At 39.8% G+C, this 72089-nt stretch overlaps 1 protein-coding gene across 2 annotated transcripts; it reads right to left on the bottom strand.

Annotated features, from left to right (window-relative positions):
* Window positions 1–17485: 17485 nt before the first annotated feature.
* Window positions 17486–25680, bottom strand: YBX1 (Y-box binding protein 1). Of its 2 annotated transcripts, none has more exons than XM_053690563.1 (8): window positions 25393–25680; window positions 24735–24798; window positions 23948–23981; window positions 22038–22127; window positions 21483–21788; window positions 19466–19551; window positions 18231–18496; window positions 17486–17840 (listed from the first exon to the last, which is right to left on the bottom strand). In XM_053690563.1, exons 1-7 carry the CDS (start codon window positions 25496–25498, stop codon window positions 18262–18264), a joined length of 921 nt encoding a protein of 306 aa, XP_053546538.1. In that variant the 5' UTR covers window positions 25499–25680; the 3' UTR covers window positions 17486–17840; window positions 18231–18261. The 2 variants fall into 2 exon arrangements, with proteins under 2 accessions (XP_053546538.1, XP_053546539.1); XM_053690564.1 differs by having other exon boundaries at window positions 19475–19551; window positions 25393–25677.
* Between the last annotated feature and the right edge of the window lie 46409 nt (window positions 25681–72089).

Raw genomic sequence — 72089 nt, 5'->3', positions numbered from 1 at the left:
AGTTCCCACTCCCCCGGATGTAATGTCTGACGACTCAGAAAATCTGCTTCCCAATTTTCCACTCCTGGGATGTGGATTGCAGACAGGTGGCAGGAGTGAGTCTCCGCCCATTGAATGATTTTGGTCACTTCTTCCATCGCCAGGGAACTCCTTGTTCCCCCCTGATGGTTGATGTACGCAACAGTCGTCATGTTGTCTGATTGAAACCGTATGAACTTGGCCTTTGCTAGCTGAGGCCAAGCCTTGAGAGCATTGAGTATCGCTCTCAGTTCCAGAATATTTATCGGTAGAAGAGATTCTTCCCGAGACCAAAGACCCTGAGCTTTCAGGGGTCCCCAGACCGCGCCCCAGCCCATCAGACTGGCATCGGTCGTGACAATGACCCACTCTGGCCTGCGGAAGTTCATCCCTTGTGACAGGTTGTCCAGGGACAGCCACCAACGGAGTGAATCTCTGGTCCTCTGATTTACTTGTATCGTCGGAGACAAGTCTGTATAGTCCCCATTCCACTGACTGAGCATGCACAGTTGTAATGGTCTTAGATGAATGCGCGCAAAAGGAACTATGTCCATTGCCGCTACCATCAAACCTATTACTTCCATGCACTGCGCTATGGAAGGAAGAGGAACGGAATGAAGTATTTGACAAGAGTTTAGAAGTTTTGTTTTTCTGGCCTCTGTCAGAAAAATCCTCATTTCTAAGGAGTCTATTATTGTTCCCAAGAAGGGAACCCTTGTTGACGGAGATAGAGAACTCTTTTCTACGTTCACTTTCCATCCGTGAGATCTGAGAAAGGCCAGGACTATGTCCGTGTGAGCCTTTGCTTGAGGAAGGGACGACGCTTGAATCAGAATGTCGTCCAAGTAAGGTACTACTGCAATGCCCCTTGGTCTTAGCACCGCTAGAAGGGACCCTAGTACCTTTGTGAAAATCCTTGGAGCAGTGGCTAATCCGAAAGGAAGTGCCACGAACTGGTAATGCTTGTCCAGGAATGCGAACCTTAGGAACCGATGATGTTCCTTGTGGATAGGAATATGTAGATACGCATCCTTTAAATCCACCGTGGTCATGAATTGACCTTCCTGGATGGAAGGAAGAATTGTTCGAATGGTTTCCATTTTGAACGATGGAACCTTGAGAAACTTGTTTAGGATCTTGAGATCTAAGATTGGTCTGAACGTTCCCTCTTTTTTGGGAACTACGAACAGATTGGAGTAGAACCCCATCCCTTGTTCCCCTAATGGAACAGGATGAATCACTCCCATTTTTAACAGGTCTTCTACACAATGTAAGAATGCCTGTTTTTTTATGTGGTCTGAAGACAATTGAGGCCTGTGGAACCTCCCCCTTGGGGGAAGCCCCTTGAATTCCAGAAGATAACCTTGGGAGACTATTTCTAGTGCCCAAGGATCCAGAACATCTCTTGCCCAAGCCTGAGCGAAGAGAGAGAGTCTGCCCCCCACCAGATCCGGTCCCGGATCGGGGGCCAACAGTTCATGCTGTCTTGGTAGCAGTGGCAGGTTTCTTGGCCTGCTTTCCCTTGTTCCAGCCTTGCATTGGTCTCCAGGCTGGCTTGGTTTGAGAAGTATTACCCTCTTGCTTAGAGGACGTAGCACTTGGGGCTGGTCCGTTTCTACGAAAGGGACGAAAATTAGGTTTATTTTTGGCCTTGAAAGACCTATCCTGAGGAAGGGCGTGGCCCTTGCCCCCAGTGATATCAGAGATAATCTCTTTCAAGTCAGGGCCAAACAGCGTTTTCCCCTTGAAAGGAATGTTAAGCAATTTGTTCTTGGAAGACGCATCCGCTGACCAAGATTTCAACCAAAGCGCTCTGCGCGCCACAATAGCAAACCCAGAATTTTTCGCCGCTAACCTAGCCAATTGCAAAGTGGCGTCTAGGGTGAAAGAATTAGCCAATTTGAGAGCACGGATTCTGTCCATAATCTCCTCATAAGGAGGAGAATCACTAGTGATCGCCTTTTCTAGCTCATCGAACCAGAAACACGCGGCTGTAGTGACAGGGACAATGCATGAAATTGGTTGTAGAAGGTAACCTTGCTGAACAAACATCTTTTTAAGCAAACCTTCTAATTTTTTATCCATAGGATCTTTGAAAGCACAACTATCTTCTATGGGTATAGTGGTGCGTTTGTTTAAAGTAGAAACCGCCCCCTCGACCTTGGGGACTGTCTGCCATAAGTCCTTTCTGGGGTCGACCATAGGAAACAATTTTTTAAATATGGGGGGAGGGACGAAAGGTATACCGGGCCTTTCCCATTCTTTATTTACAATGTCCGCCACCCGCTTGGGTATAGGAAAAGCTTCTGGGGGCCCCGGGACCTCTAGGAACTTGTCCATTTTACATAGTTAAACACTAAAAAACTCCGTGGAGATGTTGCCTGTACAACGGCAAAGAGAATGACTGGGGTAGGCGGAGCCTAGGAGGGATCATGTGACCAGCTTTGCTGGGCTCTTTGCCATTTCCTGTTGGGGAAGAGAATATCCCACAAGTAAGGATGACGCCGTGGACCGGACACACCTATGTTGGAGAAAAAAATGACTACCCAAAAGTTTGACAAAGACTAGTGGTTGAAATAGTGCATGGAAAGTGTTAAAATACCAGCATTTGAAATACCCTAGGGTGTCTACTTTTCAAAAATATATGGTTTGATGGGGGTAATTTACATTGCCCGGCTTCAGAAATGTCCCAAATAGGACATGGGTGCATGATGACAGATATGAAAATTCCAAGTTGAAAAACTGGAATGCGCCCCCTAAAAATAAGGCCTTTTAGCCCCCAGAGAACCCAACACACCTATACATGGGTGGTATCACTGTACTCAGGAGATGTTGTTGAATACATATTGAGGTTTTTTTTGGCAGTAACACATAACAGGGACTGAGAATATATGCCTAAAGTACAATGTGTGTGAAAAATAATGCAAAAAAATGACTACCTAAAAGTTTGACAAAGACTAGTGGTTGAATTAGTGCATGGAAAGTGTTAAAATACCAGCATTTGAAATACCCTAGGGTGTCTACTTTTCAAAAATATATGGTTTGATGGGGGTAATTTACATTGGCCGGCTTCAGAAATGTCCCAAATAGGACATGGGTGCATGATGACAGATGTGAAAATTCCAAGTTGAAAAACTGGAATGCGCCCCCTAAAATTAAGGCCTTTTAGCCCCCAGAGAACCCGACACACCTATACATGGGGGGTATCACTGTACTCAGGAGATGTTGTTGAATACATATTGAGGGTTTTTTTGGCAGTAACACATAACAGGGACTGAGAATATATGCCTAAAGTACAATGTGTGTGAAAAATAATGCAAAAAAATGACTACCTAAAAGTTTGACAAAGACTAGTGGTTGAATTAGTGCATGGAAAGTGTTAAAATACCAGCATTTGAAATACCCTAGGGTGTCTACTTTTCAAAAATATATGGTTTGATGGGGGTAATTTACATTGGCCGGCTTCAGAAATGTCCCAAATAGGACATGGGTGCATGATGACAGATGTGAAAATTCCAAGTTGAAAAACTGGAATGCCCCCCCTAAAATGAAGGCCTTTTAGCCCCCAGAGAACCCGACACACCTATACATGGGGGGTATCACTGTACTCAGGAGATGTTGTTGAATACATATTGAGGTTTTTTTTGGCAGTAACACATAACAGGGACTGAGAATATATGCCTAAAGTACAATGTGTGTGAAAAATAATGCAAAAAAATGACTACCTAAAAGTTTGACAAAGACTAGTGGTTGAATTAGTGCATGGAAAGTGTTAAAATACCAGCATTTGAAATACCCTAGGGTGTCTACTTTTCAAAAATATATGGTTTGATGGGGGTAATTTACATTGGCCGGCTTCAGAAATGTCCCAAATAGGACATGGGTGCATGATGACAGATATGAAAATTCCAAGTTGAAAAACTGGAATGCGCCCCCTAAAATTAAGGCCTTTTAGCCCCCAGAGAACCCGACACACCTATACATGGGGGGTATCACTGTACTCAGAAGTTGTTGTTGAACACATATTGAGGTGTTTTTGGTCAGTAACATATAACAGGAACTGAGAATCCATGCCTAAAGTACAATGCATGTAAAAAATAACACACCAAAATGACTACCCAAAAGTTTGACAAAGACTGGTGGTTGAATTAGTGCATGCAAAGTGTTAAAATACCAGCATTTGAAATACCCTAGGGTGTCTACTTTTCAAAAATATATGGTTTGATGGGGGTAATTTACATTGGCCGGCTTCAGAAATGTCCCAAATAGGACATGGGTGCATGATGACAGATGTGAAAATTCCAAGTTGAAAAACTGGAATGCCCCCCCTAAAATGAAGGCCTTTTAGCCCCCAGAGAACCCGACACACCTATACATGGGGGGTATCACTGTACTCAGGAGATGTTGTTGAATACATATTGAGGGTTTTTTTGGCAGTAACACATAACAGGGACTGAGAATATATGCCTAAAGTACAATGTGTGTGAAAAATAATGCAAAAAAATGACTACCTAAAAGTTTGACAAAGACTAGTGGTTGAATTAGTGCATGGAAAGTGTTAAAATACCAGCATTTGAAATACCCTAGGGTGTCTACTTTTCAAAAATATATGGTTTGATGGGGGTAATTTACATTGGCCGGCTTCAGAAATGTCCCAAATAGGACATGGGTGCATGATGACAGATATGAAAATTCCAAGTTGAAAAACTGGAATGCGCCCCCTAAAATTAAGGCCTTTTAGCCCCCAGAGAACCCGACACACCTATACATGGGGGGTATCACTGTACTCAGAAGTTGTTGTTGAACACATATTGAGGTGTTTTTGGTCAGTAACATATAACAGGAACTGAGAATCCATGCCTAAAGTACAATGCATGTAAAAAATAACACACCAAAATGACTACCCAAAAGTTTGACAAAGACTGGTGGTTGAATTAGTGCATGCAAAGTGTTAAAATACCAGCATTTGAAATACCCTAGGGTGTCTACTTTTTAAAAATATATGGTTTGATGGGGGTAATTTGCATTGTCCGGCTTCAGAAATGTCCCAAATAGGACATGGGTGCATGACGACAGATGTGAAAATTCCAAATTAAAAAACTGGAATGCGCCCCCTAAAAATAAGGCCTTTTAGCCCCCAGAGAACCCAACAGACCTATACATGGGTGGTATCACTGTACTCAGGAGATGCTGCTGAAGACATATTGGGGTGTTATTTGGCAGTAACCCTTAACGTTCTCAGTAAATGTATTCTTGAATTGCTATTTTGTCAAAAAATCACCACTTTTTTTTTTTTTTTTTTCAAACTTTGGCATAGATTGGTGGTAAAATAGTTGCATGGAAAGAGTCAAAATACCCCATGTTTAATACCTTAGGTTGTGTTCTTTTAAAAAATATATATATGTGAAGGGTTAATCAGGGATTCCTGACAGATATCAGTGTTCCAATGTAACTATCGCTAATTTTTTTAAAAAATTTTTGGAAATAGCAAAGTGCTACTTGTACTTATTGCCCTATAACTTGCAAAAAAAGCAAAGAACATGTAAACATTGAGTATTTCTAAACTCAGGACAAAATTTAGAAACTATTTAGCATGGGAGTTTTTTGGTAGTTGTTGAAGTGTAGGAGATTTTGAGGGTCAAAGTTAGAAAAAGTGTTTTTTTCAATTTTTTCCTCATATTTTTTTTTTTTTTTTTTTTTTAGTAAATTATAAGATATGATGAAAATAATGGTATCTTTAGAAAGTCCATTTAATGGCGAGAAAAACGGTATATAATATGTGTGGGTAAAGTAAATGAGTAAGAGGAAAATTACAGCTAAACACAAACACCGCAGAAATGTAAAAATAGCCTTGGTCCCAAACGGACAGAAAATGGAAAAGTGCTGCGGTCATTAAGGGGTTAAACCAATATCAATTCTATGGTAGACTGTCCCTTTAATAAAGGTTCAAGTTTTAAAAACTTTTTTGGCACTCATCCCCCAACACAGGAGTAAAATATATCTACTATTAAGATAAACATTCAGTGAACTCTCGAGTGCTATTAGGTGTATTTCTTGAAGGGGGCCTATAACCCTCTATATTATATATATATATATATATATATATATATATATATATATATATATATATATATATATATATATATATATATATATATATATTTTTTTTATTAGTAGGCAACCCAAAGTATTGATCTTTGGTATATTTCATGCCAGTTTCACTGCCAAATGCATTAAAGGGACAGTCTAGGCCAAAGTAAACTTTCATGATTCAGATAGAGCATGTAATTTTAAACAATTTTCCAATTTACTTTTATCCCCAATTTTGCTTTGTTCTCTTGGTATTCTTAGTTGAAAGCTTAACCTAGGAGGTTCATATGCTAATTTCTTAGACCTTGAAGGCCACCTCTTTTCAGAATGCATTTGAACAGTGTTACGGTTGCCTCCAGGCTGGCTGGAAGTTGGACCGTAGAAAAGGATGCTCCTAGCGCTCACCAAAGGAGCAGCAGCACCGTGGACACTATAACTACTGCGTAGCCACCATCAGTAATGCAGACTATATGAACCACCGCTGCTGGGCTGGTATCTCGCCGCCTGCTCTGCGCCCTGGACCTACGACCAGGCTCCAGTAGGCAAACCTCTTCCTTCTGTAGCAATCCCTGTAGCTAAGGGAGTATGAAAAACATAGCAATCCCTGTAGTGATTATCCCCTTAACGACCGAGGACGTGCAGGGTACGTCCTCAGAAAAAAGGCAGTTAATGCCTGAGAACGTACCCTGCACGTCCTCGGTTTGGAAAGCAGCTGGAAGCGATCCTGATCACTTCCAGCTGCTTTCCGGTTATTGCAGGATGCCTCGATATCGAGGCATCCTGCAATAACAATTTTTGCCCCTCCGGTGCAGAGAGAGCCACTCTGTGGCCCTCTCTGCACCGGACATCGATGGCCGCATTCGTTGGTGGGTGGGAGCGTAAATGGGAGGTGGGTGGGCGGCCATCGATGGCTTCTTAGTCAGAGAAGGTGGCGGGATCGCCGGGGGCGCGCACAGGCGCGCGCGTGCACAGGGGGCGGCGGGAGGGCGCGTGCACGGGGAGGGAGCGGGTGGGAACCGCCTACACTACAGAAACTTACACTACAGAAACACAAAATAATACAAAATAAATAATAAAAAAACGTAATGGAAGGGATCTGGGAGGGGGTGGGGGATTGATCTGGGGGGGGGGGGAGCTACACTACAGAAAAAACTAAAATAAATAAAAAAAAAACATTTTTATATGCAAACTGGGTACTGGCAGACACCTGCCAGTACCCAAGATGGCCCCCAATAAGGCAGTGTGGGGGGGGGGTAGAGAGCTGTTTTGGGGGGGATCAGAGAGGTTGGGGGCTAAGGGGGGATCCTACATAGCAGCATATGTAAATATGCTTAAAAAAAAAAAAAGTAAAAAAAAAAACCTTTTATTTTAGTACTGGCAGACTTTCTGCCAGTACTTAAGATGGCGGGGACAATTGTGGGGTGGGGGAGGGAAGAGAGCTCTATGGGAGGGATCAGGGGGTCTGATGTGTCAGGTGGGAAGCTGATCTCTACACTAAAGCTAAAATTAACCCTGCAAGCTACCTAATTAACCCCTTCACTGCTGGGCATAATTCCCGTTTTGTGCGCAGTGGCATTTAGCGGCCTTTTAATTACCAAAAAGCAACACCAAAGCCATATATGTCTGCTATTTCTGAACAAAGGGGATCCCAGAGAATCATTTACAACCATTTGTACCATAATTGCACAAGTTGTTTCTAAATAATTTCAGTGAGAAACCTAAAGTTTGTGAAAAAGTTGACTATTTTTTTTAATTTAATCGTATTTGGCGGTGAAATGGTGGCCTGAAATATACCAAAATGGGCCTAGATCAATACTTGGGGTTGTCTACTACACTACACTAAAGCTAAAATTAACCCTACAAGCTCCCTACAAGTTCCCTAATTAACCCCTGCACTGCTGAGCATAATACACTTGTGGTGTGCAGCAGCATTTAGCGGACTTCTAAGTACTTAAAAACAACGCCAAAGCGATATATGTCTGCTATTTCTGAACAAAGGGGATCCCAGAGAAGCATTTACAACCATTTGTGCCATAATTGCACAAAATGTTTGTTAATGATTTCAGTGAGAAACCTAAAATTTGCAAAAATTTTACTTTTTTTTTTATTTGATCGCATTTGGCGGTGATGGTGGCATGAAATATACCAAAATGGGCCTAGATCAATACTTTGGGATGTCTTCTAACAAAAAATATATACATGTCAAGGGATATTCAGGGATTCCTGAAAGATATCAGTGTTCCAATGTAACTAGCGCTAATTTTGAAAAAAAGTGGTTTGGAAATAGCAAAGTGCTACTTATATTTATGGCCCTATAACTTGCAAAAAAAGCAAAGAACATGTAAACATTGGGTATTTATAAACTCTGGACAAAATTTAGAAACTATTTAGCATGGGTGTTTTTTGGTGGTTGTAGATGTGTAACAGATTTTGGGGGTCAAAGTTAGAAAAAGTGTGTTTTTTTCCATTTTTTCCTCATATTTTATAATTTTTTTTATAGTAAATTATAAGATATGATGAAAATAATGGTATCTTTAGAAAGTCCATTTAATGGCGAAAAAAACGGTATATAATATGTGTGGGTACAGTAAATGAGTAAGAGGGAAATTACAGCTAAACACAAAGACCGCAAAAATGTAAAAATAGCCTTGGTCCCAAACGGACAGAAAATGGAAAAGTGCTGTGGTCATTAAGGGGTTATAAGCTGTCCCCTACAAACATGAGTCAAAGCTGCAAGTTAGAGGGTCAAAAATAGGTCTGATGTGCTGGAGCACACAGCCTCCTTTTTATTGAGGTTACATGCAAACAGGACACTCTCAGGGGGAGGCATAAAATCCCCCATCACACATTTGATATTAGATAGAGAGACACTCCCTTTGACAGGCCACAACATTTACTTCAGCAGATAACATTACACACAATAAAACAATGCAGTCCACCTTATCAATACTAGTCTGATTAGACAATGGGAAAGTTGATCACTAAACCTAATTAGAGCTAATCCCAGCAGACTTGTATTTAGAATAGGTTTCTTGAAGCTGAACAAAATTTAACTCTTAATGGCACACAATGAAACTGAACCAAGTGGGAGAAAGCCAGGGACAAGTCATTTCACAGGTCTGGGGACATAGTCTTAAAGGGGGCATTGTTCACCAAAGTCACAATATGTCCCCAGACGGTTCCCAAAGGGCCACACACACCCAACAAAAGTCAATATACTCTCAGGGGCACAATCTTCCAGGGGCCATAGTCATGTGGAAGGAGGCTGGCAAATAGGCTTCTCCAAAATCCAGGAAAGCAGGGCAATTTTCCATTTAAAGGGCCAGTTACAAACAGCAGTTTGTAACATATCTCCCCTTTTGGAGGGAGACTAACCAGGCACCTGACCTTCTGCCGATCAGTGCCTAAGTTAGTCTCGCAACCCACCCACAAATAATCGTTAGCAGCAAAGTAGCCCCCCCACAATACGTAGTACTGGCCTGTAAGTTCCAGGTTGTAGGATGAAAGTGTAGCATCCTCGGCCTTCCTGGCGCAGCTGGGCAAATAGCTGATGGTACTTGGGGGGCAGAGGCCAGCGGCACTCTGCCCTGGTGCCAGCGCTTCTGCTGGGGTGAGGGGTTTGCAGGCCAGTTCTGTAACAAGGACAAGGTCTGTAGGGCAGAGGCCAGCAGCGCTCTGTCCTGATGCCAGCTCTTCTGCTGGGGGAATTGGGGCATAGTCCTGCCCGGTGGCAAAGGGAACGTGGGGGTCAGTGGGGGTTAACATCTCCACTGTTAACCCTGGGCCCAAGTTAGGAGTTAGCTGGGGAGGGGGAGATTGGCTTACCTCCTCCTCCTGATACTCCGGCGGCCGTTGGGAAGGGAGGTCGATGCTCTCCGCTTCCTGTGGAACATGCTGCGGCTGGGGAGAGAGACCGGTTGTCTCCTCTCCCTGGAAGGCACACTCCAGCTGGGGAGGGAGGTCGATGCTCTCCCCTCCCTGTAGCTGGGTCTGTCGCTGGGGATCTGGGCCGCCTGCCCAGCATCCCTGTAGGGCCGGTAGAGAGACTGCGGTCCCATCTCCACCTGCCTGCTGGGGGTCCTCCCAGGACCAGTCTATGAGGCCTGCTGCCTCTGGTATCACTGGTTGGGGTTGGGGAAGGAGACCGGTTGTCTCTTCCCTCTGCACAGTATACTGCCGCTGGGGAGGGAGGTCGCTGCTCTCCTCTCCCTGTGGAACATGCTGCGGCTGGGGAGAGAGACCAGGTGTCCATACCCTCAAACTCCACAGTTGGCGCTCAAAGGCTCGTGCCACTTTGTTCTCCGTATCCAATTCCCGGATGATGCGACTGACTACCTCCTGCGCAGGGTCTGGACCATATCGGACTAGCCGCCTCTTTACCTCTGGAACGAAATCCGCGCCCTCATAGCGACGGATCCGGTTGAGGTGCTCTTCACATGGTTCTGACCAGTATCTTGTCAGCTCCATGCTGCTGTAGGTAGGGACGCTGCGCAGTGGCTAGCGTTGCCCTCAATTACTCTCCTACGATACCAGTGCTGTTGTGGTGCTGCTCCTTGCGCTAGGACGCCAATCCCACCGCTGCCGCCAAATGTTACGGTTGCCTCCAGGCTGGCTGGAAGTTGGACCGTAGAAAAGGATGCTCCTAGCGCTCACCAAAGGAGCAGCAGCACCGTGGACACTATAACTACTGCGTAGCCACCATCAGTAATGCAGACTATATGAACCACCGCTGCTGGGCTGGTATCTCGCCGTCTGCTCTGCGCCCTGGACCTACGACCAGGCTCCAGTAGGCAAACCTCTTCCTTCTGTAGCAATCCCTGTAGCTAAGGGAGTATGAAAAACATAGCAATCCCTGTAGTGATTATAAGCTGTCCCCTACAAACATGAGTCAAAGCTGCAAGTTAGAGGGTCAAAAATAGGTCTGATGTGCAGGAGCACACAGCCTCCTTTTTATTGAGGTTACATGCAAACAGGACACTCTCAGGGGGAGGCATAAAATCCCCCATCACACATTTGATATTAGATAGAGAGACACTCCCTTTGACAGGCCACAACATTTACTTCAGCAGATAACATTACACACAATAAAACAATGCAGTCCACCTTATCAATACTAGTCTGATTAGACAATGGGAAAGTTGATCACTAAACCTAATTAGAGCTAATCCCAGCAGACTTGTATTTAGAATAGGTTTCTTGAAGCTGAACAAAATTTAACTCTTAATGGCACACAATGAAACTGAACCAAGTGGGAGAAAGCCAGGGACAAGTCATTTCACAGGTCTGGGGACATAGTCTTAAAGGGGGCATTGTTCACCAAAGTCACAATATGTCCCCAGACGGTTCCCAAAGGGCCACACACACCCAACAAAAGTCAATATACTCTCAGGGGCACAATCTTCCAGGGGCCATAGTCATGTGGAAGGAGGCTGGCAAATAGGCTTCTCCAAAATACAGGGAAGCAGGGCAATTTTCCATTTAAAGGGCCAGTTACAAACAGCAGTTTGTAACAAACAGTTTTTCACCACTAGAGGGTGTTAGTTCACGTATTTCATATAGATAACACTGTGCTCGTGCACGTGAAGTTATCTGGGAGCAGGCAGTGATTGGCTAAACTGCAAGTCTGTCAAAAGAACTGAAATAAAGGGGCAGTTTGCAGAGGCTTATATACAAGATAATCAGAGGTTAAAAATTATTAGAACTGTGTTGGTTATGCAAAACTGGGGAATGGGTAATAAAGGGATTATCGATCTTTTAAAACAATAAAAATTCTGGTGTAGACTGTCCCTTTAATAAATAAAAATCCACTACTGCAGTCATAAGACAAATGGTTGTAAACGGTTCAGAGATAGCAGGCCACTAATTGCAGCTGTGCACCACACTTCTGAAATTCCCAGCAGTGAAGGGATTAGTTAGCAAACTGGTAAAGGTAATCGTATTTTAACCCCTTAATGACCGGACCATTTTTCAATTTTCTTACCCTTAATGACAATGGCTATTTTTACATTTCTGCAGTGTTTGTGTTTAGCTGTAATTTCCATCTTACTCATTTACTGTACCCACACATATTATATACCGTTTTTCTCGCCATTAAATGGACTTTCTAAAGATACCATTATTTTCATCATATCTTATAATTTACTAAAAAAAAAAAAAAAAAAAAAATATGAGGAAAAAATTGAAAAAAACACTTTTTCTAACTTTGACCCCCAAAATCTGTTTTTTCCAAAATTAGCGCTAGTTACATTGGAACCCTGATATCTGTCAGGAATACCCGAGTATCCCTTGATATGTATATTATTTTTTTTTAGAAGACAACCCAAAGTATTGATCTAGGCCCATTTTGGTATATTTCATGCCACCATTTCACCACCAAATGCGATAAAAAAAAAAAAAGTTCACTTTTTCACAAAATTTGTAACAAACTTTAGGTTTCCCACTGAAATTATTTACAAACAGCTTCTGCAATTATGGCACAAATGGTTGTAAATGCTTCTCTGGGATCCCCTTTTTTCAGAAATAGCAGACTTATATGGCTTTGGGGTTGCTTTTTGGTAATTAGAAGGCCGCTAAATGCCGTTGCGCACCACACGTGTTTTATGCCCAGCAGTGAAGGGGTTAATTAGGGAGCTTGTAGGGTTAATTTTAGCTGTAGTGTAGTAGACAACCCCAAGTATTGATCTAGGCCCATTTTGGTATATTTTATGCCACCATTTCACCGCCAAATGCGAGCAAATAAAAAAAAAAAACTTTACATTTTCCACAATTTTAGGTTTCTCACTGAAATTATTTACAAACAGCTTGTGCTATTATGGCAGAAATTGTTGTAAAAGCTTCTCTGTGATCCCCTTTGTTCAGAAATAGCAGACTTATATGGCTTTGGCGTTGCTTTTTGGTAATTAGAAATGCTGCTGCGCACCACACGTTAATTACGCCCAGCAGTGAAGGGGTTAAATTAGGTAGCTTGTAGGGAGCTTGCAGGGTTAATTTTAGAGATCAGCCTCCCACCTGAGACATCCCACCCCCTGATCCCTCCCAAACAGCTCTCTTCCCTCCCCCACCCCACAATTGTTCCCGCCATCTTAAGTACTGGCAGAAAGTCTGCCAGTACTAAATAAGAGTTTGTTTTTTTTAAATAAAAACTATAAAATATTTTAGCTGTCATGGACCCCTGCCTTAGCCGCAACCTCCCTGATCCCCCCCTCCAGCTCTCTAACCCTCTCCCCTACCTAATTACCGCCATCTTGGGTACTGGCAGCTGTCTGCCAGTACCCAGTTTGGCCCCCCAAAAAAAAAAAAAGTATTTTTATTTTATTTACTTAAAAACTATCTGTAGTGTAGCAGCCCCACCTCCTCCCCCTCCCAGATCCTTTTATATTTAAAAAAAAAAAAAAAAAATCCCTTTTTTTCCCTTTCTGCCCTCATTCATTGGTGTCAGTGTGGCTAATGGGTGCACGCTCACGTGCACCCTCATCCATCGTGCACGCACCCTCACAACCGGCGGACACTGGCACCATCGCTACCGGTGCAGAGAGGGCCACAGAGTGGCTCTCTGCATCGGAGGCTTGTAAAGTGGTATTGCAGGATGCCTCCATATCTAGGCATCACTGCAATACCCTCAGAGCTGCTGGAAGCATTTGTGATCGCTTCCAGCACTCTGTTAGACAACTGACGTACCAGGTACGTCCATTGTCATTAACTGTTAGTTTTTGAATGACGTACCTGGTACGTCAGTTGTCATTAAGGGGTTAATACAGGGATTACTCTTCCACATCCCCGATCCCTCCCAAACAGCACTCCCCCCACACTCCTAGCCAACATTTTAAGTACTGCCAGTAGAATCCCCCTTCTTGATCCCTCCCAAACAGCCCTCTAATCTCCCCCCCCCCCTTTCTCCTAATGGTGTCCATCATTTTAGGTACTGGCAACTGTCTGCCAGTAAATTAATAGAAGTCTCCAATAAAGGCAATATTTTTATGTTACATAGGAAAGATCCAAAGAAACAGGTTTGCGGGCAACACCCCTTAGACATGACTAAGGGGTGGTGCCCCGAAACGTGTTTCTGTGGATCTTTTCATAAGTAACTAAAACGGATTTTGCATTTATTGGATACCACTTATACCCCTTTTTTGTCAACTGCCGGGCATAAGCCAGTTTATACTTTTATATTTTTTTTTAGATGTATTTCTGTAGTGTAGGCGTCACCCCCCTCACCACACAATCACTAATAAGTAATTGCAAGATGAGTCAGATGTGCCCATGATCAGAAGAGGCAGAACACAAGTTGCCAACTATTGCATGGGACTGCAACTAGCGATTATTTTCATAATCGATTGGCCGATTATTTTTTGATTAATAGACTAATCTGATAAATTTTACTAAGTGTTATAAATATAAAACTTCAGATTAAAACTTTACATTAACACAACTGTTGGCAAATTTTTATAATTAAGCATAACAAAATCAAACTGTTTGAGAAGTAGAACTAGAAAGAAACTACCACTGTTTATAACATTCTGTTATTCAGTCTTTCAGAAACTTTGCATTGCAAAAAATGTCAACATGCTCCTGGCTGAGGCTGGCTCTCTTTTGCAGCTATTTTGCCTGCAGCAGAGAAGAGGCGCTCAGATGGTGTTGAGGTGCCCGAGTAGGGTTTTTGCAAATTTCACCAAGGTGGGCTATTTTGTTAGTTCTCCACCAATGCAAGGGGCCTCTTAAAATGAAAGCCTGGACTTCATTCTGACATAAAGGCGTCTGGGCGACATCAGGTATTATAATATAGCCAGCTCTGTGTAAAATTTACGCTGGGTTCAAACTGTGATGTCACTAAATAAATGCTTGATGTATAAATTGTAAATTTATAACTTGACTGCATTACTGGACTTTTCATGCAGCCACTATCACCAATTGAAGAGACAAGCTCAGAATTGATGGACTAATAAAATGCAACTAAGGACAAGAGTTAAAAAAAAAAAAAAAAAAAATTCTTTTTAGGCAGTTGCTGTGCTCAGAGAATCATCTCCGACATCCCAACCTCTAGCGATTGTGTAAAGTTATTACTATAAGAAAAGGTTGAGATTCAAACATGTATCAATCTAGGATTATATTGTCAGTTTTAACATGCTGTATCGCTCAATGATGTATAACCCTTGTCTTCAAATAAAGCTTGTTTGAAAACAAAAAAAAAAAAAAATATATAAAAAAGGCAAAAGGGCCAAAGACTATTTATCAGTAACATGACACAGCCTTACGCATTTATCTATAGAGTACATAAAATCAGCACACACAAAAAAAAAAAATGTGCAAACAGGTAACTGACATCAATTTATAAAACAAATGCCATCAATCTAGGGTTAGGTGTAAATAACAAGCTCAGAACTATATCATGCAAAGCATAGTCCCAAATCACCTGATTTAATAACAATCCAAATTAGGACTCCTATTTTATTTATAGGTTGCACATAAGACAGATGTTAACTTAAGAAACTCAGTGTCCTGAAAAAATGAAAAGTAAAATGTCTGTAGACATCTTTTAGGCTAAGGGCATAACCATAAAACAATACCATATGCAGGAGCTCATTGGAGTAAGGCAGTTGGTTCTGTGCACAGACCAAATTGCAAACCAACTAATAGATTATGAGATTCGTTGACAACTATTTTCATAATCCATTATCGATTATGCCAATCGATTGTTGCAGCTCTTCATTGATAACAATAGTGCAATAAAATGCTCTAACAAAATCACTTGTTATTTTAAGAAGCAGCCCTGTGGGGTGCTTTGATATCCTCTGGGTATATGACAAATAGCAGGCTACCTTTTTGAAGGCAGTACATGACACTGCTAATGTACATGCCTGTTTGAGTCAACTGCATGGAGTTTGAAAGCTAAAAAACAATGGCTCTAACATTTGATATGCACAGGACAGATATCTAAGATACCTATGAGAAATCAATAGTGATTAAATACTAAAAGGGAGAGTCAAACACAAGACATTTCTTTTTCCATCCTATAGAATACCAGCCAAGTCTAAACATTTAGAAAATAAAAATAACTGAAGCAGATAATCTACAGACAATGCTAATTATTAAAGTGACACTAAAGTAAAAATTAAAATTCTGATTGGAATGGTTTAAGAAAATGGAAGTAAATAGCACTTTAATGTTAAGTACAATAACCTTTTACCACGCACACCGGTACCAGCTGCTACTGAGTTCAGTGAATACATATGAGTCTAATTGGCTGATGGCTGTCAGATGATATAGCTTGGAAACACACAATTTGAAATCCAAAGTGCTATTGCATTGTTTTTATTGTGCACTTGTGGATTTTGAAATAAGACTAATGGTCTTTGTAGTATAATAAGAATGGTTCTGCAGCTTTTCTTTTAAAGCCAGTTGGGGAAAAGGAAATGTAATGTTAGCCTTGAGAAATTAAACATGTTTTATACAGCTCAGAATTCGAACGTCTAGTTTTCATATCTCAATTACATGTAAAAAAAGGGGCAAAAGAACAGTATATGGCAAAGTTGTTCTATTTGCATTACCAAAAGTTAGTAAAGTCTCAATGTGTTTACTACCCCCTTTAAAATAAAAAATATGGAATTCAGATAAAGAATGCATTATATCACAGTAACAAAGCTAAAATGGAAACTATTGTATATTTAAATATATCTCTCTATCTCTCTCTATATCTCTATATCTCTATATCTCTCTCTCTCTATATCTCTCTCTCTCTATATCTCTATATATCTATATATCACAAAATAAAAAAGGAATACCGGTATGAAACAAAATGAAGTGCTAGATAAGATTTATAAAAGGCTAAGAAACTAAAAAACACAAAAAAAAAAAAAAAAAAAAAAAAAAAACACTTCACTTATCGCTTAAAGGTAATGGGTGTTACCATGTTGAAACTTGATTGATTACTTATCAAATCTTCTGCCAATGCCCATTTGACACTGATGTATGAGCCACAACTACAAAACAATGCCTATGTGGAATACAGTCAGTAATACATTTCGCTGATAAACTTAAAGCTAAAAATAAAAGAACATCTTTCGCACCCATAAGTTTATAGAAATTGGAGTATGGAAAGCCTACAATTTAGGAAGTAACAAGTTTTCCACATTACATATTTAGGCAGAGTTAACAAAATGTTTTTCAGTTGGTATTTAAAGACTATTAATGAAAGTTATGTATTTGAATTAGCCTTGAGAACTCAGGGTGCTTTTCATGTCCTGAGGGGGGAAAACAAAAAAAACAAAAAATCATTTTGTAGAGCTACCACGGATGAAAAAGGGAGCAAAATAGAGAGATTGCACATTACCAAGTGCTGTATCTAGTAGCAGATTACAAGATGCAGAAATCACACAGGAAATACGTTTGAGACCTTTATTAATAGATGCTTGCAATTTGTTGACTTGAATAAAATCAGGTGTACATTTTTTTACAAATGAAAAAAATGAGGTTCTTAAAAATCTTAGCTTGACCAGATATATAGGAAACAATTTAAAAACCCTTTGAAGGTACATTGAGAAAAAAAAAAAATATGCTTTTAAAAAATTGTCATTCCCAAAAAGACTTAGGTAAAAAATAAAAACCATCTCTGCATACTCTATGCAGGATGAAGTTATCTGGTCAACAGCAAAAAGCAAGCACTTAAGGTCTTCAGTTCCAATTCTTTGTTCATTTCTTATTGCTGGAATTTCAATCTTGATTTTTTGATGACAAAACTGCAAGAAGAAGAAATATTAAAATTATAAACAAGCATTGGAGAATGGAGAGTTTACTCCCAACAGTGGAGCACCGATATACCAAGTTATGTTTCTCACTTGTCCCCTGGGATGTATAATAAAAAAAAAAAACACAAAAAAAAAAACACACCATAGTGTTCGCCACATGACATTTTTAGCGGATGTACCACCCAGCTGATTTTACTAGCCACCTGGCTGAAATTGTAGCCAATATTTAAGCAAAAAATAAATTCAGTTTTTATTGTGAAAGCCATTAAATATATTTATTAGAGATTACACCGCCCCACCCGGCTACTTCATGTCACCTGGCTGGCAAAATCTGATAGATTTACATTGCTGCAGTTAAGTTTGGAAAAGCAAGGCACTAACCCGGATGGTGGTAGAGTTGGTAAGCCGGTATTTACTCAGCCCCGCCCTGCTCAGCCTCGGGAGCGGACGTGTTCTCAGCTGGTGTTTCGGCTGCCTTGGTCTCTTTACCATCTTGTGGTTTAGGGTTCTGTGGGCGTCTGCGTCTGTAGTTAAAATTACGGTGGTACCGGCGTTGACTTGGCTGCTGACTCTGGGTTCCATCCCCCTGATTTTCTTTATCCTCTTCATTTCCTTCTTCTCTTGGTTGTCGCTGACGTGGTGGACCCCTTTTATAAAGCAGTTAACTCCCATTAGAGGATATATCTATCTCTCTATTCCAGCTATATACACTAAATGCATTAGGGCTGCAACAACTAGTCTATATAAAAGCGATAAAATAGTCAACAAATCTCATAATCAATGAGTTGGTCTGTGCATGGCACCAGCTACTTAACTCCAATGAGCGCCCTCACATGGTATTGTGTTTAATGGTTATGCCCTTGGCCTAAAGGACTTGTACTTTACAATTTTTCCCAGACAGTATACATTTTTATTTAATTTTACAACTACTCCTAGCCTATATGCAATACAGCACTAGTAATCATTTGGATGGTAAAAAAAAATAAAAAAAATAATCGGGCTATTTGGGACTATGCTTTACATTATACAGTGCCGAAATTGATATTTACACTTAGCCCTATATTGATGGGAGTTTTGAATTGATGTGCACTATTATCTGTTATTAGCGTATCACTTTCTATTGCCGATTATACAGTATGTACTGTATAAAGGTGTAAGGCTTTGTCTTGTTATCGATATAGTTCTTAGCGCTTTTTAATTTGTTTTTTTAAACTTAATTGTGAGATGTACCAAATTCAACCTCTAATGTATCTTACTTTAAGAGCAGGACTAGATTTTTTCTCCCTTCCCTTATAGCTGGTTATTTACCATTGCATATAGATATTAAAGATATTTTTTGTGTTAGAATTAAGTCCAGGCTAACTTTGTTAAGAGGCCCCTTACATTGGTGGAAAGTTAACATAAATATCCCAACCTTGGTTAAATTGGCAAAACCCTACTTATGCTACTTAAGCACTTCAATACCATCTGAGCGTCTCTTCTCTGCTGCAGGCAAAATAGCTTGGATTTTATTTTAAATAGTTTTCTTTTTTTTTATCCAATTAGTCCAAATATATCGGCTGATTAATAGATTACGAAAATAGTTAGTTGCAGCCCTATGTAATATAATAGCAAACCTGCGGAACCTTGGTCTGAAGCCTCTGTTGTACATATTCTGTCGCACTGGTCTGCCTTGCTCTCCTGCACCTTGGTTATCTGCACCCTAACAGGATGAGAGAAAATAAAAATTATTATTAGCTAGTAAAAACTAATTTAGAATGCTCTGTCTACTTAGACAATCAACTCCAGAATTTTTATTCTTTAAACAGACAGATCATCCCTTTTTTACCCATTCAACCAGTTTTGTATAGCCAACTTTTGTTAGTACACTTTTGACCTCTGATTACCTTGTATCTAAGCCTCTGCAGACTGCCCCCTTATTTCAGTTCTTTTGACAGACCTGCGCATGCTAGTCAATCCATGATCTCAAGTCCACAGGCATGAGCACGTTATCTATATGGCACACAAATTAATGCCCTCTAGCTGTGAGAAACTCAAGTTAACCCTTTGAGTGCTAATGATGGGCTCTGAGCCGTCAAATTCTCACTCTGGTGCTAATGACGGCTCAGAGTTGTCATGAGTACTCTCCCCCCTTGAGGAAGATCTGGGGGCTCCTTACTGCTCCTACTCTGGCGATCGTGCCTGTAGAGTGACAGGCATCGCCGGTGCTTCACGTGATGCGCCGGTGACGTCATCGCGCAACTTTATTTATACTTAACAATGTTAAGTATAGGAGGAGGGGGCATGCTGCTTAGAAGCCTGTATATCAGGCATCTAAGCAGCTACAGACCCCCACGACCCATTGTTGGAAAGGTAAAGCGCCTAACCTTTCCAACAGTGTAAGTCTTGGGGGGTCTAAAAAATAAGTTAAAAAAAAAAATATATTAGCACCCAGGTGGGAAATGGCTTAGCAGCCAAAGGGTTAATTAAGAGGTGGCCTTCAAGGGCTTAGAAATGAGCTTATGAGCATACCTAGAATAACTTTCAACTAATAGCAAGAGAAAGCAAATTTAAGTTGGAAAGTTGTGTCTTAATCATGAAAGTTTAATTTTGACTATGCTATCTCTAACTGAAACCATTTGGAGAAAAAAAAAAAAAAAAAACCCTTGAATGTCAAACAGTAACAGTTTTATAAAAAGACATTTGTTCAATTTCCCTGTCTACGTAATGACCAATAGCAAATTATGCCGCACGTATGCTACAAAGCTCTTGCACATGCTCAGTAGAAGCTGCTAAATATGCATTTAAAAACACTTTTTATTGCATGCTCTGACACTGAGAAATTCCCAGAAACATGCCTAAATACTACAAGAGCCTGTATCAAGCAATCCGAGAAAATGTAGACTATTAACTAAAAACCTTAAGGATCAGCCAAAAGGAATACAAAAAAATATTTACAAAATGCACATTAGTTTATTTAAAAAGCCCCTACCAAAAAAAAAAAAACATATATATATATGGATTAGTAACCTCTCCCCCGACTAGAAAGCTGTAGTGATATTTATATAATAGATACATTATACAATTACCCACAGTAATAAAGCTAATCATAAAGCATTGAGATGAATAGGATTTATATGCTTCTTGAATACAACAGGTTGTTTAAGCAAATCCTAAAATCCAGCGTGCAGAGGGTTAGCATACAATAGGCTAATTGTGCATGCGCAAAACCTGGTTATGAGTAGGATAGAAAAGTTAAACAAATCACAAGAACATGCTGAAGTCAATTATGACGAAAAGGGGAGGGGCTTAAAGGACATTTTGAAACTGCTGCGGCGCGAACAGTAAGTGATTTTACTGACAAACACTATATATTAGAAAACTGAGCTACATTGGTAAATGATCATCTATAGAAAGTTTATTTGTATAACTGAAAACTGTTTTTGGGTTGACTGTCCCTTTGAATTTCAAAATATTGGGAAAGATTTTGAAGATGCAGAAGTGTAAAGATGGTGACCACAAGTTATTTGTGGCTATTTACCCTTAAGAAATTTTATGACATACACTTTTTCCAAAAAAAGGTGCGTTTTTCGCTAGGGCTGGAATAAAAGCTTGCCGTTTATGCATACAAATATAGTTAGCCAACTTTCATACCTCTACAACTTCTCCTTGTACTGGATTATTTATATATTGTGGTCTGCGTCCATAAGGTCTCCGCAAGTAGAATGGAGGATATCTTCTCCTGCGGTATGGTCGTTGCTGGTTGGGACCCTCTCCCTCTGGTGCACTCTCAGTTTCTTCTGGTCTTTCTCCACCCTCGCTATTTTGGTAATTTTGCTGGTAATTACGTGGAGGACCCCTGCGACGTGGATAGCGCCTATAATGGTTACGGTCTGCTGCATATTTACTGCCTTGAACTGGAACACCACCAGGACCAGTTACGTTAGCTGCCTCTGCACCCTACAGAAGAGAAGAAAACTGAAAATAAATTGACGCTGTAATGTGTTAAAAATCCAGTACCATTCCAGCATTAGGATGCAATGTGAGCAAACCAGTGCATAAAAGCTCATTGTCCATTCCTTATATAGGAGCTGCCATGTTGCATATGAGCTTTAAGCTATGACTAACTTTGGTGGATATTAAACAGAAAAAAAAAAAGTCACAAAAGCATCTAGGTTTAACATTAGAATGTTAAAATATATAAAGTACCTTTTCTCCTTCCACTACATCAAACTCTACAGTTTCTCCATCTCCCACACTGCGAAGGTACTTTCTAGGGTTGTTCTTCTTAATGGCAGTCTGAGAATCAAATGGGGGAAAAAAAAAAAAAAGTTTTGTTAAACAGGAGTTCCGCTACATCGTTCTAAGTCATGCAGTACATAGCCCATCATACATCTATATAAGACTGACAGGAAGCTACAGTAGTCAAGTGACAGACACTTGCTCTCGCTGAGCCGCAGGCATCTGCCTTCATATGGTAAGAGCACAATCTGTGCGCCACTTCCAAAGAAATGCAGACTGCCTGATAGTTAGCAACACTGTCTCTTTCAGTGCCAGTGGGAGGGAGGCAGCAAAGAGGTAGAGGTGGTGAAGGGAGCAAGAGTGGCCCTACATTAAAAATATTTTGGGGGGGGGGGGGCACAACCACACTACAGAAAAAAAAAAATAAAGATTATCAAAGATAGCAATACATTAATGCATACAGTTGGAAGAGGCCTCCTTTTAAATAAAAAAAATAAAACACCACCAAAAACTTCATACTGGCAGATTACCAGTACCAAAGGCAGTCAAGTGTGGATGGGAGGGTAAATCCATGCATTAATATTTTATTACCCTTACCAGCTGAGCTAACTAATGATAATATGGATTTCATAATTGCAAAGCCATGCATGTCTTCTGTTTCATAACAAAAAGGGACTCCAGGGAATCACTTGTATAGTGGGTACAATAGTTGTGTAACCCCAAAAATGGTGGAAAAGTTTGACCTAGGCAGATATCTGGAGAACTACATGGCATGAAATAGTGCTACCATCTAGTGGCCTTGCAAATTGATAACATTCTTGCAAGACTTGCTATAAAATGCTCTAGGCATGGGCACACTCCTGAGCTTAAAGGTACAGTTTACTCAAAACATTTCTCCCCTTTAATTTGTTCCCAGTGATCCACTTTACCTGCTGGAGTGTATTAAACGGTTTACAAGCATTTCCATTACCCTTATATTGGCATTTGAATAAGATTTAGCCTGTGGTATCCCGCCCTCCCCACCCATCCTGAAAGTTTTGGGCCTTGAGGCCAAGCTGTGTTAACACAGCCAGTAGAAGAAATTACACTCCCAGTGGGTTATAGAAGAGAAGGTAATAAAATGTTCATTTTCCATTGTTTTCTCCAAGTATCAGTGATTGGTTTGTGGACAGATATAAGATAAAGGAGCATGTATATATACACAATGTGAAAGTAATGAGATCTGATTATACCTATAAGCTCAACCCATTTTATTAGGTTGTGGCTTCAAAACACAAAATCAGCCAATTTATAAACACAAAATAAGACTCAAAAAAGTAAATCTGAAACAGATTAAGGAAAAAAAAAAAAAATTCTAGTATACTGTCCCTTTAAAGAGACATGAAAGGGAAAAATTCTCTCATGAATCAGAGAATACAATTTTAAACAACTTTCTAATTTACTTCTATTATATAATTTGTTTCATTCTCCTGGCACGATTTGTTGAAGGAGCAGCAATGCAGTTATGAAATTTAACTGAACACATGGACATACATACAGTCACCAATCAACAGCTAGAGCCTAGGTTCTCTGCTGCTCCTGAGCTTGCCTAACAACCTTTCAGCAAAGTATAACAAGAGAAGGAAGCAAATTAAATATTATAAGTAAATTTGAAAGTTGTTTAAAAATGTATTCTCTATCGGAATCATGAAATAATTTTTTGGGGTTTCATGTTCCTTTAAAGTCCCTCTGGGGAAAAAAAATTATATATATATATATATATATATATATATATATATATATATATATATAGATATAGAATTGCATGCTTTATCTGAATCATGAAAGAATGTGTGTTTAATGTCCCTTTGAGCAACCATAAATTTAAATACACTCACCTGATGTACAAACACATCTTCCTTGGTGTCATTCCTGTTAAAGTAAAGAGCATTTTTAGTACATATCTAAGATACAGCAGCCATTAGTGTGTGAGATAGATATATATACACACACACACCACTCACACATAAGCCTGAGAACATTTTATTTATAGATACTGTATGTGCTCATTACAAAAAAAAAAAAAAAAAAAAAAAAAAAAAAAAACACACTATTGTAAAAATGCCTCCACTGGCTGACCAGCACTACTGCAACCTAAGCATAAAAGTTTTAATGTATGCTTTTAGGCGCCCCTTTAAGCAATCCTAAATATAAATTTCTACATGCAAATTCAACTGTGTTGACAAGGTCAAGTTAAAGCACTAGATGTAATCAAAGTGGTCTTACACAGGCAGAGGTTACAGCAGATTAAAGTAGTACCAAACATAACTACCCATAATAGCCGAAAAGTGGCATGCTATAAGGAGCGGGTAAATTTTACTACAACTATCGACTCTACTCAACAGTAGAACAGGGTCATAGTAGTAAAATTACTACTACATACAGACTTTAGCATGTCATTTTTCAATTATGTTCCATTAATTCAGACGAATTCATTTACAGACATAAAATGTAATGAGATATGATAAATCTACTCATAAGATTTTCAGGAAGAACAAGTATAAAATGAGAAAGCTGAGGTCAGTTGTGAACATCTAATACAATTACATTAAATGCATCAGAAGAGTTTGTTACAAATCCCATTCACTCTGTTTACTAATAAAATAAGCAAACTAAATTACCAACCTGTTAATAAATCCATATCCATTGCGTACGTTAAACCATTTGACTGTGCCCAAAACCTTGGTTGCTGGAAAGAAAAAAAAAAATTAAAATCTGATCTAATGGGTAGAAAATGGATTTAAAGGTATAAAAAGGGAATTAACGTAAGTAGAAAAGTCGCGCTGTAAGGTAAATCTGAGGCAGACAACAGTAGTAAGAATAAGCCACAGCACCTCACATGTAGCCAGCAGCCACTATCAATCCACCACGTGGCTGGACGCTGGCCAAGCCACAACTCGGAGTCTCTTTGCTAGAAAAGGGGGTACAAAGAAAGCTCGTCCGCCTCACATAAGTGCACACCGATTTTAATACAAGGGGCGCTAGCAGGGGAGCGTTTGGGAAGGCGGGGTCTGACTGGGTAGAGCCATGTGTAGGCCGCAGGCGGTGGACATCTTGAGGCCCCAATACACGGCGGCCTAGGAGGACACAGGAAGCGATGATGTCAGAACACGAGGTGACGGGAGGGGTGAAGGACTCGCGTGGCAGTTATTCCATGTGTGTGTGACGGGTAAAAACCGCCGGCTTATCCCACGCGCTATTAACCCTTACAGCGTCAAACCCCATGTTTTTAAGGGCAACAAAAGGGTAAACATAAAACAACCTTGCACCATCATATACATACCGATGACCTTCTTCTCCCCCACGGTAGCCGCCGGTTCTGGGTCTGGTTTACTCTCCAAGGCGGCTGGCTGCTGTTGCGGCGGCTGTGTTTCGACCTCGCTGCTCATTATGTTGGTTGTTAAATTTGGTGTTCCTTCAGAGGTGGTGACTCGGGCCGGCGGTGGCTCGCTTAACTTCCCGGGTGTTGATGGTAACTCAGGCCGGCGGTGGGGCTGCTGCCTTCGAGCTCCCTACTGTCCGCTCTCCGCTCCCGCTACCGATCGAACTGCCTTAGAATTACGTTACAGACTGGTTAATCATCGCAGACATCCCGCCCCCTCACAATCTTATTGGCAGTGCAGCCTGTCAATCTAAAATCTTGCCTATACTCCTTCATTCATTGGGTGTTTTTCTCGCCACTCAAAAACGCATTACCGTTTCATTGGTTTATTTTTTTCCCCGGATGATTTTTACTGGTTAAAAAATACGTCAATAACAGGATTGTCGGGATTAGTCTGGAGTCTGGACTATGGCCTTAAACGCCTGCGTAACCGTGCAGAATACTAACACACTCAACGTGTTTAATACAAATCCAGACACAAAATAAAGACAAAAACTATTCTACACATAATTTCAACAAAATAAAATATTTATATTTAGTGTAGTTGTGACTTCAGACACATAAGTGATATGTTGTTGTTTTTTTAAATGATAATCTCTAGTCTATAGACACTTTTTGATCTATTAATTACTATGTTTCTATACGCCTATGCCTGACATTAGTATACATTTAAACAAAAGCATAACCGTTTGTCCGTTACAATGTATTTTAAAATGTACTACAATTTACAGTGCTTACAAAGAAACATCATATTGTGTAAGTTTGTAGCGCAAACACAATTGGCATCCATAAATAAGGATGCAAAATAATGCAATTCATTCACGGCGCCTAAGATATTAAACAATGATATTCTAAACATAATCATATCTGAAGAATTTCAGGTGACATTTCTGCAGCATTAAAAACCGACAGGTTATTTTCAGGAAAACGCTTGGGGAAAAAAAGGGTTAAACAAAACTGCTGCTGATAATGTCTCTATAAATGTGTTGTTGGCATCTAGAACGGCATATTCAGTGTGTTATGGGGGGAAATGAGGACGTGTGATGTGAGGGAGGGTCATGCTCTCGGGCTCCCTCTATAAACTACGAGAATATATTATGAAATCCATATTATCATTCTTTGGCTGTTCGAATAAATGTGTGTGTAATCTACTCCGCCTATAAAATAAGGATTGTCGTAAAGCTCCTTAAATAAAAGCACCATCTGTCTAGTGCAGAGTTGTTTAAATACATCTTTTGCTTTTATTTCACGAATCCATAAAACAAAACATCAATAATGTTTTTTTGTAATTTGTGAGGTGAAATACGTCACAAATCCATCTCTCTGTAAAGATATTCTTAACATTGTTACACAATAACAAATTATATTTATTTTATATATATATATATATATATATATATATATTTATATAACAGCAATTTAAAATATGGGGAGGCGAAAAGTGAGTTTAAAATCCTACACTAAATCCAAAATGTAGAGAAAATAACTCATTGTGCAAACCATTTACAAATCTAGACAAGTGAGAAGACTTGCTTTTTAACCCAGAAACTCTCTGATTACAATGTTTCCAATGCAGCAAAGGATTCTGGGTGAGATATCCGTATACGTATATCTAATGCACAGTCACGAAGATACTCTCTAATGCGCAAGCGCGAATCAGCGGTTTCTCAGTCTACCGCGCATGCGATTCACATCGATACCGGTGTCTCCAATGCGCTTTGTAGTGATGGACAAGTGTACATATATAGAAGAAGCACTTAGACAATTAGGTGATGAAGATGTCTATAAAATCCTACACACTAACCCCACTGTACATTTTCAAACACTGTTAAAGGATTTACTTGATGATGGCCTGGAACAAGGGGTGATGGACTTGTCGACCTTCGAATATCTGTTTATACATGAGCCAGTGGTACCAATTTTCCATCACTTACCGAAGGTCCACAAGTCCATCACCAATGTTAAGGGCAGACCAATTGTATCGGGGATAGGTTCTCTTTTTGAGAACCTGTCCAACTGGATAGAATCATTACTTCAGCCACTTGTATGTAAGTTACCCTCATTTTTGAGGGACACTAAACATCTACTGAACCTACTTAAGGAGATCACTTGGAAAGAGGGGTATAGTTGGCTCACCATTGATGTGGTGAGCCTGTACTCTTCTATACCTCATGAGCATGGTTTACTAGCCATCAAGGAAATGATGGATCTCCTTAGTGACTATGACGACAATTTGAAGGAATTCATTTTAAGAACCGTTCGCTTTCTGTTGACTCACAACTATTTTGAATTTGAAAACAAGTTCTATCTGCAGAGGCGTGGGACAGCCATGGGGGCAAAATTTGCCCCTGCTTATGCCAACCTATTTATGGGTTGGTGGGAGCTGTCCCACGTCTATGCAGATGGAAATCCACACAGGGGGTCATTGGTGGGTTACAAATGTTACATCGATGACCTCCTGTTTGTGTGGACTGGGTCTAAAGCAGAGAGTGAACGGTTTGTAGCCTACTTAAATAACAACGAAGTGGGTCTCAAATTCACTTCTCATTTTGAGCAGAATAAAATTGATTATCTAGATGTAACACTTGAAGGTGATCTAAGTACTGGTGGTATATCTACTTCTTTTTATACTAAACCTATATCTGCAAATTCTCTCCTACACGCGAAGAGCTGCCACCCCAGACATATGCACTATGGGGTGGCTAAAGGGCAAATGATAAGAATTAGACGCAATTGTTCTGAGGAAGATACTTTTCTAAAAGAGAGTAGAGCCTTAATTAATAAATTAAGAGCAAGATAGTATTATGAGAGCATATAAGGATGTTAGAAGTCTATCCAGGGAAGAACTACTCAGACCTAAAGATACACAGAAAAAAAGTAAGGGAAGGGAGAAAAATACAAGACATAGGAACCAAACAGTAGGTATCACATTTGTAACTACATATACTAATCAATATAACAGTATTTGTAATATTATCAGGAAGAACCTACCAATTTTGAAAGCTGATAGTAGTTTGAAAACAGTGATTGAAGAGGGATGCCAGTTCGTATCCATGAGAAATGTGACCATTGGCAATATGGTGTCCCCTAGTGTCCTGAGAAAACACAAGAAAGGTAGTAGTTGGCTTACATGTAAAGGACACTATAAGTGTGGCACCCATAGCTGTGTAGCATGTGATCTTACACAAACAAGTAAGATTTTTCAGTCCTCCAATACCCATAAGGTTTACAACTGTGGCTTTTGTACAAACTGTAGATCAGAGTATGCTATATACATGGTGACATGTACAGCTTGTGAGAAACAGTATATAGGGTGCACCTCTAGAGAGACAAGAGTCAGGATAAAGGAACACCTATATGATATTGATAAAAATAGACCTACAACAGGAGTTTCAAAACATTTTATATTTGAACATGGGGGTGATGTAAGAACATTCACCTGGATGATTATTGATCTGGTAATGAGAAAACCTAGGGGTGTCAATAGCGTACATGCCCTCTTTAGAAAGGAGGCACATTGGATTTTTACACTAAGGACACGCAAACCAAATGGCCTAAACATAGATGGGGATATTATTAATTTTTGGGAATAAGTATAGGTTGATACGATAAAGGAAAGTTCCTTAAGTAACCCTATGTGCCTGATAATAATATTTTTTTCTATCTATTTTCTCCAACTATAAGGAAGAGCGAAATGCCAAATTATGGTTAGTGATACCCCTAAGTGGGGACATAGGTATTTACCTTACATATATACATATGCTTATATATATATAAACCTTACCCTTGTAATATTCAGTATGTACTATTTACTAAGACTGAGCAGGACATGAGGGTGTGTTTATTAAAATGCATTTAAAATATTGTAAGATGAAATAGTACACCTTAGTCCCTAATGGGTTAATCCATTGTGTGAATATGTGTCCATAAAACACTGATGGCTATTACACATAGTGCTGTTCTGCTGTCCCTTTTTAAGTCTCCAGAAATTCAGTTTACTGTGGGGATGGGGCATCCAATAAGACTGTGAGGGAGCGTACTTAAGCTCCACAGGTGCTAGTCAGAAATAAGTCTATGATTAAGGCTAAACAGCCGAAACGCGTCAGACTGACGGATTTCCTGCAGATTTTTAAACTACTAACATGTGTGCCGTTGATTTTAACCTATTTTTGAATAAAGACAATGTTTTTAACTTTTTGAAGCAGTTATCGTTTGTTGCTTATATATATATATATATTTATATAACAGCAATTTAAAATATGGGGAGGCGAAAAGTGAGTTTAAAATACTCCACTAAATCCAAAATGTAGAGAAAATAACTCATTGTGTAAACCATTTACAAATCTAGACAAGTCAGAAGACTTGCTTTTTAACCCAGAAGACTTGCTTTTTAACCCAGAAACTCTCTGATTACACTGTTTCCAATGCAGCAAAGGATTCTGGGTGAGATATCCGTATACGTATATCTAATGCGCAGTCACGAAGATACTCTCTAATGCGCAAGCGCGAATCAGTTTTTCAGTCTACCGCGCATGCGCTTCACATTGATAACGGTGTCTCCAATGCCCTAGAAACATAGTACTCAATGAATAACAATAATGTGTTCATTGAGTACTATGTTATTTGTGAACTAGAGCAGCTTTTTAGTACTTTTGGAGCCGTCCGTCACAGCAGATGCTGTTTCATGTCTAAGCAATCCAATGCGCATGTGCCAAATGGGAGTGCGCTCCAGACACAATTTTCATCATGAAAAATTCTTGAGCATGCGCAGTCTAAGATGTGGGTTGGTGACGTAGTTCGACGGCCGCCTAACGGCCAGAATTTCAATAGGTTATGTAAAACACGTGACCTAGGGAGAAAAAATAAAATAAAATACGGGCTGATTTAGGTGATGAAAATAAATATATGGATTACGGCTATAACTTTGTTTAGAGGGAAATTCATAAAAAAAACGATGAATGAAACATATTGTTTTTTGGAGAACAATATTACTGTGGATCGCAAACATGGTAAGTTTACCTTCACTTTAATCAGAGTAGGTTTCTTTAAACCTTTTTTTCTCAAGACCCAGACACACCACACACTCGTATAACACACACACCACACACTCATATAACACACCACACCACACACTCTCGTGTAACACACACACACACACTCTCATATAGCACACACACTTTCACACACCACACATTCTCATATAGCACACACTCTCATATAGCACACACACTATCATACAACACACACACTCTCATACAACACACACACACACACATACCACATACTCTCATACAACACACACTCTCTTACAACACATACACACCACACACCCTCAATACAACACACACACCACACACTCTCATATAACAAACACACACCACACACTCTCATATAACACACACACACTCTCATATAACACACACACACTCTCATACAACACACACAATTTCATACAACACACACACCACACACTCTCGTGTAACACACCACACACTCTCGTGTAACACACACACACTCTCATACAACACACAAAATTTCATACAACACACAGCACACACTCTCATACAACACACACCACACACTCACTCTCAACAACACACACACACACTCTCATATAACACACCACACTCTCATATAACACACCACACTCTCAGATAACACACACACACACACATATAACACACTCCACACACTCTCATGTAACACACCACACTACACACTCTCATACAACACACACACTCTCATACAACATACACACTCTCATACAACACACACACTCTCATACAACACACACAACACACACTCTCATATAAAAACATAATTTATGTAAGAACTTACCTGATAAATTCATTTCTTTCATATTAGCAAGAGTCCATGAGCTAGTGACGTATGGGATATACATTCCTACCAGGAGGGGCAAAGTTTCCCAAACCTTAAAATGCCCATAAATACACCCCTCACCACACCCACAAATCAGTTTAACGAATAGCCAAGAAGTGGGGTGATAAGAAAAAAGTGCGAAAGCATAAAAAATAAGGAATTGGAATAATTGTGCTTTATACAAAAAAATCATAACCACCACAAAAAAGGGTGGGCCTCATGGACTCTTGCTAATATGAAAGAAATGAATTTATCAGGTAAGTTCTTACATAAATTATGTTTTCTTTCATGTAATTAGCAAGAGTCCATGAGCTAGTGACGTATGGGATAATGACTACCCAAGATGTGGATCTTTCCACGCAAGAGTCACTAGAGAGGGAGGGATAAAATAAAGACAGCCAATTCCTGCTGAAAATAATCCACACCCAAAATAAAGTTTAATGAAAACATAAGCAGAAGATTCAAACTGAAACCGCTGCCTGAAGTACTTTTCTACCAAAAACTGCTTCAGAAGAAGAAAACACATCAAAATGGTAGAATTTAGTAAAAGTATGCAAAGAGGACCAAGTTGCTGGTTTGCAAATCTGAACAACCGAAGCTTCATTCCTAAACGCCCAGGAAGTAGAAACTGACCTAGTAGAATGAGCTGTAATCCTTTGAGACGGAGTTTTACCCGACTCGACATAGGCATGATGAATTAAAGATTTCAACCAAGATGCCAAAGAAATGGCAGAAGCTTTCTGGCCTTTTCTAGAACCGGAAAAGATGAAAAATAGACTAGAAGTCTTTCGGAAAAACTTACTAGCTTCAACATAATATTTCAAAGCTCTAACAACATCCAAAGAATGCAATGATTTCTCCTTAGAATTCTTAGGATGAGGACATAATGAAGGAACCACAATTTCTCTACTAATGTTGTTAGAATACACAACCTTAGGAAAAAATTCGAAAGAAGTTCGCAACACCGCCTTATCCTGATGAAAAATCAGAAAAGGAGACTCACAAGAAAGAGCAGATAATTCAGAGACTCTTCTGGCAGAAGAGATGGCCAAAAGAAACAAAACTTTCCAAGAAAGAAGTTTAATGTCCAATGAATGCATGGGTTCAAAAGGAGGAGCTAGAAGAGCCCCCAGAACCAAATTCAAACTCCAAGGAGGAGAAATTGACTTAATGACAGGTTTTATACGAACCAAGTCTTGTACAAAACAATGAATACCAGGAAGATTAGCAATCTTTCTGTGAAAAAGAACAGAAAGAGCAGAGATTTGTCCTGTCAAGGAACTTGCGGACAAACCTTTATCTAAACCATCCTGAAGAAACTGATAAAATTCTCGGAATTCTAAAAGAATGCCAGGAAAAATGATGAGAAGACACCAAGAAATAAAAGTCTTCCAGACTCTATAATATATCTCTCTAGATACAGATTTATGAGTCTGTAACATAGTATTAATCACAGAGTCAGAGAAACCTCTTTGACCAAAAATCAAGCGTTCAATCTCCATACCCTTAAATTTAAGGATTTGAGATCCTGATGGAAAAAAGGACCTTGCGACAGAAGGTCTGGTCTTAACGGAAGAGCCCACGGTTGGCAAGAGGCCATCCGAACAAGATCCGTATACCAAAACCTGTGAGGCCATGCTGGAGCTACCAGCAGAACAAACGAGCATTCCTTCAGAATCTTGGAGATTACTCTTGGAAGAAGAACTAGAGGCGGAGAGATATAGGCAGGATGATACTTCCAAGGAAGTGATAATGCATTCACTGCCTCCGCCTGAGGATCCCGGGATCTGAACAGATACCTGGGAAGTTTCTTGTTTAGATGAGAAGCCATCAGATCTATTTCTGGAAGTTCCCACATTTGAACAATCTGAAGAAATACCTCTGGGTGAAGAGACCATTCGCCCGGATGCAACGTTTGGCGACTGAGATAATCCGCTTCCCAGTTGTCTATACCTGGGAAATGAACCGCAGAGATTAGACAGGAGCTGGATTCCGCCCAAACCAGAATTCGAGATACTTCTTTCATAGCCAGAGGACTGTGAGTCCCTCCTTGATGATTGATGTATGCCACAGTTGTGACATTGTCTGTCTGAAAACAAATGAACGACTCTCCCTTCAGAAGAGGCCAAGACTGAAAAACTCTGAAAATTGCACGGAGTTCCAAAATATTGATCGGTAATCTCACCCCCTGAGACTCCCAAACCCCTTGTGCCGTCAGAGACCCCCACACAGCTCCCCAACCTGTAAGACTTGCATCTGTGAAATTACAGTCCAGGTCGGAAGAACAAAAGAAGCCCCCTGAACTAAACGATGGTGATCTGTCCACCACGTCAGAGAGTGTCGTACAATCGGTTTTAAAGATATTAATTGAGATATCTTTGTGTAATCCCTGCACCATTGGTTCAGCATACAGAGCTGAAGAGGTCGCATGTGAAAACGAGCAAAGGAGATCGCGTCCGATGCAGCAGTCATAAGACCTAAAATTTCCATGCATAAGGCTACCAAAGGGAATGATTGTGACTGAAGGTTTTGACAAGCTGATATCAATGTTAGACTTCTCTTGTCTGACAAAGACAGAGTCACGGACACTGGATCTATCTGGAAACCTAAAAAGGTTACCCTTGTCTGAGGAATCAATGAACTTTTTGGTAAATTGATCCTCCAACCATGATCTTGAAGAAGCAACACAAGTCGATTCGTATGAGATTCTGCTAAATGTGAAGACTGAGCAAGTACCAAGATATCGTCCAAATAAGGAAATACCAATACCCTGTTCTCTGATTACAGACAGAAGGGCACCGAGAACCTTTGTAAAAATTCTTGGAGCTGATGCTAGGCCAAACGGTAGAGCCACAAACTGGTAATGCTTGTCTAGAAAAGAGAATCTCAGAAACTAAAAGTGATCTGGATGAATCGGAATATGCAGATATACATCCTGTAAATCTATTGTAGACATATAATGCCCTTGCTGAACAAAAGGCAGGATAGTCCTTACAGTTACCATCTTGAATGTTGGTATCCTTACATAACGATTCAATATTGATAGATCCGGAACTGGTCTGAAGGAATAGACCTTCTTTGGTACAATGAAGAGATAGAATGAAACCCCAGCCCCTGTTCCAGAACTGGAACTGGCATAATTACACCAGCCAACTCTAGATCCGAAACACATTTCAGAAATGCTTGAGCCTTTGCTGGGTTTATTGGGACACGGGAAAGAAAAAAATCTCTTTGCAGGAGGCCTTAACTTGAAGCCAATTCTGTACCCTTCTGAAACAATGTTCTGAAACCAGAGATTGTGAACGGAATTGATCCAAATTTCTTTGAAAAAAACGTAATCTGCCCCATACCAGCTGAGCTGGAATGAGGGCCGCACCTTCATGGGGACTTAGGAGCTGGCTTTGGGTTTCTATAAGGCTTGGATATATTCCAAACTGAAGATGGTTTCCAAACTGATACCGCTCCTGAGGATGAAGGATCAGGCTTTTGTTCCTTGTTGTGATGAAAAGAACGAAAATTATTATTAGACCTAAATTTACCTTTAGATTTTTTATCCTGTGGTAAAAAAGTTCCCTTCCCTCCAGTAATAGTTGAGATAAAAGAATCCAACTGAGAACTGAATAATTTATTACCCTGGAAAGAAAGGGATAGCAAAGTTGACTTAGAAGACATATCAGCATTCCAAGTTTTAAGCCATAAAGCTCTTCTAGCTAAAATAGTTAGAGACATATACCTGACATCAACTCTAATGATATCAAAGATGGCATCACAAATAAAATAATTAGCATGTTATAGAATAATAATAATGCTATGAGAATTATGATCTGTTACTTGTTGCGCTAAAGCTTCTAACCAAAAAGTTGAAGCTGCAGCAACATCCGCTAAAAATATAGCAGGAGTAGAGACAGCCCCATTAACCTTAGGGATTTTGTCCCAAAACTCTAATCTGTCAGATGGCACAGGATATAATTGCTTAAAACGTTTTAGAAGGAGTAAATGAATTACCCAAATTATTCCATTCCCTGGAAATTACTTCAGAAATAGCATCAGGGACAGGAAACACTTCTGGAATAACTACAGGAGATTAAAAAACCTTATTTAAACGTTTAGATTTAGTATCAAGAGGACCAGAATCCTCTATTTCTAATGCAATTAATACTTCTTTAAATAAAGAACGAATAAATTCCATCTTGAACAAATACAAAGATTTATCAGCATCAACATCTGAGACAGAAACCTCTGAACCAGAAGAACCATTATCAGTATCAGAATGATGATGTTCATTTTAAAAATTCATCTGAAAAAAAGAGAAGTTTTAAAAGACTTTTATGTATACTAGAAGGAGAAATAACAGACATAGCCTTCTTAATGGATTTAGAAAGAAAATCTCTTATGTTATCAGGAACACTCTGAGTATTAGATGTTGACGGAACAGCAACATGTAATCTAACAGTACTAAAGGAAATTTTATCTGCATTAACAAGTTTGTCATGACATTCAATACAAACAACAGCTGAAGGAACAGATACCAAAAGTTTACAGCAGATACACTTAGCTTTGGTAGCTCCAGCACCGGGCAGCGATTTTCCTGAAGTATCTTCTGACTCAGTTGCAACGTGGAACATCTTGCAATATGTAATAGAAAAAACAACATATAAAGCAAAATTGATCAAATTCCTTAAATGACAGTTTCAGGAATGGGAAAAAATGCCAGTGAACAAGCTTCTAGCAACCAGAAGCAATAAATAATGAGACTTAAATAATGTGGAGACAAAAGTGACGCGCATATTTTTTTAGCGCCAAATAAGACGCCCACATTATTTGGCGCCTAAATGCTTTTGGCGCCAAAAATGACGCCACATCCGGAACGCCGACACTTTTGACGCAAAAGAACGTCAAAAATGACGCAACTTCCGGCGACACGTATGACGCCGGAAACAGAAAAAAAATGTTTGCGCCAAAAAAGTCTGCGCCAAGAATGACGCAATAAAATGAAGCATTTTCAGCCCCCGCGAGCCTAACAGCCCACAGGGAAAAAGTCACATTTTTTAAGGTAAGAAAAAATGATTGATTCAAATGCATTATCCCAAATATGAAACTGACTGTCTGAAAATAAGGAATGTTGAACATCCTGAGTCAAGGCAAATAAATGTTTGAACACATATATTTAGAACTTTATAAAAAAAGTGCCCAACCATAGCTTAGAGTGTCACAGAAAATAAGACTTACTTACCCCAGGACACTCATCTACATGTTGTAGAAAGCCAAACCAGTACTGAAACGAAAATCAGCAGAGGTAATGGTATATATATATATAAGAGTATATCGTCGATCTGAAAAGGGAGGTAAGAGATGAATCTCTACGACCGATACCAGAGAACCTATGAAATAGACCCCGTAGAAGGAGATCATTGCATTCAAATAGGCAATACTCTCCTCACATCCCTCTGACATTCACTGCACGCTGAGAGGAAAACCGGGCTCCAACCTGCTGCGGAGCGCATATCAACGTAGAATCTAGCACAAACTTACTTCACCACCTCCATAGGAGGCAAAGTTTGTAAAAACTGATTTGTGGGTGTGGTGAGGGGTGTATTTATAGGCATTTTAAGGTTTGGGAAACTTTGCCCCTCCTGGTAGGAATGTATATCCCATACGTCACTAGCTCATGGACTCTTGCTAATTACATGAAAGAAAAACCACACACTCTCGTGTAACACACACACACTCATACAACACACAGCACACACTCTCAACAACACACGCTCATATAACACAGACCACACATGCTCATATAACACACACCACACACGCTCATATAACACACACCACACCACACACTCTCATACAACAACACACACACTATCCTATAACCCACACCACACATTCTCATATAACACACACACCACATACATTCTTCTACAACACATATACAAGTCACAACCCAGTAAACATGGTGTTGCGACCCAGTAATAGTCCTGACCGGTGGTTTGACGAACCCTGTATTAGAGCATGTCATTTTCAGACTAGTGACCCTATACTACTGTGTGTTTAACCACCACAAATGGGTTAAACACACAGTAGAAGTGCCACTCCGGTCCCGCAGAGCGCTGTTAGTCCCAAACCGAACCTGCTACTGAACCAATTAGCATTGTTAGACGCAAGCTAGGATCAGCGGTGGTTTTCACTCAGGACTAGTGGTGCAAAACATTTCTACTGTGCGCTTAAAGTGATTGTAAAGTTTAATGACTATCTAAAAATAATCTTAACAACAGGGGCAGTTTCATTCATTAAACTTTACAAAAGACACTTATTTTTTAAAAACCTCACCTTTGCATCATGGTAAACATATTGCCGATCCTCCGCCCGCAGCTCCTGCTTTCTTTAGCAGATCGATGATTAATCCAGCTTCCTCCAATCGTTGTGTGCCCCCTTTGGTGTCCAGCTCATGGGGCACGCAACAACTGGAGGAAGCCGGATCATCATCGATATGCTAATGAAAGCAGGAGCTGCGGATGGAGGATCAGCATTATGTTTACCATAATGCAAAGGTATGTAATTTTTAAAAATAAGCATCTTAGTAAAGTTTAATGAATAAAAGTGCCCCTATTTTTAAGATTATTTTTAGATAACGGCACTTATTCATTAAACTTTACAATCACTTTACAGTAGTGTAGGGTAAAAACATTTCTACTGTGTTCTAACACAATTATAGCATGTCATTTTTCAGCAAGTATGGCCCTTTAATATACAATGTTTAGTAAACCAACTTTGCATTATTATTATTCTTTATTTATAAAGCGCCAACAGATTCCGCAGCTAGGTAGCGTGTTTGCTAGAGTGCCAGGGTTAGAGCTGACGACGTGGGGTTTTGCATATTTGGGGAGGAGCAAAAGTATCAAGTGCAGAGGAGAGAGTATTGTTATAGTGGGTTGTAGCAAGGTCAGGGCAGGAAATCGTGGAAGTGTGGGGAAGGCGTTTTTGAATAAGGTTGGAAAGTTGGAGAGGATCCACATTGTGCAGATTTCTACAGGTGCGGGGGCGAGGGGAAGAAGTAGGTTTAGCCTGTATATCAAGATTATAGGTGAGCAGATGGTGGTCTGAGATGGGAAATGGGCGACAGGTGACATCAGGGAGAGAGCAGAGGTAGGAGAATATCAGATCAATAGAGTGTCTGTCGCGGTGAGTAGGGAATAGGGTGGATTGTGAGAGACCAAAGGAGTTTGTGAGTGAGAGAAGCTTAGAGGCAGCAGGGGCAGATGGGTTATCAATGGGGATGTTGAAGTCCCCCCAGGATTAGAGCAGGTGTATTTGTAGAGAGAAAGTGAGAAAGCCAGGCAGCAAAGTTATCAAGGAATTGGGAGGTTGGTCCAGGGGGGCGATAGATAACTGCCACCCTGAGGGAGAGGGGGGAGAACAGGCGGATGCAGTGGACTTCATAGGAGGAAAATGAGAGAGATGGATGAGGATGCGGTGCTGATAGGAGCAGGAGAGGGAGAGTAAGATACCAACACCGCCACCATGTCTCTCACCTGGCCTAGGTGTGTGGCTAAAGTGGAGACCACCGTGCGTGAGAGGAGCAATGGAAGCAGTGTCAGAGGAAGATAGCCAGGTTTCAGTAATTGCTAGAAGATTGAAAGCGTTAGAAACAAACAGGTAGTGAACAGTTGTTAGTTTGTTACAGACAGAGTGTGCATTCCAAAGAGCACAAGAAAGGAGAGGGGATAAGCGCTGTGGGTTAATAGAGATGAGATTGTTAGGATTGCGTGACCTAGAGTTTTTGCAGTGGGGGACTGAGTGAGAGTGTAAAAGTGTGGTGATTGGTGCAGGGCCAGGGTTACGAGAGATGTCAACAGCTGCAAGCAGTAGAAGGAGTGTGAGTGACAGAAGGTGAGAGTGAGACTTGTAGGAGCGGGTATGATTAGACACAGGAGAGTTAGATGGGGAAGTATTTCTAAGTAGACAGAGTAGTTCATGAGAGGACAGCATAGGGGATGAGAGAAGGGAGGGTGAGATATGGATAGTGTGGGGGTTACTGTTGCTACAGGGAAGTGCAGTGAGTTTTCGGAAAAGGGCAGACAGAAATAGCATAAGAGATGGAGAGCATTGTGCAGGTGTATAGTTAGTAAGCAGGGCCGGTGCTAGACTATTTTGCGCCCAAGGCAAGACCAGCTACTTGCGCCCCCCCCCCCAAAAAAAATGCTACAAATGTCTGAAGTAAATAATTTTTGTTGAATTAACCATTTTATAGCGGAATCTAGACCACCTCAAACACACACTCACAGACAGATTCACTCAAACACACATAGACAGATTCACTCAAATACACACACAGATTTATAGATACACACAGACTCTCACCCACACACAGATACAGACAGACCACCTCAAACACACACTCACATACAGACATATTCACTCAAATGCACTCAAATACACACACAGATTTATAGATGCACACAGACTCTCACCCACACACAGATACAGACAGACCACCTCAAACACACACTCACATACAGACATATTCACTCAAATGCATTCAAATACACACACAGATTTAAAGATAAACACAGACTCACACACACAGATACAGACAGACAACCTCAAACACACACTCTCATACAGACAGATTCACTCAAACACACACTCACATACAGATTCACTCAAACACACACTCACAAACAGATTCACTCAAATACACACACAGACTCACACACACAGATACAGACAGACCACCTCAAACACACACTCACATACAGACAGATTCACTCAAATGCACTCAAATACACACACAGATTTAAAGATAAACACAGACTCACACACACAGATACAGACAGACCACCTCAAGCACACACTCACAAACAGATTCACTCAAATACACACACAGACTTGCACACACAGATAGAGACAGACGACCTCAAACACACACTCTCATACAGACAGATTCACTCAAACACACACTCACATACAGATTCACTCAAACACACACTCACAAACAGATTCACTCAAATACACACACAGACTCACACACACAGATACAGACAGACCACCTCAAACACACACTCACATACAGACAGATTCACTCAAATGCACTCAAATACACACACAGATTTAAAGATAAACACAGACTCACACACACAGATACAGACAGATTCACTCAAACACACACACTCTCATACAGACAGATTCACTCAAACACACACACTCACATACAGACAGATTCACTCAAACACACACACTCACATACAGACAGATTCACTCAAACACACACACAAAATTAAAAGACAACTTGATATAGATGCACAATAATAGACAGTAACTGCATTTATAGATGTACAAAACTAAACTCTTTGGCAGAAGGGTTTTACTAGCTCTAACAATAAGCAAAGTGTTTGAATATGAAGCATTCCCCATGCACATACATGGCCTAGAAAATATTGCTCCAAGTTTAATCTACAAGTGGATCCTCCCTATAGGCCACATACGCTGTGTGACACACATCCTATAGTACGCGTGTGTTACGGTACCAACTGTGTACCAAGGGTTAACCCCAGATGAACAATGTCCTGCATAGACAATCAGCAATTCACAACCCAGCCAGTTTCAGGTTTAAAACAGAATGACAACTTTATTTGAAGGCAGCACACAGATTTATACAGGTTTTTGACCCCCCCTCAGATGGGGGTTGAAAGAATGTTGTACATTAGATAAAAGGGAGAAGCGCCCTTGACATGATACAATAGAATTATATTACTTAAATACTTTACTTAGGCAGATAACAACTTAAACACATTTGGCTTGTCTTGTCACCTAGCGTCTGTTCTCTGAGGGTGATTAAACAATGGCCTGTTTATTACTTAAATGTAATTATAGCACACAATAGCTGAGGCCAGAAAACCTGTCTTTAGAAATTAGATTCTTAAAGCTAAACACAGTTAACTCTTTCAGTCCTGACAGAAGGGTCTGTCACAGCGTGCATCTGTAAACACAGTACACAGCAGGCACTCATGTATACACACAATATGGGATTATAGCAGGTTACCAATAGGCAAAACATGTAATGTTTAATATTTGTATAAAATTAGCCAGAAGTGAATAAGTAGAATTTTGGGAATCTAGGGGATTATCACACTCTGTGTAAATCAAGGGGCTGAGAGTTCAGGTAACTGTAGCGATCATATACATAAGGGGCCCAAAGAGTTAACAACAACAATCACATGCAGGAGGGGCCCAAATGGTTAACAACAAAATAAGACAAGGATTTTACAGAAGAGAGAACTGAACACACCAGAAGGAAAATTTGTTAGATCCATAAAGCTGGCAATGCAACAAAATAATTAACTGATAATTCACTGAGTGAGCTTCTTACCTTCTGGAGGAGCCGGTCCTAGGGAGGAGGATTCAGTCCTATAACAGAGGAATCATGTGCAATGGAGAAAAATACTGTCATGGGGAGTGTGTGAGAGCCAATAAAATCACAATTGTTTTTCTGCCTCAAGTATACATGATCAGACAGGAAGCAGCAGATTTGTAGAGATCTATACTTCCACATTGGGGCCCTTTGCTCTCCGACTGAGCCCTGTGCTACCGGCTCAACTCCTACTAGCTGTGCTGAGAGAGAGATTCCATGGCGTTCCCGCTCTTGCAGGAGATACGTCATTCTGGTTATACATACAGTAAGCCTCGTACTAGTGAAAACATGCATTACATCTTTTTTTTGTGCGCAGCGCGCACATTGGGAATAGCCTGGACGCCTGTTTTACTGCATTCAGCAAACAGTTTGATTTTTACTGGCACCCAGCTGTGCACAGTAAAAGTCAAACTGTGCTACTAGTTGCAGCTAGGGCCAGTCAGTATACACATACTGTTCCGCACTTACCAGTGACACTGGCCTGAGTGACCCTTTGAATAATCACTCTCATGGTTTCCTGGTAGTGAGTAGCTTACGGGCTCCAGCTACTAAGTCAGTGGTTAACTTGCTTAGATTCCAGCTTCTTTGCAACCTGCTCTCTCGAAACGCTACCTAGCGTGCTACAGCAGCTGCTGACTCACAGGGAAGACTAATGCCTCTCCATCAAATACTTTGGCAAATGATGTACTGGAGTCTGTGTAACCCAGGTCGTGGCCGGCTGCACCCTAGGTGGCTGCCTAGCTTGCCTAGTGGGAGTGCCGGCCCTGTTAGTAAGTATTACCTGTTAGTGGGACTGCAGTTTCCAACTCTAGTTCTTAGCTAATTTGTTATGCTATAGAAAAACAATATAAATGCCTTGTAATTACAAATAGTTTATGTCCCTTTGGCACAGGTGTATGTTCTATAGTGAGTTTACTGTGTGGGGTTAGTCTAATTTCTACTGTGGTGGAAAGTGTCAGAGGCGAAACTACCTTTGATGCAGCAGGGCATGAGGACCCAAGTGCTGGGGTGGGCCATAGCTGCTAGTCTTTTCATAGTTGTGTGCCTATGTGGTCAATATCTGTATATAGATACTCACATCATCATACAACACAGCATATTCATCAGAGTATACATATACTCATCAGTGTACTATAGTTGTTTGAATTTACTGTTTGTATACGGTGTCATACAGACAAATATTTGGAACTACAATTTCCATAAATATCTACTGCAAAATTGCTACTGTGAAAACAGATTTATTTATTTATTCATTCAGGAAGCTGCTTCTACTGAGCATGCTCAAAATATATCAAAATAAGGCTTCTTTATATATCAGCAATCATTGTTAGTTTTTTGCACCAAACAAATATGCACATACTAGACAAACACTAGGCCTACTTTTCATTGAGTTGGTAAAGTTTAGAAACTGGTGGTAAAATTAATTCTCCATAGGCTTTATTGGAGATAACTGTATTTATCACCAAAATTTTCCACATCAATGGAAACTAGGCCTCTATCAAGATGCCATACTTTAAAAAAAACACTGGTGCAGTAGGTTTGGTTAATTGTTTCCTTATCTGTTTTCAGTGCTATAGCACAGAAGTGTAGCTGCAGTCTCTCTATGGCAGTGTTTCTCAACAGCCGGGCCGCGGCCCACTACCGGGCCGCGACGGCCCTGCTGGTGGGCCGCGACCCGACATAGCCTCCAGACACTCGCTCTGACAGGCCTGCCTTTACACATCTCCGAAATTTTGGACGGGCCTGTCAGAGTGCCACTGCGCATGTCAGTTTGCGCACTGTGAGCGGGTAGCGTTGGGTGGGTGCACTGTGACCGGGTAGAAGCGGCGGGCGGCCTGCAGAGCGTGAAGCATCAGCTCACAGGTATGTAAGCCCACTGACACCAATGACATAACGGCCACTGACACCAATGTATATATTTAGGGCAGCCACTGGACACCAATGTGCATGTATAAACTGTGTGTATATATATATATATATATATATATATATATATATCCCACTGACACCAATGACATAATTATGGCCACTGACACCAATGACATAATTATGGCCACTGACACCAATGTATATATTTAGGGTGGCCACTGGACACCAATGTGCATGTATAATCAACCAATGTGTATGTGTAAACTATATATATATATATATATATATATATATATATATGGATCCCACTGACACCAATGAATTATCATATAATTAACCCACTGTAATATATATATATATATATATATATATATATATATATATATATATATATATATATATATATAATAATTATATGATAATGTGTCAGTGGGATCCATATATAATATATATAAATGGTTTATAGTGTGTTAATTTTATAATTCATTGGTGTCAGTGGGATATTAATCTGGATCCCACTGACACCAATTAATTATTACATAATTAAACCACTGTAAAAGAGGGAGGATAGAGAGAGTGAGAGAGAGAAAAAAAGAGAAAGAGAGGGAGGAGAGAGGGAGAAAGAGAGAGAGGAGAGAGGGAGAAAGAGAGAGAGGAGAGAGAGAAAGAGAGGGAGGAGAGAGAGAAAGAGAGGGAGGAGAGAGACAGAGAGAGAAAGAGGGAGGAGAGAGAGTGAGAAAGAGAGGGATGAGAGAGAGAAAGAGAGGGAGGAGAGAGAGAGAAAGAGAGGGAGGGGAGAGAGAGAGAGAAAGAGAGGAAGGAGAGAGAGAGAGAGAGAGAGAGAGAGGAGGAGAAAGAGGGGAGGAGAGAGAGGGGAGGAGAGAGAGAAATAGAGAGGGGAGGAGAGAGAGAGAGAGAGAGAGAGAGAAAGAGAGGAAGGAGAGAGAGAGAGAGAGAGAGAGAGAGAGAGGGGAGGAGAAAGAGGGGAGGAGAGAGAGGGGAGGAGAGAGAGAAATAGAGAGGGGAGGAGAGAGAGAAATAGAGAGGGGAGGAGAGAGAGAGAGAGAGAGAGAGAAAGAGAGGAAGGAGAGAGAGAGAGAGAGAGAGAGAGAGAGGGGGGGGGGAGGAGAAAGAGGGGAGGAGAGAGGGGAGGAGAAAGAGGGGAGGAGAGAGAGAAATAGAGAGGGGAGGAGAGAGAGAGAAAGAGAGAGGGGAAGAGAGAAAGAGACTGTATGTATGTATATATAAATATATATATATATATATATATATATATATATATTTATATGTGTATATATATATATATATATATATATATATATATATATATTCCAAATCTACTGCAACCCACTCCCGATGCTTACCGGGCCCTGGACAGGTCCGGCTAAAACTTACTGGGCCTTGAGGTCACTTAGGTTGAGAACCACTGCTCTATGGTGTAAAATTGAAATCCATATAAAAACTTGTGGTAGCAAGTGTAAGAGTTATATTTGAAACATAAACTATGAAAAAACACTGAAAGCTTATTCTCTTCATTTGAAAGTGCAAAAGGCACACTCAGGATAAGGATATGTTAACAACTGCCAATCTATGAGGTAATAGGGGTTTACCTTGCTGAAGATCTGGAACCAAGCTTGCAGGAGATGCATTGCATAGAAATGTCAGGAACAATCCAAGGTCTTCACCTTCAGAGAAGCAGAACCAAGCGTTAGCATCTAGGGGAAATTCCAGAAAAATAATCAGTGGACAAATCAAAGTATTCATCAGGAACCACAACAGAAGGAGCAGGCAAAAGGAAAGTCAAAAGTTCTGTTCCAACAGTCAGCAATCAGTATATCAGTCCATAATTCAGGTTACAGGCAAGGAAAAGACAGAGAGTATAAATCAGGACATAAGCAGGGGTAAAAAACAGGAAAGCAGATCAGGAACAAAATTCAAGGACTTCCATAAGTATAACTAAGCACTGATGGGGCATTAGCAGGGACCTTTTATCACCTCCTTCATAGGTCTTGGTGCCAAAACAACTGCAGGGTCTCTTCTGATGTACAGGTTACAAATAGGGCTAGAATTTGCTCAGATAACACAGCTGTCAATGTTATTAAAAGAAGTCTGCAACTCTGAATCATCTTCTTACAATGAGATGCACATAGCGCACCTTACACTAGTGCAAAGCATCCTCTTCTTCACACAGCCTTGGGCTCCTGCAAAGCTCCTAGCTCCCTTCATAGCACAACCCTGAATCTTCCACCTGCTTTCAGACTTCGTATTAGCACAGCCTCTACCGCGCTCATATAAGGACATAAGAGCCTGACACAATCATTGGCAGTGCCCTACTCAGGACTGGCTTGATAGTGCAGCCAGTGCACAATTTTTCCTATGAATTTATCCTCTTTGCAAAGGTTCAGTATGTGGTTGCCTGCAATCATATAAACAATAACAAAATTAATTTAACAATCATGTCCCTTTTGTGTTCACTACCCAAATTGGATACAGATACATTTGGGAAAAAAATACTAAAGTTCCTTACATGGGACAACATCATTACATAATTTAAATACATCAGGATAAAAATTAGCGGAGTTTTGAAATTTCTAAAACATTTAATGCACTATTTACATGAAAAGACTGTTAACATTTTACATCCTTAGTTTTAAACCAAACAGGGGCGGATCTACCATTGGTGTAGTAGCCCTGGTGGGTCACTGCACTGGCTCATAGTAGCCAGTCTATACATAGGGTGTACAGAATCTGTATAATACTAATGCAGGGAAGCCTTTTATTAGTGCAGGTTCCAGGTCTGTCTGTCTATCTATCTATCTATCTATCTATCTATCTATCCATATATTCAATCATTATACAGAGAAACATGTAAATAATTACTATTGCTTATTACTAAGTTACCTTTGGGGGGTCCCTACATTTTTTTTGCACCAGAGCCTTATGTTGAGTAGGTCAGGTACTGAAACTAAGAATAATTTGTGTGGAAAATAGCTTTAGAATATTAGGCTGATATTTTGCACGATCCACTCTCCAAAAAATACTTTCCTATGAGAAGAACAATGTCAATACAGTTATACTATTGATTAACAGGATATGAAACAGCGTTCCTTTAGTTAAAAATATGGTAATTCAAAGCAAACATAAAAATAAACAGATTGTGTTAAAAATACCAAATAACTTTTGTTTTCTTGCTAAATGAGCACTAAAATGTCTCAGTGTAGCCATTACCTGCAGCGAGGGTCCTACCAGAACTTAAAGGGACATTATACACTAGATTTTTCTTTGCATAAATGTTCTGTAGATGATCCATTTATATAGTCCACCTTGGTGTGTTTTTGTAAAAATGTATAGATTTGCTTATTTATTTTTTTTCATTTTGTTTTTTAAACAAGCTTGTATTGTATATAATTAGACAGCAATACAAAGATGGCATTAATAATATTCCCAAATAATTGGTATATCAGCTCTACATGCGAGCTCTGCTATGCTGTTTCATTCCAATCCTCAAAACATTGTGAAAGTTTTATCGATAGTCCTATGATGACAATGAGGTTCGGCAGTCCCTCATTTTGAAGCTTGTCTTATGATTTTTGCATTAATATAAACAAAACATTGGTATTTAGCATATTTAAAGAATGATGCAGGCGTCACGTCCAACCTTTCTCAGTAGTACAGTAATAACATATACCCCTATTCTTTTACACACCAAATAGGGAGAAGTATAAAGGCTTGACGTTTCTGCCCACGACATAGTGAAATGGATTTAGTCTGAAGAAAGGAAAGAAAGAAATGAGATGAGGAGAAAGAAAAGCTAGGGGAGAGGGGGTAGTGGAAAAAAAGGATGGGGGGAGGGGTAGATGGGGTGTTAGGGGTAATACGGAATGGCTGAGGAGGGAGGATTATTCCTGGGAAGAGATAAATCTTTTGAGAGAGGGAATTCTTTTGTGTTATATGGATTTTGACCCAAAGGGTCCCAGACATTGATTAGAAGTCTTTGCCCTTCCGTATCACAAGCATGTTTTCATGAGTCGCTAATTTACCCAATTTCAAGTAGTGATACCTTTCCAGCCGAAGCAGATCACCAATCCCAGCCTTCCACTCACCCAGGCTTGGCACTTGTTGTGTTTTCCAGTACTTAGGTATAAGGCATTTGGCTCCGTTCAGCATCAAGAAAAACAAACACTGTCCAGCCTCTCCGATTACTTTGGGTAGATTGTGGTAAATTAAAAAAACATAATTTATGTAAGAACTTACCTGATAAATTCATTTCTTTCATATTAGCAAGAGTCCATGAGCTAGTGACGTATGGGATATACATTCCTACCAGGAGGGGCAAAGTTTCCCAAACCTCAAAATGCCTATAAATACACCCCTCACCACACCCACAAATAAGTTTAATGAATAGCCAAGAAGTGGGGTGATAAGAAAAAAGTGCGAAAGCATCAAAAAATAAGGAATTGGAATAATTGTGCTTTATACAAAAATATCATAACCACCACAAAAAAGGGCGGGCCTCATGGACTCTTGCTAATATAAAAGAAATGAATTTATCAGGTAAGTTCTTACATAAATTATGTTTTCTTTCATGTAATTAGCAAGAGTCCATGAGCTAGTGACGTATGGGATAATGACTACCCAAGAGTCAGCCAATCAGTGATCACTCCAGGGTAATTACACTCCTCCGGTGGGAGGAGCAAGGAAGTGTAGCTGCTCCATGCTGCACGCTCACCTAAAGTGGCGATACTATCGTGCCAAACACGCCTGCAGCCATAGGCCGGTGAACTCGGATACTGGCCTGGCCTGAGGGATACAACCCGATACGGCGTGGGGAAGCTCTGGAAGTGCTAGTGGCCGCATAGCAGCGGTCAAACTACAAACCGCTACAAACTATAAAACCGCTTCACTATGTCTCACCAAGTCTCATTAAGCTGGGAGAACGCTTAATGAGAGTACATATCTGCAACCGTCTTTACGAACCGGGATTTAGCCAGCCTGAGGAGAAGGTGGTGTGTCGCTGAAAAGCCGGTCGCTGGGAGCCGTACCCCCGTGCACCTCTGTTCGCTGCTGGGAGGCCCTGGAAGGTATCGCCTAGCAGTAGGAGAAGTGCAGAACCGCACAACCACCTGAGGCAGTACTCACAGACAGAAACTGGAGCTTGGCCCGTCGGAACGTAAGTCCCTGACCTGGTCTTGGGGTGAAGGTAAGACGGGAGAACATATGTGAGGACTGTGAGGACTGTGACTTTACAAGCTGTTGTTCTCCTATACTTATTTTGTAACATCTTGTGGAGTATAAGGAGCATAGGAGGGCCTGTATCAGACGACAGGGGGAAAAAATAATAAAAAACATGCCCACACAGGCTGTGTAATAGCTCTATGATATAATACACCCGGTAGAGCATAACAGGAGACTGTAACCAAGGCATCCGAGACTCCTGATACATAAAAAAGCTAGCAACAAAGCTAGAAGATCAGAGAAGCTGGTATAATCAGTTGAACTGTACAAAGCTCCACTCCTAAAGGATAAATAACTTCCAAGGTTTGACTACAGAAGTGAACTGTAAATCCCAGAATAGAATCAATGGGATTATAATTTTACTGGGGGCTTTGGAACTGTTCTGGAATTAAACAATTAATAAAGCCACTGGCTATAGCATCACTGGGTGTACATAAGGTCTAGTAAGAAAATTTCTTCTCTTTTTTTTTTTCCTGGATATGGACTAAGGCCTATATAAGTTGCCTATAACCCTAAAAGATCTAAGGAGAGGACATGTCACAGCAATGTATTATGTTATAACACTATTGCAGAACAGGACAAAAGTAGAAGTTATCTGAAATAGTATATAAGGCTGTGCTATAAACTGGACATATTCTCAGGAATTATGTATATATGCATGAGTCTTTTTTTTTTTTTCTCTGTATTAAGGCTGGAGGTTCATATATAGGACATATATCAGGCATCTGAGATTAACACATTACTCTCTCTCCACAGGAAATATATGTGGTTCTAGACCGGTGTATTAACTAACTGATATAGCTGACAAAAAAAAAAAAAAAAAAGGGGGCCGTATTAATAACATAACTGTAATGTGAGGAAGCTACAGTACATTTAAAAATTGATCTCCAAACATATATTAACACCTATGGTGTGGCATTACTATTTTGCCCTGGAAATATTTGTATAAAAAGACACACACTATCTAGTGTGGTGAGAACAAAGAAAAGGTTTTGGTATACAATTGTGAGGTCCTGGAAATACACTACTTCGCATAATACTGAATATAGCCATAACTATTTGTGTATTTGCCTATAAAGTACTAGACAGACGTATGACACAATTGTTGGACAGGATAAATTAGCATATACTGAGAATACATTACGCTATACCCTTGAGCTGGTGAATACAGAACTCTCCTGATTCCCCTAAGCTGACCCTGAAACACTTATACAGGGCACGACCCCAATAGTCACAAGTCTTCAGATATCATAATTTATCACAACCAGTAAAACTTTCTATTTTGACACTGCATACCCCCCTCCCCCCTTCTTTTTTTCCTTTTTTTTTCTCTCTTCTTTTTTTTTCTCTCACTCTCTCCCCTTAACACCCCACACAATCACACACCCTCACGAATTTAATTTATGGATAAATTTTTATCACCTAAAACACACACTATGCCAGCTAAGGTGAAAGACAGGAGGCCTAGAAATAGTTTAGACAACAACACAGACCTAAGGGTAGAAGCAAATTGTTTAAATATCAGTAAAATGGATATTGAAGAAATAACGAAACAGGTAGCGCAGGTGCTGCTCCCTCAATTCGATTTGATTAAGATGGAACTTAGTACGCTTGTTTCTGAAATGAAAAATTTCTCATCTAGGCTCACAGAAGCGGAGTCTAGAATATCCGAAGTTGAGGATCTAGTGTTTAAGACGGAACAAATATCTCAACAACATAGTAGCAAAATTAATGATCTCAGTGAAAAAGTAGAGGAGTTGGAGGATAGAGCACGTCGCAATAATCTAAGGATTATTGGACTGCCGGAAAGTGACTGTTATCAGGATTTAATCTCCTTTGCTGCTAACACACTTCCACAATTACTTGGGATCCAGCAACAGAACATAGCAGTAGAAAGAGCACATCGTACAGGTAATCCTAGGAACACAACAGAAAATTCAGTACAGAAGCGTCCTATTATAGTGAAATATTTGAATTTCCAAGACAAGATCAGTATTCTCAGAGCCTACAGAAAGATGCAAACACTACTAATAGACCAACATAGAATTCTGTTATTCCAGGATTTTTCATTTCAGACAGCAAGCAAGCGAAAAGCTATTTCACCATATTGCACCACCTTAATCAACTTGGGCTTGCCAGCTAGATTAGTTTACCCAGCCACAATCAAATTATATATTGACAACGAGTTAATTGTATTAAGAACTCCCCAAGAAGCTAAGAGCTATATAGAAAAATATAAAGGAGACCATTAAGCAGATAAGAGGGTAATGGAGAAAGGAATCTTTGGGAATATATGTCACTATCATATACAAGCTAGAGATGCTATTTTATTTAATTATGTGTTTTTTTCTTTTAAAATGTTTAAAATGAGGGGTAAGGCTCTGACGCTGTTTTATACATATGAGTATTTTCTAATATATAGGTGTTGTTATTTTGTTATCTATATAGTATATGAAAAATGCACCTATCGATATTGGTATAACAGGACCAAGTCAAAAATATGTTTTTTTTCTAATGTGGGTTCACATTATTTTTTTTGTGGTGTATTATATTCCAAAATTCTATATATAATCCCCGGCATAATATGTTTAAGGCTAGGGATAAAGTTGGGAAAGTGTCTTGTATATATGAAAATGTATTGCAATATAGCATAGGTCTCCTGATTTACACATCATATGAAAAATATATGCACAAATTTAGGCACAATATATCTAAGGCCTGGGTCGGTAACATCCGTCGTCCCTGGTGGCAGGTAGAATATTGGGGTATGGGGGGGGGGGGGATTTTTTTTTTTTTTTTTTTTCCTCTCTTTTTTCTTTTCTTATATTTTATCCCCTAAACTAAAATGCCACAACTAAAATTCATATCATGGAATGTAGGGGGTGTTTCTAGTCCAATGAAAAGGAAAAGAATCTTAACATATCTTAAAAAATTTAAAGCGGATATTATTCTGTTGCAAGAAACACACCTTACAGCAATAGAACACAAGAAACTACAAGCTAATTGGATTCAGGAAGTGATCTTCACACCCTGTAGCTCTAGAAAAAGAGGAGTAGCAATTCTTATCAGAAAAGGGTTAAATTATCAGATTATCTCCAAGCAGATAGATTTAGAAGAACGTTTTATTATCATTAAAATTAAAGTTGAATCTCTCATATATACCGTTTGTAATGTGTACGGACCTAATAAAGTGGATATATCTTTCTGGGAGGCTTTGAAGCTGCAATTGTTTGAATATGATGATACGAATATGGTGGTAGCAGGAGATTTTAACATGGTCTTTAATAATATTGATAGACTTCAGACTACAAAACAAAGAATCCCCAGGGTCTCTCAAAAAGCAGCCAAGATTCTTAAATCAATCTGTAGAGTCCTGAAGATAAGGGATATTTGGAGACACTTATACCCTAACTCTAGAGCGTATACATATGAGTCCAAACAATACAGGTCATATTCTCTTGATTTTTTTTTGGGTTCAGACAGTTTGTTTAGAACAGGGTTAAAAACGCAAATAGGGGACTTCACCATTTCAGACCATGCCCCTATATTTTTGGAATGTGGACCAGAAAATAACGCATATCAAACAACTAGAGGTTATTCTTTCCCAAGATATTTATATAACGACGCCAAATTTAGGAAATACATTACAGATAGGTGGCATGAATATGCAATACAAAATGCTGCATATAGTTGTAAACCCGAGATTTTTTGGGAAACAGCCAAAGCGGTGATAAGAGGAGAAATAAAAAACTATATGTCTAAACTTAGGGCAAGAACACGTCTAAGGGAAATAGAAATTTCTAATTGGCTTAGAAATGCATATAATGCCTACATAGCGACTCCCACATCGACTAATTGGCAGAAATATATCAAAGCGAAACAAGAGTGGGACTCAGTTAGCTTGCAGAAAGCGACCCGTCAAGATTTAAATCAAAGAACTATCTATCATAGATATGGCAGCAAAATTGGCAAGCTTCTAGCTAACTGCGTCAAAGTTTGCAAGGCTCAGAAAACCATCAAGTCTGCTATAGTAGATGGTATCCGAGTTACTGAAGCAGAAGCAATTAAAAAAGGTTTTGTTAGCTTCTTTAAAAAAACTGTACTCTGCCCCACAGATAGATAGTCAAAATAAAGAGCGGTTCTGGAGAAACATCTCTCTCCCAAAATTAAATACAGATGAGGCTGCTAACTTAAATCTACCCATTACTTCGACAGAAATTTGTCAAGCAGTAGATAGATTAAAACTGGATAAAGCTGCTGGCCCGGATATGCTACCAGCCAAATTCTATAAAATTCTTAGGGAAGAGATAAATGCCCCATTGGTAAAGCTATTTAATCAATATTTCTGTAATGGTGGGGTCCCCTCCTCTTATTTTGTTGCATCCAGAATTGTACTCGTTCCAAAAAAAGAGAAAGATCCAGAAGCGTTGGATTCATATCGTCCCATATCACTGCTTAATGCAGACTATAAAATTTATACAGCAATCTTAGCAAATAGACTTAAGGGGATCCTTGGCTCTTTGATACATGTGGACCAGGTCGGCTTTATGTTACATTGAAATCCATCGGCTAATATTCGTAAAATCTTACTCCTCTTAGATTTTTTTCGATCAGAATGTACAAATGGGCGAATAAAACCAGCGATTCTTTCACTAGATGCCCAGAAGGCATTCGACTCGATTACTTGGGACCATCTTTTTTTCACTATGCAACAATTTGGTTTTAGCGGTAATTATTTAAATTGCATTAAAGCTCTATACATTAATGCTTCTGCAGTTTTGTTGGTAAATGGCATTCCTACAGAAACTTTCCATATTTTGACAGGTACCAGACAAGGCTGTCCGATTTCACCTCTTCTTTTTAACCTTGCAATTGAACCATTGGCAACTATGTTAAAAAAGCACCTAGAAGGAGTTTTGTTAGGAGATGAATACCTTAAATTACTACTGTATGCAGATGACTTATTATTATTTCTTAACAACCCTAAACACGAGATCCCGATTTTATTAGAAATAATTAATATATTCTGAACATTTTCGGGATATAAAATAAACGCAGCAAAATCAGATTTATTATGGATAACAAAACCAGCAAGTAATGGATACACGCCACCCTTTAAAATAGCGGATTCATATATTACGTATTTGGGTATTAAGATTAGTATCGATCCGGCAGAATGGTACCCTTTGAATTTTATCCCTCTGCTAAATAAAATACAGATAGAGCTTGGAAACTGGGCAAAATTTCCTCTGTCAACGACGGCAAAAATTAATTTGATAAAAATGATCACCCTACCCAAACTGATGTATTTAATGCAAAATATCCCAATCCCAATAACAAAATTTGATCTCAAGCGTTTAAATAGCTCCATCAGACTGTTTATTTGGGGTAGTGGCAAAAAGCGTATAGCTTTACAAAAGCTGTCACAGTCAAGACAATATGGGGGTCTCGCGTTACCAAATTTCGGCAACTATAATAGAATATGTTTGGCAAAGGTAGCGATGGACTGGCTTACTGGGGGGAACTATGTGGCGTCACTAGAAATAGAACAAAAGTTAGTTCGGCCATATGACCTACAGGCACTATTACACTGCCCGATTAAGAAACTACCATCTATGGTCAAAAATAAGCCCACTCTGTTTCATATTATTAAAGCCTGGCAGGATATTAAGACCAGTATGAATGATAACCCGCTGATTTCGAACTTAGTTCCTATTTCTGGAAACCCTTGCTTCCCATCAGGTATTAAGAACCAAATGTTTAATAAGTGGGCTATACTAGGACTTAAATATTTATCTCAGTTTAGAGACCCAGAGACTACCCGGGTGTACACATTTATAGCGCTTAGAGATCAGTTCCAACTTAACAACACAGAATTCTATGCCTATTTACAAGTCCGTCATTGGTATAATGAAACTATCAAAAATTGTACTAAGGAGTGGGTACACCCGGGTATTAAAATGGGCCTTGCTCTCTTTAAAGCAGGTAAACGGTCAATTAGCTACTGGTATCGGATGATACAAACGGAAAGCGGCGAAATAAATGTATTAGAGATATCAGCAAAGTGGGTTAAGGATATTCAAAGCATGGATCCATATAAAGTAAAACAGAGTATAATTGCGGTAGAACATGCAACTCTTTCTGCAGCATGGCGAGAATCACAGTTTAAAATCTTGAATCGCATGTATATACCACCGGCTAGCTTAAATAGATGGTATGGGAATGTCGTACATGTGTGTCCTCGATGTAGTTCCATCAGGGCCGACCTGGTTCACATGTTCTGGAACTGCCCCAAGATTCAACAATTCTGGCAGCGAGTACAGTTCTGGATGAATAGACTATTGAATATACAGATACGTATAGAGATACAGCATATTTTCTTTTTGGTTAATTTGAGAGATCTTGGGGAATATGTCCCTAATATCGATTTCATTAATACAACAATTCTAGGAGGCAGATACCTTATCTCAAAAAATTGGAAAGCCACTAGAGAACCTACAATTAACAACTTAACTTTCCTACTTCATGCGCAATATCAAATAGAACATATTGATAGCCTTAGTCAGGGAATTAATCATCAAGATAGATTCGAACATAAATGGTTAGATTTTATCAGGAGATATAGAAACAATATATAACCATAATCGAAACCCGCTGTTGTATACTGCCTCTCCTCTCTCCCCTTTTTTTTTTTTTTTCTCTCCCTTTACCTTCCTCCACACGAACAACCTGTCCTAACCCCCCCTCGGTCTTATTAAGGATGGTTCATAGAATATGGTAAAATACAGGTAGGACTAGTGAAACGTTAAAGTAATCTTTGGTAGTAACTTTAGTTTAAATATATAAGAATTTATATTTTTTTCAGTATCTTCTGAATTCAATAATTAGAAAATGTTGAGGTTCATCTCTTTTTTATTAAGTCTGTGTTATACATGAATAAAATCAATATCATGTACAGTAGTAGAAATAATGTACTGCTAAGTTAACTATATAATAAGAGATATGGATGATAATATCTTGTAATTTATTATGTTCAGGTGGAAACAACATGCTTACTTTGTATATGTCTTGTAATTTATTATGTTAATGTCTTGTAATTTATTATGTTCATGTGGAAACAACATGCTTACTTTGTATATGTCTTGTGAACTTCAAACAATAAAAACATGAAATACTAATGACTACCCAAGATGTGGATCTTTCCACGCAAGAGTCACTAGAGAGGGAGGGATAAAATAAAGACAGCCAATTCCTGCTGAAAATAATCCACACCCAAAATAAAGTTTAATGAAAACATAAGCAGAAGATTCAAACTGAAACCGCTGCCTGAAGTACTTTTCTACCAAAAACTGCTTCAGAAGAAGAAAACACATCAAAATGGTAGAATTTAGTAAAAGTATGCAAAGAGGACCAAGTTGCTGCTTTGCAAATCTGATCAACCGAAGCTTCATTCCTAAACGCCCAGGAAGTAGAAACTGACCTAGTAGAATGAGCTGTAATCCTTTGAGGCGGAGTTTTACCCGACTCGACATAGGCATGATGAATTAAAGATTTCAACCAAGATGCCAAAGAAATGGCAGAAGCTTTCTGGCCTTTTCTAGAACCGGAAAAGATAACAAATAGACTAGAAGTCTTTCGGAAAGACTTAGTAGCTTCAACATAATATTTCAAAGATCTAACAACATCCAAAGAATGCAACGATTTCTCCTTAGAATTCTTAGGATTAGGACATAATGAAGGAACCACAATTTCTCTACTAATGTTGTTGGAATTCACAACCTTAGGTAAAAATTGAAAAGAAGTTCGCAACACCGCCTTATCCTGATGAAAAATCAGAAAAGGAGACTCACAAGAAAGAGCAGATAATTCAGAGACTCTTCTGGCAGAAGAGATCGCCAAAAGGAACAAAACTTTCCAAGAAAGTAATTTAAATTCCAAAGAATGCATGGGTTCAAAAGGAGGAGCTTGAAGAGCCCCCAGAACCAAATTCAAACTCCAAGGAGGAGAAATTGACTTAATGACAGGTTTTATATGAACCAAAGCTTGTACAAAACAATGAATATCAGGAAGATTAGCAATCTTTCTGTGAAAAAGAACAGAAAGAGCAGAGATTTGTCCTTTCAAGGAACTTGCGGACAAACCTTTATCTAAACCATCCTGAAGAAACTGTAAAATTCTCGGTATTCTAAAAGAATGCCAAGAAAAATGATGAGAAAGACACCAAGAAATATATCTTCCAGACTCTATAATATATCTCTCTAGATACAGATTTACGAGCCTGTAACATAGTATTAATCACAGAGTCAGAGAAACCTCTTTGACCAAGAATCAAGCGTTCAATCTCCATACCTTTAAATGTAAGGATTTGAGATCCTGATGGAAAAAAGGACCTTGCGACAGAAGGTCTGGTCTTAACGGAAGAGTCCACGGTTGGCAAGAGGACATCCGGACAAGATCCGCATACCAAAACCTGTGAGGCCATGCCGGAGCTACCAGCAGAACAAACGAGCATTCCTTCAGAATCTTGGAGATTACTCTTGGAAGAAGAACTAGAGGCAGAAAGATATAGGCAGGATGATACTTCCAAGGAAGTGATAATGCATCCACTGCCTCCGCCTGAGGATCCCGGGATCTGGACAGATACCTGGGAAGTTTCTTGTTTAGATGAGACGCCATCAGATCTATTTCTGGAAGTTCCCACATTTGAACAATCTGAAGAAATACTTCTGGGTGAAGAGACCATTCGCCCGGATGCAACGTTTGGTGACTGAGATAATCCGCTTCCCAATTGTCTATACCTGGGATATGAACCGCAGAGATTAGACAGGAGCTGGATTCCGCCCAAACCAGAATTCGAGATACTTCTTTCATAGCCAGAGGACTGTGAGTCCCTCCTTGATGATTGATGTATGCCACAGTTGTGACATTGTCTGTCTGGAAACAAATGAACGATTCTCTCTTCAGAAGAGGCCAAGACTGAAGAGCTCTGAAAATTGCACGGAGTTCCAAAATATTGATCGGTAATCTCACCTCCTGAGATTCCCAAACTCCTTGTGCCGTCAGAGATCCCCACACAGCTCCCCAACCTGTAAGACTTGCATCTGTTGAAATTACAGTCCAGGTCGGAAGAACAAAAGAAGCCCCCTGAATTAAACGATGGTGATCTGTCCACCACGTCAGAGAGTGTCGTACAATCGGTTTTAAAGATATTAATTGAGATATCTTTGTGTAATCCCTGCACCATTGATTCAGCATACAGAGCTGAAGAGGTCGCATGTGAAAACGAGCAAAGGGGATCGCGTCCGATGCAGCAGTCATAAGACCTAGAATTTCCATGCATAAGGCTACCGAAGGGAATGATTGTGACTGAAGGTTTCGACAAGCTGAAATCAATTTTAGACGTCTCTTGTCTGTTAAAGACAGAGTCATGGACACTGAATCCATTTGGAAACCCAGAAAGGTTACCCTTGTCTGAGGAATCAATGAACTTTTTAGTGAATTGATCCTCCAACCATGATCTTGAAGAAACAACACAAGTCGATTCGTATGAGATTCTGCTAAATGTAAAGACTGAGCAAGTACCAAGATATCGTCCAAATAAGGAAATACCACAATACCCTGTTCTCTGATTACAGACAGAAGGGCACCGAGAACCTTTGTAAAAATTCTTGGAGCTGTAGCTAGGCCAAACGGCAGAGCCACAAACTGGTAATGCTTGTCCAGGAAAGAGAATCTCAGGAACTGATAGTGATCTGGATGAATCAGAATATGCAGATATACATCCTGTAAATCTATTGTGGACATATAATGCCCTTGCTGAACAAAAAGCAAGATAGTCCTTACAGTTACCATTTTGAATGTTGGTATCCTTACATAACGATTCAATATTTTTAGATCCAGAACTGGTCTGAAGGAATTCTCCTTCTTTGGTACAATGAAGAGATTCGAATAAAACCCCAGCCCCTGTTCCAGAACTGGAACTGGCATAATTACTCCAGCCAACTCTAGATCTGAAACACATTTCAGAAATGCTTGAGCTTTCACTGGATTTACTGGGACACGGGAAAGAAAAAATCTCTTTGCAGGAGGTCTTATCTTTAAACCAATTCTGTACCCTTCTGAAACGATGTTCTGAATCCAAAGATTGTGAACAGAATTGATCCAAATTTTTTTGAAAAAACGTAACCTGCCCCCTACCAGCTGAGCTGGAATGAGGGCCGCACCTTCATGTGGACTTAGAAGCTGGCTTTGCTTTTCTAGAAGGCTTGGATTTATTCCAGACTGGAGATGGTTTCCAAACTGAAACTGCTCCTGAGGATGAAGGATCAGGCTTTTGTTCTTTGTTGAAACGAAAGGAACGAAAACGATTATTAGCCCTGTTTTTACCCTTAGATTTTTTATCCTGTGGTAAAAAAGTTCCTTTCCCACCAGTAACAGTTGAGATAATAGAATCCAACTGAGAACCAAATAATTTGTTACCCTGGAAAGAAAGGGAAAGTAGAGTTGATTTAGAAGACATATCAGCATTCCAAGTTTTAAGCCATAAAGCTCTTCTAGCTAAAATAGCTAGAGACATAAACCTGACATCAACTCTGATAATATCAAAAATGGCATCACAGATAAAATTATTAGCATGTTGAAGAAGAATAATAATATTATGAGAATCATGATCTGTTACTTGTTGCACTAAAGTTTCCAACCAAAAAGTTGAAGCTGCAGCAACATCAGCCAATTATATAGCAGGTCTAAGAAGATTACCTGAACACAGATAAGCTTTTCTTAGAAAGGATTCAATTTTCCTATCTAAAGGATCCTTAAACGAAGTACCATCTGCCGTAGGAATAGTAGTACGTTTAGCAAGGGTAGAAATAGCCCCATCAACTTTAGGGATTTTGTCCCAAAATTCTAATCTGTCAGACGGCACAGGATATAATTGCTTAAAACGTTTAGAAGGAGTAAATGAATTACCCAAATTATTCCACTCTCTGGAAATTACTTCAGAAATAGCACCAGGAACAGGAAAAACTTCTGGAATAACCACAGGAGATTTAAAGACCTTATCTAAACGTTTAGATTTAGTATCAAGAGGACCAGAATCCTCAATTTCTAAAGCAATTAGTACTTCTTTAAGTAAAGAACGAATAAATTCCATTTTAAATAAATATGAAGATTTATCAGCATCAACCTCTGAGACAGAATCCTCTGAACCAGAAGAGTCATTAGAATCAGAATGATGATGTTCATTTAAAAATTCATCTGTATAAAGAGAAGTTTTTAAAGATTTTTTATGTTTACTAGAAGGAGGAATAACAGACATAGCCTTCTTGATGGATTCAGAAACAAAATCTCTTATGTTATCAGGAACACTCTGAACATTAGATGTTGATGGAACTGCAACAGGTAATGGTACTTTACTAAAGGAAATATTATCTGCATTAACAAGTTTGTCATGACAATTAATACAAACAACAGCTGGAGGAACAGCTACCAAAAGTTTACAGCAGATACACTTAGCTTTGGTAGTTCCAGCACCAGACAGCGATTTTCCTGAAGTATCTTCTGACTCAGATGCAACGTGAGACATCTTGCAATATGTAAGAGAAAAAACAACATATAAAGCAAAATTGATCAAATTCCTTAAATGACAGTTTCAGGAATGGGAAAAATGCCAAGGAACAAGCTTCTAGTAACCAGAAGCAATGAAAAATGAGACTTAAATAATGTGGAGACAAAAGCGACGCCCATATTTTTTTAGCGCCAAATAAGACGCCCACATTATTTGGCGCCTAAATGCTTTTGGCGCCAAAAATGACGCCACATCCGGAACGCCGACATTTTTGGCGCAAAAGAACGTCAAAAAATGACGCAACTTCCGGCGACACGTATGACGCCGGAAACAGAAAGATTTTTTGCGCCAAAAAAGTCCGCGCCATGAATGACGCAATAAAATGAAGCATTTTCAGCCCCCGCGAGCCTAACAGCCCACAGGGAAAAAAAGTCAAATTTTTTAATAAAAATAATAAAAATGATTGATTCAAATGCATTATCCCAAATATGAAACTGACTGTCTGAAAATAAGGAATGTTGAACATCCTGAGTCAAGGCAAATAAATGTTTCAATACATATATTTAGAACTTTATTAAAAAAGTGCCCAACCATAGCTTAGAGTGTCACAGAAAATAAGACTTACTTACCCCAGGACACTCATCTACATGTTTGTAGAAAGCCAAACCAGTACTGAAACGAAAATCAGCAGAGGTAATGGTATATATATAAGAGTATATTGTCGATCTGAAAAGGGAGGTAAGAGATGAATCTCTACGACCGATAACAGAGAACCTATGAAATAGACCCCGTAGAAGGAGATCATTGAATTCAAACAGGCAATACTCTCCTCACATCCCTCTGACATTCACTGCACGCTGAGAGGAAAACCGGGCTCCAACCTGCTGCGGAGCGCATATCAACGTAGAATCTAGCACAAACTTACTTCACCACCTCCATAGGAGGCAAAGTTTGTAAAACTGATTTGTGGGTGTGGTGAGGGGTGTATTTATAGGCATTTTAAGGTTTGGGAAACTTTGCCCCTCCTGGTAGGAATGTATATCCCATACGTCACTAGCTCATGGACTCTTGCTAATTACATGAAAGAAATTTGGATTAGGGGGTAGAATGATTTTTAGTAGCCTGCTAATTTCCAAAAGTACATTGTTCCAGAAGGAACGGATATGAAGACAAGTCCACCAGATGTGCAGAAGGGAACCCTCCTCTCCGCATCCCCTCCAGCACTCCCCACTCGTGTTTGGGTACATTCTCTTTAGCCTTTGGGGGGGTTAGATGCCATTGGCTCAGAAAGATTTAGTTCATTTCCTGCAGTCTAGATGATACAGATTTTTTTGGCTTTGTCAAAGATTTTGAGCCATGCCTTTGTATCAAGTTCTAAATCAAGATCCCTTCGCCAGGATAGGAGGGTAAGACAGAGTCGCTCCTCACCAGCAGAAGTCTGTAAAGGATTGAGATTAAGTGATTTGGGGTATGAGAAGTGGTACAGAGAGTTTCAAAGAGTGTCTTTTGTGTGTTCAGTGAGGGTCTATCTCTGTGTCTATTATAGTAGTGATTGAGTTGTGCTACTCGAAACCAAGAGGAAAACATCCAATTATCGCACTCCGCCAATTCGCCTAGTGTTTTGAGTTTCCTCTGTCGGAGAGCATTGTTTATGGTAGATTCTGCTAAGGGGTATGAATACCCTGGAATGTGTCATTTGTTTGCCATTCCTATGTCTGGGCTCTCACGTACTGGTGTGACAGGCAAGTGCGTAGAGGAGATATGATTCTCAACCCGAATCAATTTGTCCCAAGTCCGGAAAACCTCCTCGATCAAAGGGTAGTGTTTTATCAATCTAGGGCGGTGTGGCGCAGATACCCAAGCTAGTGATCCAACGTTTCCCCTTTGGAGTATCTCATTATCTAGTCCTATACAAGATTTACTAGCTGAGCAATGACACCAGTCGACCAATCGCTGTAGGCCAATAGCCTTTGCTTATTTTTAAATAACATTGTGCTGATTTTCAGACTCCTAACCAAGCCCCAAAGTTTTAGATTTCTACTGAAGTATACAGACTTCAGACTGCTTCTGTTTTTATTATGTGTCTTTTCATATGCAGGGGAGGGGGGAGGTTCTGCTATCAGCCCCTTTCAGTGGGTGTCCCAGACTTATCTAATTAACAGTGTTAAATTGGGAGCTTCTAAGTAAGTTTTTAAAAGGTTTTACACTGGATTTTTATATCAGTATCTGTGCATATTATTCTTTATAGTAGTGTCTATTACATGCAGCTAAATAAACATTGGTGTATACTGCCCCTTTAACGACTACTGTCAATTTTGTTTGCAGTAAAAGTCTTCTACTGAGCATGGGCAATATACTGAATGCAGCTATTATCTGTGTCTCCTAGCTTCTTTGCTTTCCTGTAGAGACCACAACCCCTTGAGAGATAGTGTCAGGAAGTAATAGAATTCTGTAAAAACAATCAAATATGTATATTCATCCTTAAATGACTTGCAAAGCTAATTGGTCACATGATTGGTTTCAAACATCTATGAATAAGGCTGTTGCTGAAATGCATTTGATGCATTTTGTAGCACATAGAAATATAATTAAGTTTTAGAGGAGTGCCCAGTTAATTTATTCTGTTTATTGAATGTAGAAATACTTACCAACTGTCCCTATTTTCTTGAGACAGTCACATCTTTTGGCCTTATGTCCCATAGTATAATTGTCCCAAGACCTTGGCATAGATACCTGGCTGTGGAAATCAAATAAGAGTCTATATATATATATATATATATAGGCAAAGTGAGTCAGTTGCACTCTCACAAACAATTTTCCAAGGGCCAGGGTGCTAGAGTAGGTGAAATGTAGTAGAGTAGAAAACAGCACTCTCTGGACTTAAATTTAAACAAATGGTTTATTAGGTAACATTTCGGGGAATGCTCCCCTTCATCAGACCAACAACATACAAGTGAATCAAACATTTAAGCATACATAGACCCCTTCCCCTTGTGCAAAAAACCGCCAAAAACTGGTTGTCATGACAACCAAACATATAGTACATAGTAAATACAAATAATAAAGCAATAGTCACATCACAGAACCCAAAAATGAATAATCATGATAAATGGGCAGATATACATAGAGCCATTGGTAAATGTAATGTAAATCAGTGCATCCAGCCCTATATCAAATGATACTATATGGTATATAAGGAGAAATAACAGAATACAATTCAGCATCTGGCTGTATAAACCTGTCCAATTCAACACAATTTACGGGCCAGTGATCCAATATATCCAAATGAAACATCACACTAGTATCTGCCTTATGTACCTAAAACAGTCCTATACTACACGTAATGCTGTAACAGTAGCAATAAATTATATCAATGATCTGGTATCTACATCCCCAATACAAGGGTCATAAACTAACTACACTCCCCTTTATATATTGCGATTCAAGGTTACAACTGTAAAAATCAACAAAGCAGTGATTGTCATACCGGATCATAACTGGGACCCAGAAGTATCATCCCGTGCGGCAGTGTCAAATGCAGGCCCATGTTAATGCTTACAGTCTACACCGTGTATTGCACAGTTTAGTAGTGCGCATGCGTATCGCCCCGGGGCGGTCCGCCCCCGATAAGCCCCAACAGCGTTTCAATTGGCTCTAATGGACAAGCCCCTACATGTGTATTGTAACCAACGTGTACTGGCAAGAATATAGTGTTAAACAAAAGGCCGCTATTGTGACACAGCGTCTGTGCTCCCATACGTTAATTTCAGGTATAGACAAATACGTATAGGATTAGACTAAATGTGGGTGGTCAGGGACAAGAGAACGGGCCCGCAGTGAATAAGACATTACCAAATAGGCAAGTTTATACCTCAGATTACTGAGTGACTCAGCCCGTATTAAACAAAGGCCCCCATAGAGGAAAAGTGCAGATCAGTCACCGCCAAAGCAATCGTTACGCTCAGCCCTTGGACCTACATTCTAATGGGACAAGGCCCTCCACATCACGATACTATGTCCTAAACTATCAGGATAGCGCGCACAGTGTTAAGGAAACATGGAAAAAATAGGTTAGGTCAAATCTTTCTTAAAACATATGCACGAGGACCCAAGGTGATATGGTATACGATTCAATGTTATAGTACATCATCACAATACCCAAGATAAACAAAGTTCTCACATTCTTCCAGGCCAGATAGTCATAATAAAACCAGCTCCAAGAAGAGCATGATGTGTTAACTAACAGGGAGAAGTAAGTGGAAAATCAATGAAAAGTATAAGTAAACGGAATGACCCATCTAGGTCTGTACTAAGTCAAATGTCACTGATGGCAGCAGGGAGAGTACTCCCAACGCCCCCCAAATGCTGGGTAAACAAGGATAGGGCACATATATAAGAAAAGTGTGATTAGTGCAACCACATCCACTTTATAAAATGAGATGCACAATACATTGATGCACAGTCAAATAATGAACAATCAGAAAGACTCATAAGAAACAGTGCCAGTCTATTCCCATATTCAAACCTCTGGGGTGTATGGTGTCCAGTTTAAAGATCCACTCTGCTTCTTTTTGTAGGAGACGTGTGTCCCTATCACCGCCCCTAGGAAGTGGGGGTACGTGGTCAATAAGCTTAAATCTAAGGTCAGCAACAGGGTGACCCTTCTCCATAAAATGTCTGGCCACCGGCTGATCACTCTTCCCTTTTTCAATTGCTGTCCGAATTGCACTCCTATGGTTGGCCATCCTTTTCTTGATGTCGTCAGAGGTTTTACCAATGTAAAAAAGGCCACAGCTGCAATTCAACATATATACCACAAATTTCGTGGTACACGTAAGATAGTGCTTAATCTTGTAGCTTGTATTGTTGTGTGGATGTCTGAACTGTTTGCATTGCAACATGGAGTTGCACGTCACACAACTAGGACATTTGTAGGAACCTCTTTTGGTAATTGGTGTGACTTTATTGTAGCTGTCAATGGGGTCTGTTTTCATCAGAATATCTTTTAGGTTCCTTCCCCTTTTGTACCCAATCCTGGACGGTCCATAGTGCTGGTAAGGTAATGATGGGTCTGTCTGGATAATATCCCATTTTTCTTTTAAAGTTACCCCCAGTGTCCTTGTGCTGGGAGTGTATGCTGTGACGAAATTCATTCTCTTCTGGTGGTCACTCTTAATAATCTCCAAATTCACCAGGGACCTTGCTTCTTTTACAATGTTGCTTTTGTATCCTCTGCTGTAGAATCTTGATTCCATTTAATTTAATTGTACCTCCTTTTTCTCATCAGATGTATTATTGCGGCAGACTCTCAGCATTTGTGCCCTGGGGATCGCCTTTATGAGTGATCTGGGATGGTAGCTGGAGGCGTGTAGTAATGTATTTCTATCAGTAGTCTTCTTAAATAGAGTAGTTCCAAGTCTGTTGTCAACCTTAAAGATTCTTAGATCCAGGAAATCCACTTCGTTGTAACTGGAAACCTCTTTAAGTTGAACCTGTCCCCCTATTTCATTCAGGGATATTCACCAAAGGCCATTCACCAAAGGCCTCAATCGTTCCTCGCCAGATTATCACGATATCGTCAATGTACTGCTTGTAAAAATGTACCTGTTGGTTGTCATACACCTTGAATATTTTTTCTTCAACATACTCCATAAAGAGATTTGCAAATGCAGGTGCCATATTCAAGCCCATGGCTGTCCCCATGAGCTGCAGGTAGAATCTTCTCTCAAATTTAAAATAGTTCAATTTGAAACATAAGGATAAAAGTTCAACAATAAAACTGGTTGGTGGTCCCACATAGGGGCATCTCTCAAGGCAGTTGGTGATTATCTCCATCCCCATTTCATGCGGTATAATGGTGTACAAGCTTGTGACATCAAGGCTGGCAAGCACATCACCTGGTTGTATGTCAGTCAGTGTGGTAAGATACGTGATAAGGGCAGAGGAGTCCCGTAGATAAGACCGCATATTCACAATTACAGGTTGTAGCAAAGAGTCAACAAACTTAGCCAAGGGTTGTAGCAATGACCCCCGTGCTGAAACTATGGGGAGTCCAGGTGGGTGTACCAATTGTTTGTGTATCTTTGGTAGCGTATATAGTATTGGTCTCACTGGATTATCTGTAGTCAACCATTCTTTAGTAGTTGAATCTATCCAATTCATTCTTGCTGCATGCTCAATAACAGAATCAATCTGTGCCTTATACGAAATGGTCGGATCACAGGGTAGAGCCCTATAGGTAGAACTGTCCGCAAGTTCTCTATCTATTTCAGTTTTGTAATCCTGGTAGTCCTGCAGGACAACTGCACCACCCTTATCCGCTGGGCGTATGACTATTGTAGAGTCATTTCTAAGGGATTGTACAGCTTCCCAATCGCTTGCTGTCATGTTATTTCTAGTGGGGCCATGTTCACCCTGTCTTAATCTTTGTTGTACCATGCAAGTATAGGTTTTGATACTTGGATTAGTTGTGGGAGGTTCAAACGTGCTGGGTTTCTTAAAAGGGTGTCTGTTATCTTCCATCACTTTTCCTTGGAAAAAATCTCCCAATTTCAATTGTCTCTGGAAGCGCATAGTATCAATATATGTGGTAAAGTCATCAGGTTTAGTTGTGGGTACAAAAGAGAGGCCCTTCATGAGTACTCGTCTTTCATTGTCATTCAGAACATGTTGCCTAAGGTTGACAGTCACATCCTCCTCCTTCTGCGTGGTAACGGGGGTCTTCTTCCAAAATCCGCCCCTGCGTGTGTGTGGTCTTCACCCCTTCCCCTGGAGTGGGTGGTGATGCCTAAAAAAGGCTGTGTATTGTGCTGATTCTCTGTCTCCTGTAGCCGGTCACTCGAGTACTCAGTATCTGAGCCAGAGCTAGAGTCCACAGTATTCAGTTGCCGGTGTGCATATGTTCTGAACCTCCTTTGTCTTCTTGGTTGGTATTGGGCTCTTTCAACAGGCCCAAGTGTCCACCAGTACACTTTTTTATCTTTATAATCCTCCATAACATAACCCAGTTTCTTATTTTTAAAGGCAATTAGGGCATTGTTGTATTCACGTAATTGGGTATTAATTTTCTCCATCCAATTTTCTGACTTGTCTTGTGTTAGGATATGCCCTTTAACCTCCTCCAGATTGCTGATATCCTCCTTTGCTTTCTGCATCTGACTTCTGACTTCCTCAACCACTAGCAGGATTAAGTCCAAGGAGCATTTATTCAATATTGCCACCCATTTCCTGCAAAAGTCAGAGTTTTGTCTGCCTATAGTGGGCACATTATTGATTCTAAAACCCCTTGGTATCAGTCTTTTTCTGTGGTATTCTGAGAGGTAGATGCCACGAAGTTTAAGATCTACCTCTCTTTTCTTTAATTTGATCAGTTGATTGTACACAGTCACTGCATTTTCTGCTGGATCTTCAGGTAGAATGGTGTCAAACAGTATCCTTGCTGCATCCAAGTCACTCATGGATAGTGTCTCAGCACCCTCCACGTCTGCTGGGATGGTTGCTGTGGCCTGTGTGGGTTCAATGTGCTCCATTGTTGCTTTCATAGTGACAAAATAATCCCTAGTGAATGTCCACACCGTGGTGATGATATGAGATTAGAACACAAGTCCGGTAGTACAACAGAGTGAGGGATCTGATGTTAAATTCGCTGGTGGGTGCATCAGAATGGTGAATAGTAGGCAAAGTGAGTCAGTTGCACTCTCACAAACAAATTTCCAAGGGCCAGGGTGCTAGAGTAGGTGAAATGTAGTAGAGTAGAAAACAGCACTCTCTGGACTTAAATTTAAACAAATGGTTTATTAGGTAACGTTTCGGGGAATGCTCCCCTTCATCAGACCAACAACATACAAGTGAATCAAACATTTAAGCATACATAGACCCCTCCCCCTTGTGCAAAAACCGCCAAAAACTGGTTGTCATGACAACCAAACATATAGTACATAGTAAATACAAATAATAAAGCAATAGTCACATCACAGAACCCAAAAATGAATAATCATGATAAATGGGCAGATATACATAGAGTCATTGGTAAATGTAATGTAAATCAGTGCATCCAGCCCCATATCAAATGATACTATATGGTATATAAGGAGAAATAACAGAATACAATTCAGCATCTGGCTGTATAAACCTGTCCAATTCAACACAATTTACGGGCCAGTGATCCGATATATCCAAATTAAACATCACAATAGTATCTGCCTTATGTACCTAAAACAGTCCTATAATACACGTAATGCTGTAACAGTAGCAATAAATTATATCAATGATCTGGTATCTACATCCCCAATACAAGGGTCATAAACTAACTACACTCCCCTTTATATATTACGATTCAAAGTTACAACTATAAAAATCAACAAAGCAGTGATCGTCATACCGGATCATAACTGGGACCCAGAAGTATCATCCCGTGCGGCAGTGTCAAATGCAGGCCCATGTTAATGCTTACAGTCTACACCGTGTATTGCACAGTTTAGTAGTGCGCATGCGTATCGCCCCGGGGCGGTCCGCGCCCGATAAGCCCCAACAGCATTTCAATTGGCTCTAATGGACAAGCCCCTACATGTGTATTGTAACCAACGTGTACTGGTAAAACCTCTGACGACATCAAGAAAAGGATGGCCAACCATAGGAGTGCAATTCGGACAGCAATTGAAAAAGGGAAGAGTGATCAGCCGGTGGCCAGACATTTCATGGAGAAGGGTCACCCTGTTGCTGACCTTAGATTTAAGCTTATTGACCACGTACCCCACTTCCTAGGGGCGGTGATAGGGACACACGTCTCCTACAAAAAGAAGCAGAGTGGATCTTTAAACTGGACACCATACACCCCAGAGGTTTGAATATGGGAATAGACTGGCACTGTTTCTTATGAGTCTTTCTGATTGTTCATTATTTGACTGCAGCATGTGCATCAATGTATTGTGCATCTCATTTTATAAAGTGGATGTGGTTGCACTAATCACACTTTTCTTATATATGTGCCCTATCCTTGTTTACCCAGCATTTGGGGGGCGTTGGGAGTACTCTCCCTGCTGCCATCAGTGACATTTGACTTAGTACAGACCTAGATGGGTCATTCCGTTTACTTATACTTTTCATTGATTTTCCACTTACTTCTCCCTGTTAGTTAACACATCATGCTCTTCTTGGAGCTGGTTTTATTATGACTATCTGGCCTGGAAGAATGTGAGAACTTTGTTTATCTTGGGTATTGTGATGATGTACTATAACATTGAATCGTATACCATATCACCTTGGGTCCTCGTGCATATGTTTTAAGAAAGATTTGACCTAACCTATTTTTTCCATGTTTCCTTAACACTGTGCGCGCTATCCTGATAGTTTAGGACATAGTATCGTGATGTGGAGGGCCTTGTCCCATTAGAATGTAGGTCCAAGGGCTGAGCGTAACGATTGCTTTGGCGGTGACTGATCTGCACTTTTCCTCTATGGGGGCCTTTGTTTAATACGGGCTGAGTCACTCAGTAATCTGAGTATATAAACTTGCCTATTTGGTAATGTCTTATTCACTGCGGGCCCGTTCTCTTGTCCCTGACCACCCACATTTAGTCAAATCCTATTCGTATTTGTCTATACCTGAAATTAACATATGGGAGCACAGACGCTGTGTCACAATAGCGGCCTTTTGTTTAACACTATATTCTTGCCAGTACACGTTGGTTACAATACACATGTAGGGGCTTGTCCATTAGAGCCAATTGAAACGCTGTTGGGGCTTATCGGGGGCGGACCGCCCCGGGGGGATACGCATACGCACTACTAAACTGTGCAATACACGGTGTAGACTGTAAGCATTAACATGGGCCTGCATTTGACACTGCCGCACGGGATGATACTTCTGGGTCCCAGTTATGATCCGGTATGACGATCACTGCTTTGTTGATTTTTACAGTTGTAACCTTGAATCATAATATATAAAGGGGAGTGTAGTTAGTTTATGACCCTTGTATTGGGGATGTAGATACCAGATCATTGATATAATTTATTGCTACTGTTACAGCATTACGTGTAGTATAGGACTGTTTTAGATACATAAGGCAGATACTAGTGTGATGTTTCATTTGGATATATTGGATCACTGGCCCGTAAATTGTGTTGAATTGGACAGGTTTATACAGCCAGATGCTGAATTGTATTCTGTTATTTCTCCTTATATACCATATAGTATCATTTGATATGGGGCTGGATACACTGATTTACATTACATTTACCAATGGCTCTATGTATATCTGCCCATTTATCATGATTATTCATTTTTGGGTTCTGTGATGTGACTATTGCTTTATTATTTGTATTTACTATGTACTGTCTGTTTGGTTGTCATGACAACCAGTTTTTGGCGGTGTTTGCACAAGGGGGAGGGGTCTATGTATGCTTAAATGTTTGATTCACTTGTATGTTGTTGGTCTGATGAAGGGGAGCATTCCCCGAAACGTTACCTAATAAACCATTTGTTTAAATTTAAGTCCAGAGAGTGCTGTTTTCTACTCTACTATATATATATATATATATATATATATATACTTGCTTGCATATTGTGACTTTTGAGTCTCCTATACTTTACATTAAGACTGCAGATTAATCAAATAATATATCTAATTTGTTTAATTGTACAAGTCCCAAAATTTTTATAATAGATTGAATAATACAGCATTTAACCCTTTTACTACCGGGACATCCAGACAAAAACTTGCCCAAAATACCAGAGCATTTTTAGCATTTTTGCTATCACTCCATTTAAACAGAAATAGAGCCTTGTTTTTTTTATTTACCTATCAAATTATATATATATATATATATATATATATATATATATATATATATATATATATATATATATATATATATTTAGTAGACAACCCAAGGTATTTATCTAGGCCCATTTTGGTATATTTCATGCCACTATTTCACCACCAAATACCATCAAATAAAAAAAATTGGTACTTTTTTCACAAATTTTGGGTTTCTCACATAAATTATTTACAAACTGCGTGAGCAATCATGGCACAAATGTTTGTAAAATTTCTCTGAGATGCCCTTTGTTCAGAAATAGAAGACATATATGGCTTTGCCTTTGCTTTTTGGTAATTAGAAGGCCGCTTATTGCAGCTGCGCACCACATTTCTATCTTTCCCGGCAGTGAAGGAGTTAATTAGGTAGCTTAAAGGGACAGTAAACCTTAAAAATAATGTTATATAATTCTGCACATAGTGCATAATTATATAATATTATTTAAGTGCTATAGTTCTAAAAGCCTTTTTTACCTTTTAATATGTAAAAATTATGGCGCTTTTACAGACCCGCTCTCTGCTCTCTGCTGAGCGGGTCTGTTATATTTAGTCAGCGCATCGGGCCAGCTGTATAGTCACAGCCCGGCCCGACCGCGCCATAGCACTAAGTGCAGCTCGCTCCTGTCATATGGCGCGGTCGGGCCGGGCTGTGACTATACAGCTGGCCCGATGCGCTGACTAAATATTACAGACCCGCTCAGCAGAGAGCGGGTCTGTAAAAGCGCCATAATTTTTACATATTAAAAGGTAAAAAAGGCTTTTAGAACTATAGCACTTAAATAATGTTATATAATTCTGCACTATGTGCAGAATTATATAA

The sequence above is a fragment of the Bombina bombina genome, chromosome 8 (genome assembly GCF_027579735.1).
Source record: "Bombina bombina isolate aBomBom1 chromosome 8, aBomBom1.pri, whole genome shotgun sequence".
NCBI classification, from domain to species: Eukaryota; Metazoa; Chordata; class Amphibia; order Anura; family Bombinatoridae; genus Bombina; species Bombina bombina.
Note: the sequence above shows the minus strand (reverse complement) of the source record. Positions and strands in the feature narration are given on the sequence as shown.

What these genes read in the sequence shown, in the direction of transcription:
- YBX1 (XM_053690563.1), bottom strand. Translation starts at nt 25,498, where the DNA reads ATGAGCAGCGAGGTCGAAACACAGCCGCCGCAACAGCAGCCAGCCGCC. An exon ending in AAGATGTGTTTGTACATCAG is followed by an intron (nt 22,128 to 23,947) that starts GTGAGTGTATTT and finishes TTTGATTCTCAG; the next exon opens with ACTGCCATTAAGAAGAACAA. An exon ending in ATGTAGTGGAAGGAGAAAAG is followed by an intron (nt 21,789 to 22,037) that starts GTACTTTATATA and finishes TCTCTTCTGTAG; the next exon opens with GGTGCAGAGGCAGCTAACGT.